This window comes from Cydia pomonella, chromosome 26, assembly GCF_033807575.1.
Source record: "Cydia pomonella isolate Wapato2018A chromosome 26, ilCydPomo1, whole genome shotgun sequence".
NCBI classification, from domain to species: domain Eukaryota; kingdom Metazoa; phylum Arthropoda; class Insecta; order Lepidoptera; family Tortricidae; genus Cydia; species Cydia pomonella.
Window position 1 is genome coordinate 9,299,995 of NC_084728.1, and position 72,089 is coordinate 9,372,083.

General features: G+C 37.2%; 1 protein-coding gene and 1 pseudogene across 1 annotated transcript; one reads left to right on the forward strand and one right to left on the reverse strand.

Annotated features, from left to right (window-relative positions):
• Positions 1-24,233: 24,233 nt before the first annotated feature.
• Positions 24,234-25,053, forward strand: LOC133532187 (small ribosomal subunit protein uS3-like; annotated as a pseudogene).
• A 2,456-nt stretch (positions 25,054-27,509) lies between these two features.
• On the reverse strand, positions 27,510-28,838 carry LOC133532171 (3-oxoacyl-[acyl-carrier-protein] reductase FabG-like). Its single transcript, XM_061870722.1, has one exon. It carries the CDS (start codon positions 28,436-28,438, stop codon positions 27,671-27,673), a length of 768 nt encoding a protein of 255 aa, XP_061726706.1. The 5' UTR covers positions 28,439-28,838; the 3' UTR covers positions 27,510-27,670.
• Positions 28,839-72,089: the final 43,251 nt, after the last annotated feature.

Consider the following 72,089-nt stretch of genomic DNA (forward strand, 5'->3'; position numbering starts at 1 on the left):
AGAACGTTTTTCCACTTCTAAATATTTTCCAGTCTCCCTGATTTTTTAGTATGTTATTGACACAATGAAAAACTAGGGTTATAGCTTTCATTTTCAAAATTTGCAAAACAAAAAAAAAAGTCGGAAACTACGAGTATCTCTTCTTCCTCGCGTTGTCCCGGCATTTTGCTAAGGCTCATGGGAGTCTGGGGTCCGCTTGACAACTAATCCCAAAATTTGGCGTAGGAACCTACGAGTATACTTGGTTATCAATTAGAGCCTCAAAGAAACAAACAAAACCAAAGTTTTTGGTAAAAAAATCAACAACCAAGTCCAAATGATGGACCACTTGTACACTCTGCGACGAAGATCGTCTTATAGAACATTTTATTTTTTTCTGTATGATATGGGTTTAGATGTAAAGCTTTGATTGGAAATAATAGGCAAGATACAATTGTATTTTTTTTGTAGGGTTTTACGTTTTTATAAGAATTTCCGCAAGTTAAAAAAAAAGATTTTCATGATATTTTTTACTTCCAATATTATTTAAGTAAAGGTTACATTTCATTTAGAAATAATGTCAAGTAATGCAGAATAATTATATAAAAAGATCTAATATAATTGAATTAAAGTTATACTTTTACCATAATTTTCATTTTCTTATTGACTGCTATTATACCTATTGCACACAACTGTATATATATATATATATTTTTAACAATTATGTCCTGGATGCGAGTCCTTTAAGCCAAACTGTATATTTGTTAACATAATGAATTATGAAATAAAGACCAACGCACTGGTAAGCTTTGTGGAGTTGTGAACGTCCATAAGCTATGGTGTCCGCTTATTCGCTACATATGTATATGTGGACTGAAAACTACTATAAAAATATAATATGCTGCATTAGGTAAGTATAGATCGTGTCATTCACGAAGACGCGTACCTTGACACGTATTTCTCAAACCTTTAGGCGGGCCAGGGCAGATTCGTTTTGAGACAGTTTCGTTTTTGGGCCCGAATCTGAGTAAGCCCGACTCTGTAGAGGCCAGATTCGCCATAGGTATCTTTCTGAACAAAACAATATCGACATACGACTTATGATATAGAAGTCACTTTCTTTTTAAAACAATTTCTGAGTAGGTCAGATTCGTATATGGTCCCGTGACATGACAGTAATACGTCTGATTGGTAATAAGTTGGGATCGGATTTATGCAGTTTCTTATCATAATTACTTTATCATATTTAATCTTAAAGTGGCCAGTATCTCAGAAATCTGCTGATTGTACCTGGCCTTTTCGAAATTAAATATACATAAAATCTGTCCTAATAAGAAAGCGTTATGCTAATATTAAAGCGTGATGAATTCTGGAAACAGAATTCATCATTAAAAGAATCTGCTTAATATTTTAATCGAATCGTTGCTAATCGGATGAGATAAGAAACTGCATAAATCCGATCCCAACTTATTACCAATCAGACGTATTACTGTCATGTCACGGGACCATATACGAATCTGACCTACTCAGAAATTGTTTTAAAAAGAAAGTGACTTCTATATCATAAGTCGTATGTCGATATTGTTTTGTTCAGAAAGATACCTATGGCGAATCTGGCCTCTACAGAGTCGGGCTTACTCAGATTCGGGCCCAAAAACGAAACTGTCTCAATACGAATCTGCCCTGGCCCGCCTAAAGGTTCTCAAATTATTAAAGGTTAGAATTGACAATTCTCCGCGCCATCGTGGATGACACGAACTATATCTTATATCTTATACCTTTAAACGAGCAATTCTTGTATATATATATATATATATATATATATATATATATATATATATTTCTGTGATCTCGGAAACGGCTCTAACGATTTCGCTGAAATTTGGTATATGGGGGTTTTTGGGGGTATACAATCGATCTAGATTAGTCTTATGTTTGGGAAAACGTGTGTTTTTGAGTTTTCATGCGTTTTTCTTTCGATGCAGAATATGGTCGCTAATTTCGTGCTGCCGGCCACTGTCCGTCTGGTCCAGCGGATTATGACGCGGACGGCTAGAAACGAGTGTTACGGGTTCGAATCTCGCCCGGTGACTAACTTTTGTTTTTTTTTTATATGTTCAAGTTTATATAAAAAAATTTAATTTTTATTGTTTTAGACAAGTTTAATTTAGTGAAAAAATGTAGTCAAGATTATCACCTATACACCACCATATTACAATAAATAGTTATAACCGAGCAAAGCTCGGTCGCCCAGGTACTTCATTAGTAAAGTGTACACTCAGCTTTAAGAAATATTATGCAAATTATTTAGTGTCAAAATTTATCAATTTTAATATTGCTCCATTAAGTTCTCTCATATCTTAATAGTGGTGTGATATCATGGTCTAAGTATGACTTGTTCTTTTGAAGACTCAATTCGACATTGTTTCTTTTATATTGTTTGATCGGAGTTTGAGTGTCGGTATGGACATTTTTTGTGTGTTTATGGATCATACTATTAGTTTTTCTTTTGTTTACGTATTTTAGTCAACTTTGTTTTATGGTTTTCATGATCGAAAACGGATTGAGATTATGAGATTCATCTTATGTTTGTCAAATCTGTCATTGGATTTAATTCGTGTAGCTACCGCTGACCTGGCGCTAGTTATGCACGCTTAATGCCGCGCCACGATACGATCCGACCGGACCGGTACAGACTGGTACGTTCGTTTTGTCCGTGCAATTTTATTTAAACTTAGTGTTAAGTATGTTCGTCATGTTTATTTTATGTTTCTTTCCTTTTGTCTGTTACTTTCCGTGATTATTTCGCACTGGATGGTCTCATCGGAAGATCAGCGTTGGAAGTCGCCAGCAACATGCTGAGATGAGGCCATTTCGTGACACTTTACTCTCACTATGTTCTCTTTTATGTCTGTCTATTACTGTTTGTGTGTTTATGAATAAAACAAATTCTATTCTATTCTATACACATTGTATTGTATGTTTAACTCCTTCGCGTCTTTCCTGTAGACATCGCAAATTTAAAGGAATCTAAAGCTGAATTTTACTTTGTAACCTTGCAGGTGGTCCCGGGTATGTCCTGAAACTACGTCCAAAAGAGAGGTATGGGCACTATGAATGTCATCTCATTTTGTGTGGTAGGGCACCGGACAGCGGATGTCATTCCAGATCAAGAGCAGAGCCCAACTGGGGAAGTACCTCCATCTTACAGAAAACCGCAGCCAAATAACACGACCCTACTCATAGTGTTGTGTTTCTGCCGGTGAGTAAGGTTGCCAGACTAGAGCTCAACGAAGGTGCGGGGTGTTAGGGTCGGCAACGCGCATGTAACACCTCTGGAGTTGCAGATAGGTATAGGCTATGGTAACCGTTTACCATCAGGCGGGCCGTATGCTTGTTTGCCACCGACGTAGTATTAAAAAGAAGTCGAAATCATGTCACGAACAGATACAAAACACGTCGAATTAGTCCCGTGTCGTATGGTATGAGAATTATGCTAATAATTCATATGCCTATAATGTTCAGAATCACGCTGGGTTCATAATTATATTTATATTTGGCATGTTAGTTTCGGTAATATGATATTTTGAGGTAAAATAGATATCTTAATAAAAGTGTGAATCATCAGCGATATGTGACATTAAGAAAGTGGACGACCGCTTCCATACAAACACAGTCCCCATTTTCCTCTATGGATATTGACAATATGGAAAACATTTTTACATAATTTGATTTATTATATAAACATAGCTATTCTGACTTTTTCGTTTTTAAATAATTATAAGAATAAAGGGCATAAAAGAAATTGCCAACATTTATTTTGGAGCTACTAGATTTTAAGCTGCTTATCATTATTTATTTCTAATAAAAAGCATGCTACAATTTACATTTATATCCGTTTCGGCAAATGATACGTTTATCGGCGAATATTACACTCAGTTCCAGTTTTTGAACCAAATTAAGTATTTTATATTATTTAATCTTATGACCTAAAGCTACACACACTGAGTATCACACACACTACACTTCAGTATCTAAATTTTAGTAGGTAAGTTACAAGTGTTACAACTGACCCCAGGTGGGTATACTATACTACATTACTATAGGGGCCGGGAAATGAAGGGTTGCAGGCCAAGTAGATATAGATTGCCGATTGCCGAGCGAGCGAGGTCGGTTAATAGGGATAGGCGGCAACCCCATTTCTGGCCGAGATATGTATAGCGCTTTTCACAACCTTGCAATGAATAAAAAAAATGCAGTCAATTTGTTTTATTCGTAGGTTTACAAAGCTAAAAACAAATTACGATTCTACTACTACTATTTGATGGTTGAATGCATGAAGACGCTGTGTCACAATTTGACGTTTAAAAACAAAAGAAGGTTGCTTTACAGGCCTAGGTGTGTAAGGCTGTATGAAATTCCTTTACATATATCTGCACTCATCGCACCCGATACCTACTATTTCCGGACATAATTTGAAGTAAATCATGTCAACATTTCATTGCAAGTTAGAGAAAAAACTTTTTCTCAAACTTGCTATGAAATTATGACATGACTTACGTCAAATTAGGTCCGGAAATACTATACATATCAGGTGCAATGACTGAAGATGATAATGTAAAGGAATTTCATACTGCCTTACACACCTAGGACTGTAAAGCAACCTCTTTTTGTTTTTTAACGTCAAATTGTGACACAACGTCTTGGCATCCAACCATTACCATTGGTACTATGCTCTAGTGGATTCACTATTGTCGTATGGGCTGTCAAGCTACGGTCGTACATTTAAAACGTATCTAGACAAGATAAAGGCATTGCAGATTAGATTCATGAAATTAATGGTTGACAAAAAAACTAAATTTAAATGTAAAAGTACTACCTATGAACAACTCTTCTTAGAATGTAAAATTTTAACAGTTCATGAAAAAGTCACGTTATTCTTAGCTATGGAACAAATGTATAATGATGAGTTTAAAATACCTATTGTCAATCAAAGGTTAGTAAGAAACAGAGATAATAATAAATTGCTAGTACCTAGTTTTACTAATTATTTTGGCCAGAGATGTAGAAAATATTTAGTCCCTATGATCTATAACGAGTTACCATCGGATTTGAAGACCAAAAGGATAACAAAACGAACATTTAAAAAGAAACTTAGCAGTAATCTATTAAATAAAATAAAAGGTAAAATACAACCGCTATAAATTGTATACATGCACTGCATTTTTTTATACTGTATGATCAGATTGTAGCGTTAACCCCTTACTTCATGTCGTAAACAAAAGTATTATATCTGTTTAAAAATAAACTTTAATAGCTATCAATAGAATTGAATATTATAACTGCCAGATAGGGCTGCGCATGCGGTAAGAGGTTAAATAGATAAAAATATAAGTAACATATAGACTACTTAGCTTGCATATTATAGGAGCTTCGTCTGCCAACAAACCACTCTGTGGTTTGGCAGAAGTATATTGTAAATATTTATAAGGCATGAAATGTGAATAAACGTTTATTTATTTTTTATTTATTTATTATTAACTAGCTTCAGTTAGCTTGGTACGGTGATTTGTTGTGCATATTCGTTGCTAAGTAACGGCGGTGGCGCATCGCGGACTTACGCGCGTAAGGTTGTACACCGCTGGTAGAGTGGCGAGCCGAGTAGGGCGCCACAAAACAAATTGACTACAATTTTTTGTTTTAATTGCAAGTTTGAGAAAAGCACTATACATATCTTGGCGAGAAACGGGGTTGCCGGCCGCGTATCTCTATCCGCGTATATATCTACTTGGCCTGCAACCCTACGTTTCCCGGCCTCTATAGTAATGTACTATTACATTTATTCAAGCATCACTTAATGAGTTGAAATGGAGGATATACATGTTTGTATAGAAGTTTTGAAGAGTTTCAAATAGGCAAAGTTGCGGGCATGGTTAGGAATTAATCGACATTCATGCCAATATCATTTCTTCCTATTCGCAATTCTACACAGTCTAAATTCCTCACAGTAAGTATTTAACCACATTCGCTATTGTGCACAGTCATTATTTGTGTACAGTAGCGATTCAGCCTTTTCGCAATTCTGCACAATCTGAATTCTACACAACGGCATTTCACCACAGTCGCTACTGTGCACAGTCATTATTTGTGCACATTAGCGATTCAGCCTTTTCGCAATTCTGCACAATCTGAATTCTACACAACGGCATTTCACCACAGTCGCTACTGTGCACAGTCATTATTTGTGCACATTAGCGATTCTCCCTGTTCGCAATCTCGCACAATCTTAATTCTACGCAATATCATGTGATAATAATATCATTATTTATTTATTAGGATAATGAAAAGACGACTAAAAGCTAAAAAATATAGTATAAATTCTATTAATAGAACATTATTACAGAGGCCGGGATGAAAGGGGTTGCCGGCCGAATGCATATAGTTATGAGGCAGGCAACCTTTTTTCACGCCTAGGTATGTATAGTGCTTCTCTCAAACTAGCAATGAAATTAAAAACAACTATTAAATAAGAAATATTGTTTTCAATTATTTTTTTCATTTCTGAATGTCATGATGCTGTGTTCCTATATCTGTGAAATGAAAATTAAAAAATAGTACTTAGTCGGCCTAGGCCTTTAATTTAATTGCCGGCTTCTTGGATGTGCTCCGCCCGAAACGAAATGTTTGAAGCCTAAAATACCGAACAGAATGACAATATTTCATTGCATGCTTGAGAAAATGATATTGCGTAGAATTAAGATTGTGCGAGATTGCGAACAGGGAGAATCGCTAATGTGCACAAATAATGACTGTGCACAGTAGCGACTGTGGTGAAATGCCGTTGTGTAGAATTCAGATTGTGCAGAATTGCGAAAAGGCTGAATCGCTAATGTGCACAAATAATGACTGTGCACAGTAGCGACTGTGGTGAAATGCCGTTGTGTAGAATTCAGATTGTGCAGAATTGCGAAAAGGCTGAATCGCTACTGTACACAAATAATGACTGTGCACAATAGCGAATGTGGTTAAATACTTACTGTGAGGAATTTAGACTGTGTAGAATTGCGAATAGGAAGAAATGATATTGGCATGAATGTCGATTAATTCTCTGAAAGCACTAAGTTTAGATATCCCAGGCTCTCATTTAAATTAATTTTACATTCATTATCAGCCTTCTTCAAAGTTTATAATGATCTTAAATTCTAGTTAAGTAAAATAAATTGAGAAAATTAACGATTATTTAGTAAGTCTTCTTCTTCCTCACATTGTCCCGACTTTTTACCACGGCTCATGGGAGCCTGGGGTCCGCTTGACAACTAATCCCAAGGTTTAGCGTAGGCACTAGTTTTTACGAAAGCGACCGCTATCGGACCTTCCAACCCAGAGGGTAAACTAGGCCTGGTTGGGATTAGTCCGGTTTCCTCACGATGTTTTCCTTCACCATAAAGCGACTGGTAAATATCAAATGATATTTTGTACATATTAAGTCCTGAAAAACTCATTGGTACGAGCCGGGGTTTCAACCCGCGACCGCCAGATTGCAAGTTGTACGCTCTTACCGCTAGGCCACCAGCGTTTATTTAGTCTGTCACGTTCTAACAAATATGTAAGTGCGAAAGTGACAGGTTTAGTAAGTAGGTACCTAATCTATATCGGGATCAAATATTGGGATCAAACTATTTGTAAGAATCGTTTTGAACCTATTTATTTTAGATACAGATTATTTTTTAATACGGAAATACACAAACATTCAATAGACATGTATACATACTGTTGTAGGTAGTTCTATAACAAGGTATATCTACCCGTTATTATTTTAATAGTATAAAAAAGATTTTAACAAAATCAATAAATTGTGGTACGGATTTCTATCTAGATTTGTTAAGTTACAGAAATACGCCACGTGGAAACATAGGTTCCCCCGCGCAATTGTTAATGGGTCGAAGGTTGAATTGCAGGTTGCCTGTTCATCATAGTTTGTTAGAACCGGTTAATATGAATTTGCGTTGTCATAAGGCACTAACTAAGCAACAAAATAAAACAAAAACAAACTACGACAAACGTTGTAGGCATCTTGCAAAATTAAATGTTGGCGATGACGTAATAATAATGGACCACACTAGTATGACTAATAAAATGAGAGGGAAAATTGTAAAAACGTGTAGTACTCCCCGGTCATACATAATAAAAAATCGGAGAGGTATGGAATACCGTCGTAATCGCAGACATTTAATTAAGTGCGAGCCGGTTGCGCCACCGACCACGCAACCGCCGGGACAGGGTTCGAGTCCGCTCGATGTAAAGTGTGCGCCTGTTGTCGAGCAGGCTCCGAACCCGTGTACGAGCGTTACTACCCAAACTACGCAGCCCAACGAGCCCACACTGACTCGTAACAGAGCTCGCAAAATGGGTATTGATATCAATGCTTTGTTTTAAGTACCTATACCAATTTACTTGTACTCATTAAAAAAAAACCTTATTATTATTCTCTAATCTCTTTTGTTTGTTTTTCTTTTCTTTTCTCTTTTGAAACAAAGAGGAGAGGAATGATTAGGTATAAATGAGTTATTCTTCTCAAGTTTACTTTAGTTTTATATACGTAAGTTTAGTATGCATGCTTATTATTTTTAAGGGAAAGATGTTGTAGGTAGTTCTATAACAAGGTATATCTACCCGTTATTATTTTAATAAACCAGTTGTCATGTGAGCTCGGTGTTTGATTTACTACACATACCATGGAAAATAGCGAGAATACAGTGTCACGAAATGGCCTCACCTCAGCATGTTGCTGGCGACTTCCAGCGCTGATCTTCCGATGAGACCATCAAGTGAGAAAAAAAAATACTTAATCAATATTATAAAAATAATTTTGTAGATAGGTACATTGTATATTTTCATGTGATCTGCAAACGAGCAGACGAGCTGCCTGATGGGAAGCGATCATCGTCGCCCATGGACAGGAGCCACTGAAGCGTTTGAAGTATCAAGTTTATGTAAGATATTTGAAAAATATTGGTTACTCGAACCATTTATACATACTGCGACGGCTGTTGCGGATCGCTCCCCAAGATTAACCTCCCCTCCAGGTGATACCGTTCAAGCAGGGCCAGGTTTCGGGGCCGCGGTGAAGGCAACCAGTAGCTTAGCTGGGGTGTGCTTCTGAAGCTAGAGCTGGCAGTCGTCGAGTTGCGGAAAATCGCCCGAATTACCGCTGAAGTTCATGAAGAAGCCAGATAGTATTTATGTATTTATTCCCCAGCAGGAAAACAGTTCTACATTACTCGACGTTTATAAAAATAATTTACTTATTTAATTTTCTTCTAAAGGGGAGAAATAAGTGATATTATTGCGAACGCAATAAAAACATGGGAACTGTAAAAGCACTTACGTCCATGGAGTGCATGGAGTGCAAATAGTCGTAACCTGGAGGGAGTTTTCAAGTGTTGGTTTACTATTATTCCTTTATATATCAACTATATTGACGACCCGTCTGGCCTAGTGGGTAGTGACCCTGCCTATGAAGCCGATGGTCCCGGGTTCAAATCCTGGTAAGGGCATTTATTCTTTAGTCATGGGTGTTTTCTATTTATTAATATTTATATATTATATATATCGTTGTCTAAGTACCCTTAACACAAGCCTTATTGAGCTTACTGTGGGATTTAGTCAATTGGTGTAATAAATGTCCTGTAATATTTATTTATTAATAAATATTAAAGTAATCTAATCGTTTTTATTAGAATCACGCGACACTATTGCTGTTCATACATGCTTTAAAACTCGCTGAACAAAAAAATATAGTTTATTATTCAAGTAGGCATATTACATTGCGCTTATGAACGTCAAATAAAGCTACACCGGCTCTAACCCTACACCTCTGACCCGAGATTTAAATCCCTCCTATGTAGGAGGGTATCCCAATATGTGATCGGCAAGGAACTCGGCACGGCACTTCAAAACATCTTATAATTAACATGCATTAAATAAGAAAAAAATACAATTTAAATTATGTTGGTCCGCAGAGTTGGCCGAACGTTAATTGCAATTGACCAATAACTAATACAAATTGAACCGTAAACCGTAACGGACGGTTACAGTTTACGGTTCAATTTGTAATGGTTAGTCGTCAATCGAATTAACGATTCGGCCAACAATGTGAGGAAGTATGTAGTAGAGCCTACAGTTTAATTTTTTGTTCGTATTACAGGTCACACCCAATATAAAAACACACTCCGTTTATTTAGACTTATAGAATTCCTGGAATATAAAAGGTACAGAGATCTAAAATAACTATGTATGTTCGTATGTTAACTGACGGAGTGATTTAAGAGAGTCTGGGACATGTATAAAAGATGCGCCAGGCGTGGGAACAGGTTCATACATTTACTAGGCTTACAATTTTTTTCAGTTTATATTAAATAGAGGAGATAAGAAATCGACCTACAGGCCAATTCGAGTTTTAGTTATTCGATCTCATTCCAATATGATGCTGATCTGATACTGATCTGTCAGTGTCAAAAGTGACATACTACTTGTATAACTTGCCTTTGTTATGTTGGCTGGTAATTCACTTTAAAATGATGATTTTGAATGATAAATATTTAATAACGTTCATTTGGTTTGATTTTGTTTGATATTTTGCAGTTGGTATTTTCCTTGTGTTGGTGTGGTGAAATTTTTTATGTTTGTTTAACGCATGAGCCTTGAAACCCTAGCAATGCTCAAGATTCCACTGTTCGAACCACTCGCTACGCTAGTGGTACAATTTAAGAACCTTTCGCTTGCTCGAGTATCAATATTAGCACGAGCGGTTAAACAACAATTTTGCGCCCATGTAAAACGAATGACTATTTATGAGGCAAACGAGAAATAAATTGCTTGATAGTAAGCAATCACCGTTGCCCATGGACACCTGCAACACCCGATAGATCGCAAGGGCGTTCCCGGCCTTAACTATACAGTACGCTCTTTTCTTGAAGAATTGAAAGTATATATGTATGATAAAAAATGATCTAAAAACACAAAAAACTTTTATTTAAATCCAAGTAATAAACATACGCCATTAAGACCTTCGCAAATTGACAGAATGACAGACTTTAGGGTCAATGAACTCGCTAAAAATGGCAAAGCGGAGTCGTTAGGCTGGGAAACTTTAACATAAATAAAAGTAAAGTTTTATGGAGTAGACATGTAAATGGTAGACTGTCAATCTTAATTGTCACTGTCACTTATTTGTCACTGTCATCTTATTAAAAGCTTTAAATGATTCACGGTTAGTTTCACTATACTTAAATCCCGGGATATGAACCGTGATTACCTTTTGTATTGTTTTTGAGCTCCTGATATTTCGACGCAGTTACTCTTAGACCAGGATCTCTAGAACTGTGTCGTATGCATAATTATTAGACCGCTGTTTAAGGTACGATCCTTTTAGTGGAGTTCGTAGGCTCCTAGAAACCTGATGTTGCCAGGTTGAAAAGTGTGAATTTCCCCCTTACAATTCTCACATATTCACTAACGAAAAAATCCCACCTTTTTCACAAATCGGACTTTTTTATTCTAGCTCATATGGTAATTGCAATATCAAACTAAGCTTAGTTTAGTTTAGTATATTTGGGCCTGGCAAAGCACAGCTAAGGGTTCTGCTGCCTACGTATTCAGGCGTTCTTTTTTGAATTGCATTTATTTCAAGCAACATGGCTCATCAAAGCTTTGAAACATAAAAATTAAAATACAAACTTAAAATTAAAATATTACTAAAATATCAACTAACTTACGGGAAACCTGTCAAATATAAAGGAATAAAAACTAAGAAATAAATAAAATACGATCACTATATAATTTTAAATTAACTATACTCAACATGACACGTTTTGACGTGTCTAAACCACTATAAGGCTTAGAACGCACTGCGATTATTTTCTCGCGTTTTCAGAACCGCAAGATCGTACTGCATGCTTTATAATCGCACACACTTGCAAGACTGAAACAGCAAGACATTAGACTGAAAACGCAGGAAATTTATCGCAGTGCGTTAATAAGCCTAAAACTTCAATCACTCGCGTTTTTTACACATATCTAATAATAATAACGGGTCTGAGGAGAAGGAGGGGAAAACCGGTCGGTTTAAGATAAAATAATGAAATTTAATCACGGCAGACCCATTCATGGGCATTTTCAGAAAAAATATTAAGTTGTACTTTTTTTATAAACCTAACAAATTTTAGGTTATTTCTACTCAGAATGACGAGCACAATCGATTTAAGCAATAAATAGGCTCCTAGTTGACTACAGAACCCTAAAAAGAGTTCCACTTTTAGTTGTCAGTTTGTAACGCAGTTAACCATACATGTTGTATAGACCGTTACAAAACTGACTAATAAATTTTGTATGGAAATTTCAGGATAATTAAGGCAAAACGGGTATTTTTTTCTGAAAATCCCTAAAAGTGCTAATTACAATTGCAAGTTCCCCGAATGTTAATTGCAATTGACCATTACCTATTAAAAATTGAACCGTAAACCGTGGCACGGTGACAGGACGGACGGTGGCAGTTTACGGTTCAATTTGTAATGGTTAATTGTCAATTGCATTAACATTTTGGCCAACACTGCCCTCTAATATCATTAAATATGTCCAAACCACAGACTTTAGAATTGTACGTTAAAAAAACGTCAATAGAAAAGAAAATATATCGGGATGAAACGAAATAGTACATTACGATACAAGTGCGAAAAATAGGAAATTCGAAACGAGTGGCGATAAATTAAAACACGACCGAAGGGAGTATTTAAATCGACACGAGTTGCGAATTACCTATTCGCACATGTATCGTACAACGTTTTACAGTACATATGGCCCTTTAAATGTTCGACACAGTAACGTAATATGCTACTTCTCGCACTAGTGCTATAAAGTAGCCCCATATGTACTGTAAAGTCTTATTTTATGTCAACGATTGTCACTTGTTCGTTCGTGGACAATCGTTCGCAGATAAACGAAACGAAATACTATCTGTCACTATCCCGTTAATATGAAAGTGATATAGAGACAACCGTTTCGTTTTGTCTGCTCTAAACGATTGTCATCTTGGCTAGACCCGCACGTCACATTTCTGTGATGTTGAATGCCCTTGTACCAGTCTGTATTTCACTGGTCTCTAGCATAAACGTAGAGTTTTACATTCAAAACAAGTATCTTACACCCGTCACTCAAAAGGGCGTATATGTTTACGACAGCAGAGGGAACTTATGTCCTTTTAGTGTAAGTTTTGTATGTAAATCCAGGATGCGCGTGCTTCGGAGACTGATTTGAATTTTGAGGTTTGCGCGAGCGCATTCAATGCTGAGTTGGTATGGTAGCATAGCTTTGTAGCTTCGCTGGATAAATCCCGGTTTCTAAAACCACTCACTCAGATAGTACAGAAATAAATACTTGAAAATTTGGACCCCTTTCACTGAGCCCAGGTGACCGAGTGGCTCAGGAATCAATCGCGTAAACGGAAGACCCTGGTTCGATTCCAGTCCAGGGCACTGGAGGTCTTGGTAATTTTTCCTTTGTATATGACATTAATTTCGTTTCTAGAACCACATATTTCGCATCATCAGCAAGATCGCATTCCGATTGCAATCGTAGAAGCAATGCTGCTACAACAAAATGTTCACACGGTAAATTTTCATTGGAGTAAAAATGAATTAGGTACCACAGTTTCACATAGGTGTTACAGTAAGTAGGCAAAGAGAATATGAAATAGAGGTGGATTGTCAAAGAAAATTTTGTAGCCACGGTAAGTTTACTGCCATCTTTCGACACATGATTAAAACTTATAGAACGCCATTTGACTTTGATCCTTATTCTTTTACTGATATGTGTTAAATTTGTTAAATATCAAAAAGTGGCGCCATCTTACCGGGCGTCGGGTAATGATTGCGGCCTATATCTTTGGCCTTTGATGGCGCCACTATTTGATAAATACAGAACATGGTATTAAAAAGGAGTGTACAGTTTTTTAAAGGATCGGCAACACGCATGTAACACAAATGGAGTTGCAGTCATCCATAAGCTACGGTGACTGCTTATCATCACGTGGGCTGTATGCTTGTTTGCCGCCGCCTTAGTATAAAAAAAGGTTCAGAACACTATCAAAAACAAATGATAGTGTTCTGAACCTTTTTATGAAAAAAAAACTGTAAAAGTCCATACCTCTGACTTCGAGTGTGCATTATGAATGTCCCTGATTGTCCGATATAATGGCTACCCTACACACACATAGCCACAGCATCTCAGATGTAACATCGGGCATCATGTCGTATTAGTTCTCGTCCACAACTGAACGCTGAACATATACTGGGTGATTCGAGAAATAGAGCCAGATAGGGTTGATTTATATAGATAATTAAAATTATACAGCTGTCATGTAACAAAATCTACAGAAATAAACTGACAAAAATGCGCTCCTTCAGCATAACTTAGCTTGAAAAAAATCTTATAAAAGTATGTGGATTTTTTAAATTTCATAGTCACTAATTAGTATTATCTTCCTAGCGTTGTTCTGGCTTTTTGCCACGGCTTATGAGAGCCTGGGGTCCGCTAGGCAAATAATTCTAAGAATTGGCGTGGGCACTAGATTTTACGAAACTTACTGCCATCTATCTGACGTTACAATCTTTTATTGGAATCAACTCGGTTTCCTCGCGATGTTTTCCTTCACTGAAAAGCAACTGATAGCTAATGATATTTCGTACATATGTAAATACTAAAAAGATGCTTTGGTACGAGCCGGGGTTTGAACCCGCAACGTTCTTGGTTAGGTTAGTCAAGTCGCACAACTTATCACTACGCAACGATTATAAAAATAATCATCAACTGTTATTTGTTGTTTACTAAGACCGGATGGAAGCTTGACAGTCCTGTAGGAACCATTGATTTAGATTGAAGACCAAGTGACTGAACCTAACGTCATGGGAGAAAGTAAAGCTCACAGACTCCGTTGGTTGGGACACTTTGAGACAATGGATGAAGATCGGAACGTGAAAAGAGCGTACCTGGGTCGTCTAGCAGGGGGACGTTGGACGCCCCAGGTATCGCTGGAGCGACATGGTGGAGGCGGATCTGCGCGAACTTCGAATCAACAATTAGCGCGAAGTCGCACAGGACCGAGAAAAATGGCGCTGTCTTGTGTCGGAGGCCAAGTCTCATTTTGGGTCACTGAGCCAACGGAGTAAGTAATTAACAGCCATCATCCTGTATATTTCCATCACGATTCGAACACTACTGAGAAATTCCTCTAGACAGCTGATTTAAATCACTTACTGGGGATATTTACAAATAATAAGATTTAAGAGTAAAGGGGACGGTCGTTTCTCCATACAAATGTAGTCCCCATTTTCCTCTCTGGATATGGAAAATATTTTACATGATGCGATGTATATTAACCACAGCTATGCCTCTTTGACTTTTTAGATTTTTTGATTATTGTAAAAATTAGGAGCGAAAAACTGATATCATGATTTTTTTTAATGCTCCTAACTAATGTTGGCCGAACGTTAATTTTAATTGACCATTAACCATTACAAATTGAACCGTAAACTGTAACCGTTCGTTATGTGGTTTACGGTTCAATTTGTAATGGTTAATTTCTATTCTAATTAACATTCGGCCAACATTGCCAGTCGGACTCTAAACTACCTACCTATTGGCTACCGGGCCGTCCCCGATGCAAAGGTGCCCATCACGCTCGCTGCATTGCCGCGTTGGATTGCGATGGATAGCCTTTGCATCAGGAAATAAACGTTACGAATAGTTGAATAAACGTTATCTACTTATTTGTGTTCATCGCAGATTTTTGTTACTAAGTTATGGATGATTTCTATATTTAAATATGCATCTAAATCTATCTATGATCGTTGTCTAGTTCTAATTCTAACAACACAAGCCTTATTGAGCTTACTGTGGGACTATTGGTCGATTTCTGTAAAATTGGCTCATAATACTTATTTCTTCTTCCTCCCCAGCGAGTATGCGCCCACTGTTGGGAATACGCCTCTCCAAACCTCCAAGCAGCCCGATTTGCTGCATCTCTCCTCCAGAATGGGCCTGCACCTGCAGTCTTTTTGATTACATCCGCCCATCTAGTTGGAGCACTCGTTCAACAAGACCAGATCACAGACCTCCAACTATGAATGAATGAATGAATGAAATACTTTATTGCGATAAACATGGTATACATAAGATGGTAAGTATATTATTGTTGATTAGCAATACATGTTTAGCCACAAAATGGCATGCAAAATTAATTGTTTACACCTAAAATAAATATTAATGTAAAATGGCATGCTATGAGAATAGTACATGCCTAGCGACAAGTGGCATGCAAATAATTTATTTATATTTACTAGATGGGAGGATGATATCAAAAAATACTTATTTGTTTTTTATAAAGTCCGCCATTTTATCCTGTATAGGTAGTAATATTCAAATTAATAAATACCGTAAAACCACCCAACTATAGTCCAAAGCTCCCAGCTATGGTCCACAAATAAACTCAATTTTTCTCGTTCAGGTGTGTATTTTACTATATTTTTGTAGTTCTAAGGCAAAGTATGTTTATAAATGGAAGGTAAAACTAGGAGTAAACCACGAGGAACATTGGTATAGATACTTAATTTCCTTTTGAACTTGTGGACCATAGTTGCAGTATTGGACTATAGTTGGGTGGTTTTACGGTAGCACAAAAATCTGCAAACAGAATCAAATTTTAACACATCCACATTCAAACGTTTACCTTTTAAGATAAATGAAAGCAAGCTACTCTTAATATTACAAATTAGTGTTCTGACATCTCTATACGTTTCAAAATGTTTGTCCGATGTGTGTTATTATTGATACAGGTATTAGAGCCTCTGTGAGTGGTTTTGTGCCGCGTAATAGGTTTCAAAACTAGACAGTTGTGGGAGGAGAGAACCAGGCGGAGATGACTTTGAAATTGTTATTACGAAGAGATTATGTATTCTGAAGCATTAGTTTATGAGACTGCTATCTTAACAGTCTAACAAATAGGCCTAGCAACAAGCACTTTTAAATCGTCAAATTTTACAAATATCATCTTAATCTAAATATCAGAGCAATTTATTGATGCAGTTATTATTGTTCTAAAAAAAACATTGAACTATTATAGATATGGTAAACTTAATAATAAGAATTTCACAAAAAGATCGTCAAACATCAAAATTGTATAAAAATACTAGTCTAGAACCTTTCTAGAATAAAATCTAAATGTCAAAAAATACGGTATATATATACATTGAATTATCAATTTCATCATAAATAACATAACAATAAATAATTCATTCTTTACAATCACACTTAATCCCACGGTGTTTCATCATTCATGTAGTCTTGTGTGCTATAATAGGCTTTAGAGATAAGCTTACGTTTTACATAATTTTTAAATTTACTAACAGACAATTCAGTTATAATATTAGGAAGTTTATTGTAAAATCTTACACAATTACCCATGAATGATTTCTTAATTTTATGGAGCCTAGTGAAGGGCACTGCGAGCTTATGCTTATTTCTAGTATTAATATTATGTATTTCACAGTTTTTCTTAAAACTGGCAATGTTTTTATGTACATACAGAATATTCTCATAAATATATTGACAGTGCACTGTCATTATGTTAATGTCCTTAAACTTATCTCTAAGTGTGTCTCTATGGTACATTTTATATATTGCACGAATAGCCCTCTTCTGCAGAACAAAAATGGTATTTATCTCTGAAGCACTACCCCATAGTAAAATACCATATGACATAATGCTATGAAAGTAACTAAAGTAAACTAATCGAGCTGTTTTCACGTCTGTTAACTGACGGATCTTGCTCACTGCAAAAGCTGCAGAACTCAGTCTATTCGAGAGATTAGCAATTTAATACCTAGGTATTTGCTGTTTTTATAAATGTTGGTGGGTATTTTTCATGTCACTATACGTTGAGACCTTGAGTCGAGTTCTTATTCTGCGAGTAGCCCTCGCAGAATAAATTTTTGAATTTTTAATTTGTATTTAGATTATTTTTTTGAGATTATACATAAAGTCAATTGGGGCAAGGGATTTTTTTTTTTATAAACAGTATGACGATTCCCTTCAAGTGTTTCTCATGTCCTAGTGTTTCTTCTTGTCCCATCTAACCTTAGTAACCTTACGTATTTGTTTACAATTGTATTCGACATATCTATTTGGCAGTGTTTGGTGACCTGAACTGTCAATTTATGGCAGGAATTATTTATTCTTTTAACGACCGGTCAGGCTTAGTGGGTATGTGACCTTGCCTATGAAGCCGATGGTCGTGGATTCAAGTCCCGGTAAGGCCATTTATTTGTGTGATGAGCACAGATATTTGTTCCTGAGTCATGGATGATTTCTATGTATTTAAGTATTTGTATTACATTTATCGTTGTCTGAGTACCCACAACACAAGCCTTCTTGAGCTTACTGTGGGGCTTAGTCAATTTGTGTAAGATTTTTTTATTATACTTACGTCTGTGGCAAATAAGCATACGGTCTGCCTGATGGTAAGCAGTATTCATAGCCTATGTATGCCTGCAACTCCAGGGGAGTTACATGCGCGTTGCCGACCCTATCACTCTGCACCCTCGTTGAGCTCTGGCAACCTTACTCACCGGCAGGAACACAACTTTATGGTAGGGTCTAGTGTTATTTGGCTGCGGTTTTCTGTAAGGTGGAGATACTTCCTGAGTTGGGCTCTGCTCTAGATCTGGAATGACATCCGCTGTGCTGTGCCCTACCACATAAAGCGAGATGACATGTCGAATTTGCGAATGTCCAATATAAAAAAGTGCGAACATGATCGACATCTCCTACCTTTTCTTTCCCCCGTCCACGGCAACCATTAGCGTCGCTAACGAGCTGCGCGCACGCATCGCTGTCCGCGCCTCTTTAGCGCATGCGCCGCTATTTTAAAGCACATTTCCGATATATTCCCAAGGCGATAATTAACATTAAGACGACGCATTGTACATTTTGGTGTCAGACGTCTTGAACTTACTTACTTACTGCCGTGGCGCAGCGACCCGAAGCGGATCTTGGCCTCCGACACCAAAGACCGCCATGCTTCTATGTCCGAAACCGTAAAACTCTTGAAAGTATTTTTTTATTATTATTTGGGTCAAAAAACAATAACTGGGTTTAGACACAGAAAAAGAATACAAAGAATAATAAAGTGTGAGACCAACAAAATTGTCCATAGATTACTAAATTACCAGGGGTTGATTTCTCGATTATGAAATGAAATGAAAATCTTTATTCAGGCAACTAGTGGCCCATAAATAAAAACCTTAAAACTCACATACATATTATAACAATATTAAAACTAAACACTACAAATCACATTTAGGGCCCCATTTCTCGAGTGGTTTTAGACTAATATTATTAATCCACGAACTATCAAATCGTATGGGTTACCATAGCAACACACTAATAATATTAGACTAATCAATCAATCAATCAATTTATTTATTTATAGACAACAATGGTCTACACAATACAAATTATATTAACATAGGATTAAAATAGACATTACAATAAAAATTAAATTAAAGTTTGTTATAAATTAAATATTGAAATACATTAAATTACATAAAATCCGTCAGTACTAATCAATTACTGGCACCCGTACCTACGTGAATACTTATACAGTGATTCAAATAGGGGCAGTCCAGCCGGTCTGCGATCATTGCTAGGACGCTGTTGCGGCTGGCGCGCACTCTGCTGAGCATCGCCGCGCACCGCTTGCGCAGAGTGGCGTAGAAGCAATCTATGCAATAATCAAGCAATAATACTGTTCGAGAAATGGGTTCCTAAATGTGATTTGTAGTGTTGTGTGATTTGTACTGTCAAGTCGTATGGGTTACCGTGGTAAAACACTAATAATATTAGACTAATACTGTTCGAGAAATGGGTTCCTAAATGTGATTTGTAGTGTTGTGTGATTTTTACTGTCAAGTCGTATGGGTTACCGTGGCAACACACTAATAATATTAGACTAATACCGTTCGTATTAGTAAATAAATGGACCCCTAGTGTGCCATTGGTAACAATAATAACGGGTCCCCTAAAAGGGCGCAGAGCACACAAGGTTTAGGTGTTAAAACGCCAGGCGCTAACCGACAGACAAACATAACATAAGGGCACTTATGGCGGACTTGTGTCGTGTGAGTCTTGATGTTTTAGCCGACTACGGAAAAAACAGGGAAGGGTTATGATTCTACCAGTATATAATAATATGAACTTCACGAATGTCACGTCAAAAAACGTGGATTAATTAATGATTAAGGCATACTTACATGTATTAATCTTTACCACACCAGCGGGTAAAGGCCGGTAAAGGATTGTTTTTTTATTGCATACAATACGCGTATATACATGCAGATCATATATATCTTCTTCTTCTTCTTTAAGTGCCTTCTCCATCCCGGAGATTGGGGATGTCTATATGCCATTCTATCTGAAGTCATGCGAATTAGTTTCTCTGTACTGCTCACGTCCAACCAGTCTCTTAAGTTCCTTGTCCATGATATTCTCCTTCTCCCACGTCCTCGTTTCCCTTCAATCTTCCCTTCAGTAATTAGTTTTAATAAGTCATATTTTGAGTTTCTATACAGGGTGATTCATGAGACTTGAGCAGGACTAAGCCTACACAATCAGTAAATGTTAATGAATCGTTCGCCATCTATTTAAGTAAAACAATCACGCTTTTTTTCTGTTATTTAACTTTTTGGTAAGGACAAATTTGATAATCTACAATCATGGACACCCTACAACACTTAATTAACAAAGATAAAACCTCTTTAACCGTTATGACAGCACTTTGATTATGAAGAAAATAAAATGTCACACTTGAGTGAGAGACGATTTTATAAAAGTAACCACACTCCGATGACATTCAATTTGTCACTTATTATGGATAAAAAAAAGAGGGTGACCATAAATATCGTAAATAAAATAAAACTCTTTTTTTAACAGATAAAATCAAATTAACGTTAATCTCACAAATACTGGTACGAAACAGTTGCTGATAATTTCCTGAATATGCAGGCTTGATCCTGCTCACGTCTCCTGAATCATCCTGTATATATGTCCGAAATATGTATATATACCTATATGATGCAAACCAAAAACAAAATTCCAGTGTATTCAGACATGCAAAGATTACATAGGAGCACATTTGACTTTTAAATGATAAATTAATATTTAATAACATTAATTTGGATTTGATTTAATTTGATTTTGTGTCATACATTCAGTTAGTATTTTTTTCGCGTTGGTGTGGTGAACATTTTTGGGTTTCACTCGGTGGCATACATATAACACCGGTACATTTCCGGTGACATATACCTATGAATATCGTCGCCTAGAACAGTACCCATAGTACAAGCATTGCTTAGTTTGGGGCTAGGTCGATCTGGGTAAGATTAAATAAATATTATATGACATTATTACACAAATTGACTAAGTCCCACAGTAAGCTCAATAAGGCTTGTGTTGAGGGTACTTAGACAACGATATATATAATATATAAATATTTATAAATACTTAAATACATAGAAAACACCTATGACTCAGGAACAAATATCCATGCTCATCACACGAATAAATGCCCTTAGCAGGATTTGAACCCGGGACCTTCGGCTTCGTAGGCAGGGTCACTACCCACTAGGCCAGACCGGTCGTCAAAAGATTGTCCCCAAACATTAAAAAAAAACCCGGCCAAGTGCGAGTCGGAATCGCGCGCCGAGGGTTCCGTACAAACCTGTAGGTATATAAGTAAAAGTTCACCCATCACGATAATCGAGTCATATCAATTCCTAAAAATATTTTTATTATATGATGTAACTAAAAATTTACAGTTTTCGCAATTTTTCCCATATCTGTGCTATAAGACGTAGCTTCGTACCAAATTTCAAGATTCTGAGTTCCCGGGAAGTACCCTGTAGGTTTTGATTCCCTTGCGAGTGTCGAAAATTTGCGGAAATATGCGGCATAAACGGCTGTATCTTTTGATTGCGTTGGCTTAGAAGTTTGATTTTTTCACAGCTCCAAGCAACAGTAGACTTGAGTATTTGATATAAATTCCAGATTGATATCTCCACGCGTTCCTGAGAAAAAGCGTCTTGATAGACAGACAGACGGACGGACGGACAACAAAGTGATCCTATAAGGGTTCCGTTTTTTCCTTTCGAGGTACGGAACCCTAAAAGATATACTCTTAAATCTTACTTTAATAAAAACAGTGCTTAACTACTTTCCCTTGTATAAGATTAATAAATATATTCAGTAATATAAAAAAAAAAAAAAAAATCTTATTAAACTCCTCTTTCTCAAATTCAATTTATTATAATGTTAATATGCATCTTATGGAACGAAATTGGCATTACGCGTTCCGCGTATGCTTTTACGAATACTTTGATCGCGTAAGTCAATTAGTATTAATACATTATGTCTTATATAGCTTTTATAATGACATAAAATGTATAATAAAAATATCTAGTGGGTAGGTTCATTGTCTCATAGTGGAGGTCGATTTATCCATACAACCTTAGTCCCCATGTTCCCCTCTGTTCCATACATTCTTCTTTTTAGCATATCTTATAGCTATGGTATAATATACATTAGATTATGTAAAAATATTTTCCGAAATGGCATTAATTATTTAGAGAGGAAAATGGGGACTACATTTGTATGAAGATTCCGTACTGTACTGTAAAATGTAGGTAAATTAACTACTTAGCTGAAATTCTTCATTATTTTTCATCACACTTGCTCGAAAAAGATCTTATTTCATGCAGGTGTACTGAAGGACAAAATTGTTCCAGCGGAAGTTATGGATTGTGAAAAAACTTAGCTTTTTTTGTTACCTCGCTAATTCATACGAATCAAGTAGGTATAAATTAGTTTTACTTTTAAAGTACTGACTTATGTATTTTCATATTTTTGTTTATGTATAAAATTATTTAATTTGATTAATTTAATACCTTCATTCTCGATAGATCCAGTCTATAGATCCAAAATAGCCGCTCAAAATATTTTTGCACAATTTTGAACCGTGGCTGTATTCCGGATGGATTTCTGCATTCGATGCCTAACCTGTCAAAACATTACAATATGGCGAACAAATGTTTTAAATATCACCGTATTTATGAATTATTTCGGTTTTTTTGTTCTCAAGTGTGATGAAAAACATTGTATATAAATCCGGGGGTAAGAATATTGTAAACTCGAGTCTTTAATTTACTCCAGCCTGCGGCTGTCGTGCATCTAAAGTCCTCGTTTGCGAAATTTCACTTACCACCCTTGTTGCACAATGTACTGTTTAAAATCACGGATAAATTTCATACAATTTAATTAAACTTTCGATTGCTTTTAAGAATGCAGTACCTAAGCATTACTTGTATGTAATAAAAATTGCACATTGTGATACAAGTGTGCTAATTTGGTCACTACACACGAGGCGATATTGTGCGCACGAGCTGCAAGCGAGCGCACAATAAGAAAGCCTATGTGTGTAATGACAATAGCACACGCGTTTCATACGACGTTTTTCAACACACTTGCGAGGAAAAAAGAAACTTTCATATTAATCAAATTTTAATTGTTAAATCGGTTAGTATGCAGTGTTGCATCTATCATACGGCCTGCCGCCCCTTGCCCCGGCGGGCGGGGCGCCGGCTCCCGCCAGTCCGCGTTGTCAAATCTACTCGACCAATTTAAGAAGGTTCCGTTTCTATACATATTATTAGCAATCAGTTACCTTCTTAACTCAGTCTGATAATATAATGAAAAAGCATGAGTGTTATAATATACTGAAAAAGCACGCGTGTTTAATATCTAGGATTATGAGCCAAAAATAGGTGGAATAAAAACGACGTTTTGAGTAAGTGTGTTGAAAAATAGTGTAAGTAATTCGATGGAAACAAGAACATTCTATTACCTCGCACCGATTGGTGTAAACAATCTCTCGATAATCCGGAATGTAGGAGGAAAATAAAAACGTTCCGGATAACGGCCCGGAATTCGTCGAGAGGGCTTCAGAGTGATCCGGATAGGCGGGGGGTGCAACGGGAGGAATTATTGTAATAAATAAATATTATATGATATTATTACACAAATTGACTAAGTCCCACAATAAGCTCAATAAGGCTTCTGTTGTAGGTACTTAGACAACGATACATATAATATATAAATATTTCAACATCCCCGAGCAGTCGGTGGAACGCCGAGAAGGTAGCCACCCGCGGTCTTTGCGCCATCGCTCAGGCTGAGTCTCTCATATACAAACTTATCGGAGGTCTGGCCGTCCGTCGCGCGTGCTACGGTGTGCTCCGCTTCATCATGGAGTCCAGCGCCCGCGGCTGCGAGGTCGTAGTGTCGGGCAAGCTGCGAGGCCAGCGAGCCAAGAGCATGAAGTTCATGGATGGCCTCATGATCCACTCCGGAGACCCGTGCAACGACTACGTCAACACTGCCACCAGACACGTGCTGCTGCGACAGGTTGTGCTGGGTATCAAGGTCAATGCCTTCAGCGAAGTAGGCTGCTCGAGCAGCCCGAAAAGATGGTCCCGCAAGGGCAACGCCGGCAGGGTATCGGTGGCCTGCAACCGTGTTCCCGAAACCCCGTCAACAAAGCGAGCGCCAGAACACCCCAGGGGGTTTAGTCCGTGGGAGTCGGACATACCCACTCGGCTTCTCCCGGGCCAGTGGGATCCATAACGGATTCCCCCTGGGTCATCAAAAAAAAACAAAAGGGTATCAAGGTCAAAATCATGTTGCCTTGGGACCAACAGGGCAAGAACGGCCCCAAGAAGTCGCAGCCCGACCACATCCTGTTGACGGAGCCGAAGGACGAGCCGTCGCCGCTGGAGCCCTCCAGCGACGTGCGCAGCCTCGCCCCCGCGCCGCTGCCCATCCCAGTGCCCGCCACGGCTTAGCTTAGTATCATATTAGAATTTTATTAACCTGCATACTACGTTAGTGAGAAACAAGGGTACTTGATTAGCGGCTTCTTTCTCATTCTGTTCCCAAAATTTCATTAGGAAAATCGCGAGAACGAAACCATGATTTCTGAGCTTTTTCGCCTAAGCTGCACAAAATCCTTATCGCACTAGTTAACTTGTACATTTTCAGGTAGCTACAACATTTATTGGTTTACCAGCCAAACACAAAACCGCCCTGATCTGTTACTGATTATAGTTCTGAGTTTACTTAAAATTCTAAAATCTGAGATAGAGCTCAGCTGGTATTTCCTCTTAACATGTTCACTGCGGTATTGGGTCGAAAAACGCAGCAAAAGTTTAAAAATGTTTAAAGTAATTAAAATAAGCTCCCAGTGTATCCTCCAGTCATCTTCGAAAAATGTGTCAAGTGTGATTTGTCCCTTTGTTAAGATGCAATCGACCCGCGGATAATTGTACTCGTACAGTCGACGAGGATAAATGTCTTGGTTTTTAATGTGAACATTCCTTGAAATTCTAATTAGTATACGGTGTGTTCTTTCATACATATAATCATGCCTATTTCCCGGAGGGGTAGGCAGAGTAGGAGTGGAGCTAGGCGTGGGCGACGTGGGCGATCGCCTACGGCCTCGCAGTCCGAGGGGCCTCATGCCTCAAATACGTAAACTCGGACGCAACGTACCTTGCCCACACCAAATTTTGGTCTTGCCTCGCCACTGAGGCAGAGACCACGGATTTCCACTTGCTACGATCCTGACATACCTCTTTGGATTCGTTCACTTTCATAACATTCCTCATACTTGCTTGCCGGTTTAGGGTGCTCTTGACCTGGCCTGTCTTCGGGATTTCCCCGATCTGATCAGAGAAAGTCCGGTGACGTCTACCCCTTCCAGCTCCCTCTTCTACTTCTCCCTTATACACTCTCTTTGTTAGTCTTCTTTCACTCATTCTTTCTACGTGTCCAAACCATCTCAACATACCTACCTTTCTCAATTTCTGTTCAAGTTTCTGTCACGTAAGCGCGCGCGTAACTACGTTTTTATGGATAACCAAGCATGCTGAGGACACTTGAACATAGATTGTAAAACGATGACACTTTTCTTCAATAACCAACTTTAAAAAAATATGAAAGCTTTAAAGTTCCTATTTTTAATAAAAATATTTTTTTTTGCAATGTATGCTACAACGTAACAAAATTTGCAATACATTGCGTCTTAGAATAAAAATTTTAAATGTGCTAAAAATCAAAACACAAATTATTTTAAAAGTCGCTGATCGAATGTTGGTCAGTTTGAAGAGTATAGCTTACAGTTTAATTTTTTGCCTGTTACAGTCTACACCCGTATATACTACCGATATGTACAAAATATATAATACTTTCATACAGAGAGAATCATTAACCTTTCTTTTTGTGAGACATGTAAAATATATCTCTTCGCAAACAGGAAGAAAATTTCAAATGTAAACATAATATCTTATCAACGAGCTACGTTAAGTATTATATATATATAAGTATACATAAGCAGGCTTAATGAGGACAGGTAAATGACACCGGGCGACATCCCGGCTGAGAGGGTGGGCTCCGCTTGTGCCCGGATAAACACCGAATTAATTATTTTTTCTCAAACTTGCAATGAAATGTTGACATGACTTACTTCAAATTAGGTCCGGAAATACTACATAATTATCAGGTGCGATGAGTGAAGATGATATGTGAAGGAATTTCATACAGCCTTACACACCTAGGTCTGTAAAACAACCTTCTTTTGTTTTTAAACATCGAATTGTGACGTGACACAACGTCTTGGTATTCAACCACCAAATAGTAGTAGATTCGTAATTTGTTTTTAGCTGTACCTACGAATAAAACAATTTGACTACATTATATTTTTTATTGCAAGTTTGAGAAAAGCACTATACAAATCTCGGTGAGAAACGGAGTTGCCGGCCGCGTATCCCTGTATTTATAATATTTATATCTACTTGGCCTGTAATCCTTCCTTTCCCGGCCTCTATAGTAATGAACTATTACTAATGCTAATATAATTACAAATATTACACTAAACACTGCAAACAAACTGTAAAAAACAAATTCCGAATTTACTATTATTTGATGGTTGAATCTCAAGATGTTGTGTCACAATTTGCCGTTAAAAAACAAAAGAAGGTTGCTTTACAAGCCTAGATGTGTAAGGGTATATGAAATACGTTTACTCATCGCACCGGATACGTAGTATTTCCGGACCTAATTTGAAGTAAGTCATGTCAACATTTTATTGCATGTTTGAGAAAAATACTTTATTGCACATCACAAATAAATACCAAACCAATTTGTATCTGAGAACATTATAGTACCTCCGCCAAATGGAGTAAAAAACACAAAATAGGGACAGCTTTCACCCTCTCGAAAATTTTCAGGGCATTTTGGACCCCCTCTAACAGTCATGGATTAGGCTATAAGCAAGAATTTCCAGTAACCAAGATGGAATAAAGAAACGTAGGTAACCTATATTGTCACTTCCATTTTTTATCGTTTTTTTCCTACCATATATAAATTTACAGTTTACGTCAACATACTTGTTATATGTAAGTTAAATTATTACACACAATATTTTATAATATTTGTTCCCTAACTTTTTTGCACTGTTTATATTTGCATTTAATTAATACTTTAAAAGAATACCGTTATCAATAGAATAGCTAGATCCAGTAACACTTTTAGCTTTATCACTAGCTAAAAACAATATCACATCTCCTATCTCTTCATTCGTGGAAAGATAACCAAGAGCAGTAAATTCTTGCATAATTTTTTTAATATCACTTTTACGACTATTTTCCCCACCGTTGTTAGTAAAAAAATCGTTGTCTACTGGTCCAGGATTTACTGTATTCACTCTGATTCCTTGCGAAGCTAATTCTAAAGCTGCGCATCTTGAAAAATGATCTAAAGCTGCTTTTGATATGTAATATGGTGAGCTCGTTGGTTCTTTGCTTGGTCTAAATGCTGCTGCGCTTGAAATATTTATTATATTTCCTTTAGTCTTAGCTAAATACGGAGTAGCTACGCTTGTAAGATGGATCACAGCTCGGACATTAGTCTTCATTACTTCATCGTACGCTTCTAAAATTTTGCCGTTCATAATAGATCCTGGTGAACTAATGCCAGCATTGTTGACAAGTATATCCAGCTTTCCAAAATTGTCGATGGTTTTTGAGATGACAGTTGCAGCTTCAGAATCGTTGGAGATATCAGCTTGGATGATGACTGGTTTCATGCCTGTTGCTTCGATTTTCTTCCCAATGTCGGTAAGTTTAGCATGATTTCTGGCAACAATTGCTACATTGGCACCTTCTTTGGCAAAAAGTAGCGCCACTGCTGCTCCAATACCTGAGCTTGCACCCGTTACTATCACTACTTTGTTGTTGAACATTGTTATATTTTTATTTAATTATTAATAGTCAGTGCGTACGGTGCGAACCGTTAAATGAATATGAGCTACATATTATCTTGGGAATTTGCGATTGTTAGTTATCTAATTTATCTTATAAATAAAAATGATAAGCGTCATTACAACAAGGATGGTATCTATTATGTTTATTTTGATATACAAATGTAATTATACTTAGAGTTATGTATGTCTTATCAGGACGTATTGAGAACGTAATGTCATAAAATATATTACCTCTTTTATTACCTATTTGCTAAGCCTCTTTCATGTATACTTATCGTAACTGTAAATGTCCGACATCTCACATTCACTCAGGTCATTCTGACAATAATTAAAATGATATCAAATAAGTCTATTTTATTATAAACGCGTATTTTATTGTAATTTATAAGTTTTAATTACTTTTTTATTGTAATGTGTATTATAATCTTATGTTAATATATTTGTATTGTGTGTACCTAATATAATGTACATTTGGAAGGACCATTGTTGTCTGTAAACAAATAAATGATTCTGATTATGATTATAATATTTGTATTATGTATATATGCATTTTTTTTGCTTATTTATGTTGAATCTGAGGTAAGCTTTTGTGTTGTTTTGTTAATAGTACCTAGTAATAGCAATAGCAGCGCCCACAATTTCTCTGCTTTACCTTAAGGTTGATTGGTAGAGAATGCCTTTTTGATTAAGTCCGCCTTTTGTACGATAAGTTTTCTTTTGTGCAATAAAGTTTAAATAAATTATATTAAAAAAAAACACGTAACCTTACTATCATACATCAGGTTTTTTTAGTCGACTTACAGTAAGTTTTACTTTTTCTAGCACTTTTCAAACATAAAACCAAACTCAACAATTTACTCCCAAGGCCAAAAGTATGGAAACAAGCTTATATTTTAATAGAAAAGTGTGATTTTTTAAGCGATGTAATATATACTACTCATTAGAAACAAAATGGTAAATATAATAGAAGAACATGATGCTGGCTATGATATTTGCCAGTTCAACATTTTTCAAAGCAATTAAAATGGTATAATTACGAGTATGTTACGCTTTCCTAATTTATTTTTTATGTTTTTGACAATATTTTAGGATGTTTTGATATTTAGCGAGTATTTTTAACCTTTTGTGGTTGCTTAATGTAAATTTTAGGTAACAGTTATAAAACAAAGACAGAAACATGAGATATTAAAGAAAACAATCTTGTTTCCATACTTTTGGCCTTGGGTGTATTTATTTGTATGGAAAATAATTAGTCAATCGAGTTTCAAGTGGAACAAACCACCCCATCCCCCTCCGGATATTGATTTTGGTTGTTAGGGATTTATTTATGACTATTAGCTCGTGAGGGCGCGTAATGAGTTCCCATCCTTGACGTCACTATCGGGGACATTCTATGGGGGTAGACATATAACCTTTCAGATAAAACCTTATAGATAGGAGATAAAAGGTTGTCGACCCCTTAAGAACAATTCCGTAGCTGAGCAACTTTTCAAATCTCGAATTTTTGAAGCTATGTTTCTGTCGCGCTTTGATAGGCGGGAGTGCGTGTGTGCGATTAGGACAACTGCAGGTCGGACTACAATTCCGACGAAAAAAACTTCGCTCCCGACTGTTTACTCCTCCAAAACGCAACCGATCATTATGAAATTTTAGAAACTGCAAGAGATTTTTTGGATATTTGTTGTCATATTTGTATACAGCGCCTTTTTTGCAGCCAACTCAATTGAGCCGTTTATGCAATTTTCGAGGAGCTGTAAGTTTCTTCAAAGTAAAATAATCCAAAAAGCAAAACATAGCGGCACAGATATTGATGATATTGATCTTATTTGAATAATATAATACACACATTTTACATACATACATACATACATATAATCACGCCTATTTCCCGAAGGGGTAGGCAGAGACCACGGATTTCCACTTGCTACGATCCTGACATACCTCTTTCGCTTCCTTCACTTTCATGACATTCCTCATACACGCTCGTCGGTTTAGGGTGCTCTTGACCTGGCCTTTTTTCAGGATTTCCCCGATTTGATCAGAGAAAGTCCGCCGAGGTCTACCCCTTCCAGCTCCCTCTTCTACTTCTCCCTTATACACTCTCTTTGTTAACCTTCCTTCACTCATTCTTTCCACGTGTCCAAACCATCTCAACATACATTTTAGGTGATGATATCCGAGATATAGACTCGGGTATGTCCTAAACTACGTCCAAAAGAGAGGTATGGGCACTATGAATGTCATCTCGCTTTGTGTGGTAGGGCACAGCACAGCGGATGTCATTCCAGATCTAGAGCAGAGCCCAACTGGGGAAGTACCTCCGCCTTACAGAAAACCGCAGCCAAATAACACTAGACCCTACTCATAGTGTTGTGTTCCTGCCGGTGAGTAAAGCCAGAGCTTAGCGAGGGTTAGGAGTGTCAGGGGCTCTGGAGTTGCAAGCGTCCATAGGGTTTTGAATTGAATTGAAAACTTTATTTCAGACACATTAGGTATCCATATCTTGGTTAGTAACAGTGTAACAAAAACAATAAAAAAATGATAGTATTACTTAAGGCTAAAACAAAAACAAAAAATAATTTACAATCCTAAATGCGCAGTCTAGATTGCCCGCTGTCACCGGACATGTTATTTCATCCAGTGGTGCTGGAACGGTGACCGTTTACCATTAGGCGGGCTGTAAGCTTGTTTCCTACCGACGTAGTAAAAACAACTTCGATTTTATGGCTGATTTTATTTATTTAACCTTTATTACAAAAGAAGCGCTGGTGGCCTAGCGGTAAGAGCGTGCGACTTGCAATACGGAGGTCGCAGGTTCAAACCCCGGCTCATACCAATGAGTCTTTCGGAACTTATGTACGAAATATCATTTGATATTCACCAGTCGCTTTTCGGTGAAGGAAAACATCACGAGGAAACCGGACTAATCCCAATAAGGCCTAGTTCACCCTCTGGGTTGAAAGGTCAGATGGCAGTCGCTTTCATAAAAACTAGTGCCTACGCCAATTCTTGGGATTAGTTGCCAAGCAGACCCCAGGCTCCCATGAGCCGTGGTAAAATGCCGGGACAACGCGAGGAAGAAAGAACCTTTATTACCAAAAAAGAAAATCTTACAGTACAAAAGGCGGACTAAATGCCATGAGGCATTCTCTGTCAGTCAGCAGAAAGGTTGTGGGAGGTGCTACTTTTATCGTGTGATGTGATTCCTGAAACCACCGAAAACATATATATTTCTTACATTTCCTTTATGTCCTCACTGCCTCATTAATCACCTAATAATTCCACAAATTAATAGCTTCAATGTTTTCCAACTAATCAGTCCCAGACAAAGTCTAGGTCTCATTTAAAACCTATAAAACTGTCTAGTCTAGTCAAAAATCCCATTACTTATTCCTATGTTAAAAGGGTAAGGTAATTTTGCGGGTTCTTCACTTAGACACTTAGTATTTCATATTAATGGTTGTTCGCTGTTTAATTGATCATTTAAAAGCTGTTGGATTTTAGATTTATTATTTTAGTACCTAAGTACAAAAATGTCTAAGTATTACATTTTGTAAGTAGGCAGACCAATTAGAGGGGCCCAACCATCCCCCAGACCCACATAAAGTTTATATGTGAGTCTGTGTGAAACTTGGCTTGTAGTGTGGAGAGCAGGGTCGCCATGTGGCGCGGAAAGTTGAAGGAGTTTAAACAAGTGAATATCGATAAAAGACTAAAGTTTTTTTTAAATAATAACGTAATTTATAGCTACAAAAACAGCAAGGTTGCATATATTATTACTTACTTATGAACTAACTCCTTACATACTGTGTGATGATGATATTGACCATGACGTGAAAAACCGGGGGTGAAATGGCGACAGATCATGGGAACCATTTGTCACGCGTGGATGCCCCTTCGACATATCATCTTCCTCTCGTTGTCCCGGCTTTTAGCCACGGCTCACGGGAGCCTGGGGTCCGCTTGGCAACTAATCCCGAGAATTGGTGGAGCACTAGTTTTTAGAACAGCGATTGCCATCTGACCTTCCAACCCAGAGGGTAAAGTAGGCCTTATTGTGATTAGTCCGGTTTTCTCTCGATGTTTTATTTCACCGAAAAGCGGCTGAAATGATATTTCTCACATAAGCGCGGTATAAGCCGGGTTATGAACCCGTGACCTCCGGATTGAACATCGCACACTCTTACCGCCACCACCGCTTTTTTGTGACTCAATGCGACTCGACTGAAGAGTAAAATTTATAAAACCATCATAAGTCCTGTCGTCATGTATGAATCAGAGTGTTGGGCCCTAAAGGTGACGGACTGACGTATGAAAAGAGATTGCATATGGTGGAGATGAGAATATTGTGATATGTGGCGTGACTAGCATGGATAAAATAAGGAATGAATATGTAAGAGGAAGGAGAAGGACTGAGTAGCTAAGATCATATTGCCTAACGTGGTACAGGCATGTGACGCGGAGGGAAAAAAGTCATGTGACGTGAAATGTAAGTAAGTAAATATTCTTTATTGCACCAACAATTATAAATTTTACATACATGTAAAACCACAACTAAATAAATAAGGTATTAGAAATGAAGGTGGACGAATGAACAAAAGGAAAAAACGGAAGCGGTGGTGGCCTAGTGGATATCTGACTTTCAATCTGGAGGTAGCGGGTTCAAATCCTGGCTCGTACCAATGAGTTTTTCGGAACTTACGTACGGAATATCCTTTGATATTCACCACTAGCTTTCCGGCGAAGGAAAACATCGTGAGATAACCTGCATACATCCGCGAAGAAATTTAAAGGTATAATTATGTGATGTCGGGGACAATAGCCCAAGCTCACTTGTGCATGAGAAGAGGCCTGTACCTAGCAGTGGGACGTATATAGGCTGAATTATTATATATCTCTAAGTTAGGCTGCTCATTACGTACTTACTTACTCTATTTATTTACCTAAAGATTATTGTTTCTATATACCTACCTACTTCAAAATCTTTTCTTGAAAATATAAATCACCAATCAAACTCAAGGGCTTAATTATATTCCCCCAAATAAGTATAATCCTTACGTCAATTCTTGTGAATACCGTCGACGAATCTTTTCATAATATTTTCTGAGGGGGACTCCCCTTGAATCGGCTTTCAAAATACCTTTACATATGAACCAGGGATTTATATGAAACCTGGATAGAACAGCTAACATCAATAGTAGCGGATGAAACCGCGCTGCTTAAGTATGTGCCACCCGGGAATTATTTTCTAAATATGTAGTAATATATCTCTCTAAAAATGAGCTGGTGGCCTAGCGGTAAGAGCGTGCGACTTTCAATCCGGAGGTTCAAAACCCGGCTCGTAAAAATGAGATTTTCGGAACTTATGTACGAAATATCATTTGATATTTACCAGTCGCTTTTCAGTGAAGGAAAACATCGTGAGGAAACCGGACTAATCCCAACAAGGCCTAGTTTACCCTCTGGGTTGAAAGGTCAGATGGCAGTCGCTTTCGTAAAAACTAGTACGTATGCCCAATCTTGGGATTAGTTGTCAAGCAGACCCCAGGCCATCAGCCGTGGCAATATGCCGGGACAACGTGAGGAAGAAGAGTAGTAATATATCTCTATAATTTGCGCTCAAAATGATCTGTCACAAGGCATGTCTGCCGCATGCACTCACAAAAGGTGGGCCAAAATGATTACTGAGTGGGACCCACGGAACACCATAGACAGTGCAGGACGAGGTGCAGGCAGACTGAAAAGGAGATGGCGAGACTTGAACGCATTCTATCCAAAATGGTGGGAAAATGTCAATGACAGAGTCGAGTGGAGAAAACGAGAGGAGGTCTTTGCCTAGCAGTAGGATACTCAAGAAGGCTAACAAAAAAAATTCAAAAATTTGCTCTAAATACGAAATCGATCGGATATGTCAGTATCAAACGTGACGTTTTTTTCAAACAAAAATATCATATCCAGAGCAAATTACTACTTCAAACATTTGCCAGAGATACGACAGGGATTAGATATGTCAGTGTCAAAAGTGACGTTTCTTTAACCAAAAACGTCGCTTTTTATTCATCACGTCAGTATATGAAAGTTCGAATCTGGCTGTTAATCGTTAAATAGCCCATTGAAATCTGAGTACGACGTGCTATTATAATTTATAAACGAAATTGTGAGCTTTCAGATTTTAATCCGAAAAATCGATGTACCTTTTCAGGTAATTTTGGGCTAATTATACGTCAGAGGTGAAGTGGGTATTACAGAAGAGTTACTATTTGTTCTCGATGGAATTTTATTTGTGTTTGTTCATAAGGCCGCCTAGGACCATATACGAAGATGGCAATTAATTGAAACAGGTATAGGTTCCAGTCAAAACTGGTTAGCTGGAAGAGATCCCTTAAGGGGTTCGTCTTTGTACACTTTTATTGTATTCTCTATTTGTTATGTACTTTGGTGTATTAACGTTTTTTACTACAACTAGTTAAACTGTTAGTTATAAGCTATTTAGTTATGTTAATGTACGCTTATCCTAGTTGCAAATTTTCAATTTGAGTTGAAGCACTAACTAGAAGCGCTGGTGGTAAGAGCATGTGGCTTGCAATCCGAAGGTCGCGGGTTCAAACATCGGCTCGTACCAATGAGTTTTTCGGAACTTATGTACGAAATATTTATAATTTGATATTTACCAGTCGCTTTTCGGTGAAGGAAAACATCGTGAGGAAACCGGACTAATCCCAACAAGGCCTAGTTTACCCTCTGGGTTGGAAGGACAGATGGCAGTTGCTTTCGTAAAAATTAGTTGTCAAGCGGACCCCAGGCTCCCATGAGCCGTGGCAAAATGTCTGGACAACGCGAGGAAGATGAAGAAAAAGTTGAAGCACTAACTGAAACTGGATTAGCTACGGAAAAAACTTAACAAAATACTGATCTGTTTCAGTTCATAAATTGACTAAAATGGCGTAGACTTCCTTAACTATAACTGTGTACCTATCTTTAGGTATTAAAATAAAAGTAAACAAAATCTACCCTCAAATGGCTCCTTAAGCCAGTTCAGGGTAGATGAAAACATTATATGATCAAAAAATGTAGGTTAGAGTCAGGTCGTTCAGTGACAGATCTAGGCGGTTTTGTATTTGGTTGGTGAACCAATAAAAGTTATAACTACCCGAAAATGTACAAATTGTTTGTTTACTTGTATTTAAATACCTAAAGATACAGAGTTATAGACCCTTACTGTCATTAGAAATGCTACGTTCTTACGGTTTATTACTTTGAGAGTATTGGGTGAGCTAAAAAAGCTAGTATTAAAAAGCCCTCCAAAAACATAAGTTTAAACATAAGTTAATCACGTTTCTGCGTGGAAATATAATAAAATAAAAATATTTCTTAAAAGTAAATTTAAAATCATTCAACGTGATTCAAAGTGTGAAGCGGATCGGTATTTGGGTCCGCATTCTAATTCAATGAGAAGACCGCCTAATATCGAGTGAGTTCCCATAGAGAGCCGCTATAATGGTAGGGCCGGGATAATCAGAGTACAGTATTCAAGGTGCATTCAGGGAGAAAGGCTCCGATACCGGCCCAGACAGCTAGGGGTGTAAATATTATTTATTGGTACGAAGCGCAGCGTAGCAGAACAGAGCGGTAGTTTGAAGCGGAGTGGAGCAGAGCGAAATGGAGCATTCTGCTCCGCTCCGCTCTGCTACGCTCCGCTTTAGTAATCACGTTTCTGCGTGGAAATATAATAAAATTAAAATATTTCTTCAGATTCAAATTCAACGAGAAAACCGTCTAATATCAAGTGAGTTCCCATCGAGATCCACCAGTAGGGCCGGGGGTAATCAGCACAGAGTATTCAGGGTGCACTCAGGGAGAAAGGCGCCGATACCGGCCCAGACAGCTAGGGGTGTAAAATATTACTTATAATATAAATGTAGATAGAATTCTAAGTCTCATCCAATGACATTATAGAACTATAGATAGGTTATACTCATACATAAGGAGCACAATAAATATATCCATATTTATTTGTATACCTACGAAGAAATCTGTTATTTTTGATTAATTTTCGCATTCAATTCATCTTTGTCATACTCGTTGTTATACACTTTTCTCTTTCTCTTTCGGTCATCACGTGTACATCTCTCGCTTGCCCAGATGCGACTAAAAGCAACATGTTCGTCACAAGGTAAGCGCATAAAGTATATAAAGTATAAAGAAAAAAATTTTTATCTATTGAACTTGATCACAAAATTGCGACCTTTAAAGGAGAACATACGAAAGCAGTTTGCCCGAGTCAAAATGGAGACCTTCGCTAACACTTCGGTCAAATATCAGCACGGTGAGAGATTCGTTCATAAAGTTAGCTTTTAGTTATATTTTTTTTTTTTATACTACGTCGGTGGCAAACAAGCATACGGCCTGCCTGATGGTAAGCAGTCTCCGTAGCCTATGTACACCTGCAACTCCAGACGAGTTACATGCGCGTTGCCGACCCTAACCCCACCCCCCTCGTTGAGCTCTGGCAACCTTACTCACCGGCAGGAACACAACACTATGAGTAGGGTCAAGTGTTATTTGGCTGCGGTTTTCTGTAAGGTGGAGGTACTTCCCCAGTTGGGCTCTGCTCTAGATCTGGAATGACATCCGCTGTGCTGTGCCCTACCACACAAAGCGAGATGACATTCACAATGCCCATACCTCTCTTGAAAGTTAAAAACTAACTTCATGAAACACATGTTATTTATTATTTTGTTCCAGTATTAACTACCCCGTAAAAAATCTTGTTACCTACTAAATGTTCTCATTTTTTATGTCAATTGTATAATTCGCTAAATAATACCGGTACCTCTTCAATTACCTGACCAAGGGCGGGTTTAAATCCAGCAAGCTGTACCCGCACCTTTTTCATTACTTACACAATCAAATTGTTGCACATTGTCGAGATAAATACTTACCTACACTTCGTACCTAAGATGGACTACTTACCTACCTAATATTTGTACCTATAATTGCTGTAAAAAGTAATGATATAAACGTACGTGTATTTGAAATATACCTAAATCTAAAAAGAACCCCAATAACACCAAAATCTATTTTTTTTTAATACTACGTCGGTGGCAAACAAGCATACGGCCTGCCTGATGGTAAGCAGTCTCCGTAGCCTATGTACACCTGCAACTCCAGAGGAGTTACATGCGCGTTGCCGACCCTAACCCCACCCCCCTCGTTGAGCTCTGGCAACCTTACTCACCGGCAGGAACACAACACTATGAGAACAAGCCGAATAGCATTGTATTTTGAGATAAAAGTATATTAGTAAAAAAAATAACCCCCCCCCCCCCAATCAACCTTTTCTGTCGTATTACGATCACGATACATTGTCGATGTTTACAATAACGTTTTTGAATGTTCTTGTTTTGGACCCGGGTACGTCCTTAAACTACGTCCAAAAGAGAGGTATGGGCATTGTGAATGTCATCTCGCTTTGTGTGGTAGGGCACAGCCAGTGGATGTCATTCCAGATCTAGAACAGAGCCCAACTGGGGAAGTACCTTATAGAAAACAGCAGCCAAATAACACTAGACCCTACTCATAGTGTTGTGTTCCTGCCGGTGAGTAAGGTTGCCAGAGCTCAATGAGGGGAGGCGGGTTTAGGGTCGGCAACGCGCATGTAATTCCTCTGGAGTTGCAGGCGTACATAGGCTACGGAGGCTGCTTACCATCAGGCGGGCCGTATGTTTGTTTGCCACCGACGTAGTATATAAAAAAAAAACGCGTGTTTTGACTACTGCGTTACTCCAAACCCTGTTAGAGCAAATAGTAACCCTTATTCACCGGCAGTTTAACTTACATGGTATTTGAAATTTAACCCGTTCAAAGTTCAACCTCGCAAAAAACTTTCCCAAGCGTGTTTTTAGTGTTAGGGCAATAAATGTAAAACAGTGTAAAAGGTTTTTTAAGGTGCTTGACGTGAAGTGCGGCTACAAAAGTGCTACCAGATACACGCATTTAGATAAAGTCTGTCTGTGTTAAGTTTGCATCGATTTTAAGTATTACATCATGACCTATGAAATTGGCGTTTTGTATGGAGAACTTTAACGAAATTCGATTTTTCATACAACGAATTTTGCGGATTATTTTGTGATGGCATTTTCAAACCAAACAAATTTTTGCCAGTAATCTGAGACATTTTTAAGGCACATTTGCTATCTCAAATTTTTTAAAAATCTGTCCCGTCAGAAAAATATAAGTCATTTAAATACTCGAGCCGGCAGCACATGAAAAGAGCTGTTTACTTACGGAGTACTTCGAAGTTACTATTAAAATAAATAAACTATGATATGACTAATACTTATGAACAAAAACGCCAATTTCATAGGTAATGACCCAATATTTGTATTTAATATTCAGTAAATTTATTTAAGCTTTTGTGGGAACACACTTGCCATAATGCACAAATAAAGAAAAATATATAAATGGCGGAATAAATCCCAAATAATTTACTTAAGTAAATTTATTTTTTCCTGTTTTTGATTTTTATTATGATATCGAATTTATTTTTTGTACTTCTTTATTGGCATTTGTTTAAATTATGTAAAAAAAACTTTATTGGATGGATTGATTATAAGAAATTAAATATATAGAATAACATTATGATTACTCCTTTTTTTATATCTATATCTTTTAGTTTTAGTTTTATTTAATATTAGTTTTATTTTTAAGTATTTGTATTTTATCGCTAGTTTAGTTTTCATTTTAATGTGGGTATTTAATATTATTCTCATTATAAATAAAAAAATAAATATTATAGGACATTATTACACAAATTGACTAAGTCCCACAGTAAGCTCAATAAGGCTTGTGTTCAGGGTACTTAGACAACGATACATATAATATATAAATATATTTATAAATACTTAAATACATAGAAAACACCCATGACTCAGGAACAAATATTCATGCTCATCACACGAATAAATGCCCTTACCAGGATTTGAACCTGGGACCATCAGCTTCGTAGGCAGGGTCACTACCCACTAGGCCAAACCGGTCGTCAAATTATAATATTTATGTTTCAAATGTCATCATATAGAAATCGCTTTATAGCGATTAATCCGCCTGTTGTGAACAACTCATTCAGTCCTGTCTTTGTTTGTATTATGAACTTTTCTTTAGTAATGCACAATAAAGAATTTTATTATTATCTTTATCCATTTCGGGTCTTAGTTTAGGTTTTTTAGAATATGAATATAAAAACACTTAAAAAGCAATACTTATAAAATTTATACAGTGTGTCCCTAGCCATTGGACAAAGCCGAAATATACATATGCATTAGGGTATTTAGAACCAGTGTACAAAGTATCATAATAACCGGTGTAGCGGTTTCGAAGAAATTAACAAATTACCATTTTTTACTTTGGAGCAGCCTGTATATGTTAGTAGCTCCTAAGGTAATATCCTCAAAGAATAGTATGGAACCTTCTTCAACCTTTTTTATTATCTTTTTTATTTATGACACTAATAAGCTTCTGACTTTTGAAAAATGTCATCATTATCAAATATTTAGAACAAATTGTCAAAAACACTGCCAAAGATTAACACAGTATGTCTTTTTGTTGTCGATTATTGCAAATAACTTTTGTTCGAAAACTTTATTTTTTTTATCTTTTGTTCTAATTAAAAGAATATTAACGTAAAAGCATTCCTGAGGAGTAACCCTACGTGGGATTTCAGGGTTCTGTCCAATGGCTAAGGTCACCCTGTATAAACACAATATAAAACCTAACCTAGGGTGCCGCCAGCAGCGGGGCAGGGCCCGAGCTGCCGGTGGTCAGGGCCGCAGAGAGAGGAACCGGCGGACTATCCGCGCCGTGTCCAAGATCACCGCCTTCTGCATCTGACCGTTATTATAACAAATTATAACAAATAAATATAATTGACGCACACCTAGACTTAACGCATTCACTGTCAAAGTTTTCGTAGCGCTATACTCGTAGCCGTTTTCCCGCTTTGTAGAGGAAAGCGACCACGAACAGATCGCCTGCCAAACGGGTTCCCGGCACTCAATGTGTTAAGTGTGTATTGTCGTATTTTTCATTTCATGTAATTTATGTATTTTACCGGAAATATCCTTATGTATAATACTATATATTAAATACCCCTAAAATTAAATTTAAGAAGATTGCAATAAACAATATCCTTATTACATTTAATACAAAACCTTAACACGTTATACATAAGGTTTATTTTAGCTTCTGATAAAAAGTACTCAAATATGTCATGTCAAAAACATAAACATTATAAGGGTCCTTAAGATCAATTAAGGAGCCATTAGTTTTATTTTTATTAAGGGAGCTATGGTGGTTTAACTCAATTTGTTGTTATTAAAAATACTCGTGCATTAAGTGGAGATGATCTAAAAGATAAATCGTTTAAAGCAAGGCGTAGACTAGCAAGAACTTGCTTGCAAGTTACGTTACATTGCCGACTACTAAGGTAAACTGCATTCGTAACTTTGATCGGATACCGCAATGTAATGAAAATTGCATGCAAGTTCTTGCTAGTCTAAACCTTGCTTAAGAATAGTACATTACGATACAAGTGCGAAAAATAGGAAATTCGAAACGAGTGGCGATAAATTAAAACACGACCGAAGGGAGTGTTTTAAATCGAAACGAGTTGCGAATTACCTATTCCCATATGTATCGTACAATGTTTTACAGTACATATGGCCCTTTAACTGTTCGACACAGTAACGTAATATGAAAATTTTCGCACTAGTGCGGTAAAGTAGCACCATATGTAATGTAAAACAAATTAGTTCAACCAACTTTACTATAATTTGACATACAATAAATATAACATAATATCCGTGAGACACAGATATAATTTATGCCTTTAAACGAGCAATTTATGTATACTTATATATTTCGGGGATCTCACAAACTCTCAGTACTTACTCAGAAAATGGGGGTTTTCGGCGGTGGGGCGAACAATCGATCTAGCTAGGTCTTACCTCTGGAAAAACGCGTATTTCTGAGTTAAGAATCAAAATTTAAGTATTTATTGTAATAAATGTTAAGGTGACGCATCGTTAAAAATTAAAATCTAAAAATGCGGCGCTTGCTTGCTTCCCGAAACCCGCGCTCATCCCGAGACTTCGCGCGTAGTGAATTTGCTTTTGCGCTAGCTAATTCTATAAGGTCGTATGCGGCAAAACGGGTAATAGCGAGTAAAAATACATGAATTAATCGAATAATTTTTAAGAAAAAAAAAACCGACTTCAATGAGGGAGACCGGTGAAAGCAAGATTATTATATTATATAAAAAAATGTCTTGAAAATCTAATTTACTTAACAAACACAGCGAAGAGGACAAATTGCCAATCATGAACTATGCGTCGTTGAAGAGTTCTATTCTGATCATCATCAGCAGTCCCACTTCATCAAATGTCCCTTTTTTAAATGTAAATGCTTGATTTGTAAAAGAAAATACAAAAATCACTATATGTATGCCTTTAGCATTTGAGGAGTTCCCTCGATTCCTCATGGATCCCATCATCAGAACTGAGTTTTGACAAAACGGGACCAATCTGTATATATATAGATTCAATCAAAAAAATAATTTTCGAATTCGGTCCAGAAATGACGGAGTTATGAAGTAACAAACTCCTCCTCCCCCTCCTTTTGAAATCTTGAAGTCGGTTAAAAATCACAACTACAGTATTGAAGTGTGCATTTAGACTAATCCACGAGGAAAATTTAGAGGCTCGAATCAGTCTCATTTGCCTGTACAATGAAACTGTTTAAAAAGAGGTATCTTTGATACGATTTTCTCTGTTATAAAAGTTAATCAATCGTGTAACGGCTACTACAGAAATGAAGTCGATGCCATATAACCAGTTCACCAAACAACCCGGACCCGGGTATGTCCTTAAACTACGTCCAAAAGAGAGGTATGGGCAATGTGAATGTCATCTCGCCTTGTGTGGTAGGGCACAGCACAGCAGATGTCATTCCAGATCTAGAGCAGAACCCAACTGGGGAAGTACCTTCACCTTACAGAAAACCGCAGCCAAATAACACTTGACCCTACTCATAGTGTTGTGTTCCTGCCGGTGAGTAAGGTTGCCAGAGCTCAACGAGGGGGGTGGGGTTAGGGTCGGCAACGCGCATGTAACTCCTCTGGAGTTGCAGGCGTACATAGGCTACGGAGACTGCTTACCATCAGGCAGGCCGTATGCTTGTTTGCCACCGACGTAGTATAAAAAAAAAAATCTTTTATGAGATTTGTAATTGCTGACATAAATCAAGATACCTAACGCCAAAATTTACAATACGTTGTCGTGATTCAAGAAATCATTTAATGGCTCCTCTTCACGATGGTCCAGCGCTGGCCCAGCGAGATGGCCATGCGATGGCTGACACGCCACTACACGATGGCAACATTCAGTTGCGATCTATTCGTTTTCCAAGATGGACGTGGGAGCATTAGCCGCTGCAGCAATTTATTTATACGCCACGTACCAACCTTTTCTTAATCTGCACAATAATAAAGTAATTAAAAAGAAATGACGTAGAAGATTATGGTGGATGTTATCTATCCATCGCAATAAATAAATCAATAAACTACTTATTATGGGACAGTATTACACAAATTGACTAATAAGTCCCACGGAAAGCTCAATAAGGCTTGTGTTGTGGGTACTTAGACAACGATATATATATTATATACATATGTATAAATACTTAAATACATAGAAGACATCCATGACTCCGGAACGAATATCCATGCTCATCACACGAATAAATATCGTTACCAGGATTTGAACCCGGGACCATCGGCTTCATAGGCAGGGTCACTACCCACTAGGCCACACAGGTTGTCACCTAAGTCAATTTAAATTTGTGCAATAAACTCTTCAAAGCTTTGAAACCCTACTAAAAATAATTACTTGTCTCTTCCTTAATGTGCCGCTGTGTAGGTATATATTATTTATGTATATTTAGATATGTAGGTATCTAATATTAATTTCTTTTATTATTGGTATATTTATTTATTTAAATTGTGAATGTACTGTATAAACAGATGTCTGCTTAATGTATAAGTAATTTTCCTAATCCTCTAATTAATTCGTGCACTATTTGTTATAAAAACTTTTTTTTTAAATATCCTGCTACCTTATTTCTATAGTTATGGTCTTTGTGTTTGGGGTTCCATGTTACGCTTTCTCCCCGATATAACTCTAAAAACTTTATTCTTTCGTGATGCGGCCACATACTCGTCATTTTTTATCAAAATAATACACAGCACGAACGTCCTCACTTGACCGCGTTCGAGCACGCACTGAGGGATGGGCCACGTGTAGATGCGGACAGCCATCGCTGGTCCACTGCCTTTGATGTGCGGACGAAAAACCGACACCGCGGCCATCCCATCGCCATCCCGCGCGCCATAATAGCCATCCGACACCACTACCCTCTCTACACGCTGGCCCAGCTTAGTGGGCCACTATGATGGTCCTTCGTGTAGAGGAGCCATAATATACAACTATTATAATAGCTAGTTAACTAAATTAAGCAATAACATAAAAGGCGAATTCCATACTCATTAATTATTATGTCGGAAAATCACATTATAGCACAAGAGATGGACCGAATTCTCCACTTATTTTAGTCAACTTCTTTTAAAAACACATAAGTTTAGTCGACACTATTGATTCTGAGATGTCAAAAAACTTACTTTACTTATAATCAAAGAGAATTTTAAATACAGGTATATTGTCAAGGAAAACTTTGTAGCCTCGTAAATCCCTTAAAGGGATAAGTTCGCCTTTGTACTGCTTATCCTGTGCTATATTTATATTTTGTACAATAAAGAGTTTATTCATACATACATACAAAAATTTCAAAGTCAAATGGCGTTTTTTTTTTATACTACGTCGGTGGCAAACAAGCATACGGCCCGCCTGATGGTAAGCAGTTTCCGTAGCCTATGTACGCCTGCAACTCCAGGGGAGTTACATGCGCATTGCCGACCCTAAACCCCCCTCCCCCTCGTTGAGCTCTGGCAACCTTACTCACCGGCAGGAACACAACACTATGAGTACGGTCTAGTGTTATTTGGCTGCGGTTTTCTGTAAGGCGTTCTAAAAGTTTTAATCATATGTCGAAAGATGGCAGTAAATTTTCTGTGGCTACAAAGTTTTCTTTGACAATCCACCTCTATTTCGATTCATCTTTGCTTATACTGTACCTATTACATATTTATTTCTGACATGGATGTTTAGAATACCTATTTTTAAAGGACCATCGAGTAATTTGAGTCTGGATCAACACGTTATTTTAGTATAAGTAGTTTATGTGACTGCTACATAATGAAAAGCATTAAAACATGAGTGTTGGTTTATGAAACGAGCTGAAAGCAAGTCGCTTTAAAAAAAATTGTTTTGCGAATTTTGAAACAAAAAATCTATGAACCTAATTCTTCATTGTGTCAATTACACACTAAAAAATCATGGAGAATAGAAAATTGCAGAAACGTTTTCTCTTTTTGTATGGTGGTCACGTGGTGTACTTCCTTCTCAAACCAAAAAAAGAATCACGTTTATGTTCAATAATATTCAGATATTGGTGTTCAGTTTACCCTCTGGGTTGGATGGGCAGATGGCAGTCGCTTTCGTAAAAATTAGTGCCTACGCCAAATCTTGGGATTAGTTGTCCAGCGGATCCCAGGCTCCCATGAGCCGTGGTAAAATGCCGGGACAACGCGAGGAAGAAGAAGAAGGAGTTCAATAATATTCAGAACGTTGTCGAAAAAAATGTTGAACAATCTTCCAAAGCTCTTGGCCTATAATAACAAAGCAGGCAATTTAGCAGTCTGGGCACGCCTGGAATTCAGCCGTTTACTCATTCTAGCCAAATTGCACGCTTATCAATAGGTTGTTTAGACTGGGCGCAAAAAGTGCAGAGTTTTCTTTATACTACGTCGGTGGCAAACAAGCGTACTGCCCGCCTGATAGTAACGTAAAAGAATTTTAGTATTTGTTGGTTTTCTTTTTTTATCATAGTTTTTTTGTGTAATTTGACATTTAGAGACAGTATACATCTCTAATAAAGTATATATTATTTCATCGATTCCATATTTGTAACTGTTTTTTATAATTTTTATTGTTTGTAAAAATGGACATGTAAAAGTGCCCACGTGGCCTATTTGCTGAATAAATGTTTGATATTTGAGTATATTTGTATTTTTTTACGCCTTTTTACCTCTAGGTACCTCATTACCAATGTTGAAGTTCATAAATTATAATTAGGGTTTACAAAAATACGTACCCACCCTAAATTCGCCTTAATGCTAGTGCATTAAATCATAAATTTACTACCAAGTAATACCACCTAAGCTTAGCAAACCTCATTGGCTTAATTTCAGTGAAAATTCACCGAAGATATGAGACGCGGGTTTTTACCGGGCGAGGTGTATATCCGGCTTAGATTTAGATTTTAATGCAAAAAGCATATTGACCTACTTTTTTTAGAAATTGTGGGGATAGCATTTTTATTTTGTTTTTCTTTTAACGTTACAAGGTGCCCACAAGGAACCCGAGAGATTTTAACCACGCATTTCTGATTCTGAGGCCAAAAGAAGAAAAAATGTTATATGAGCTTAGGTCATATCACAAATAATTTTTTCGATTTTTTTTGTATGTATTTGTACATAAAATTTAAACGCTATTTGTAAAACTGTAACTCAAAAAGAATTTGAATAACTTGTACGTACGACCAATTGCTGGCCTGACCTTTGATGTGCTGACGAAAAACCGATACCGTGACCATCCTATTGCCATCCCGCCGCGCCATAAGCCATCCGACACCACTACCCTCTCCAGGCGCGGATACAAGGGGGGGGCCATAGGGGCAATGGCCCCCCCCCCTAAAACCCTGGCTCTCACATTACTAAATTGAGTAACATTTTTTTTTACCTTATTTTCTGTGCAAAAATATATGATTTTCTCAAAATGGCCCCCCCCTAAGCCAAATCTTGTATCCGCGTGACCCTCTCTACACGCTGGCCCATCTTAGTGGGCCAGTATGATGGCCCATCGTGTAGACGAACAATAATATCCACTGACACACAAGAATTATGTATCTCATCTCACCAGTAGGAAACTTTTTGAATTATAACTTTTTGTATCATTAAATTGCTTTCAACGTGGTTTGAATATATATCGACACGTAATTTTGTATCGAAATCGTATTAGACTAATAAAGTCCTAAGGCCGCGGACTGGAAGCACGCGGCGCGCGGCGCGGCGAGCGGGGCGACAAACTTTATCGTGCCGTGTGAACCACCTAGACTATATTTCGTCAGTCATCACCTCCTGGTTGATACTTTGTGATAGATGCTATCATGCCTCCTCCTCCCGGCTGATAGATGCTATCATGAATTTAAAAAATATGTCAGCCGGTTGTATCACAGTGTAAAGACCGTCAGTTGATGTCATGAACAAGTAAAATATTCACACTTTACCACTTTATGTCCGCAAAGTATGCGTAATGTGTAAATTGCATATGTAATCCGTTTATGGCGTTTCACCTGATGAAATGCTACATGCAAAGTTTCATTATTTGTTATTGCTATCTTAAAAAGGTAATGCGCTTATTTTTTACATGTTCATGCGACCAGCTGACGTTCTTACCATCGCGATATAACAAGCTGACGTATTTTTTTAATTATTAATAGCATCTGCACTACACTCGCGTGCAAAAGTATTGCATCACTTTGCATTTTTTCAACTACACCCAATAATTTTGTAAACCGGTTATTTTCGATTAATTATTTTAATGGGATCATGTCTCTTGAAGTTTTAGCTTTACGAAAAGTTAAAAAACATGGAAAACGGCCCAGTATTTTTCAAATTATCGGCATTTTCCCGATTTGTGAGCGGTTTCGCGTTATCACGCGCACGAGTTGCGCTACCCTTGACCCCTATAAAATGGGGGGTAGGGGAGGGGTTGTTATCAGTCACTTATCAAAAGTTGACCGGTACACATCTCCGCATATTTTCCCGTGAAGAAGACCTGTGAAAAATGGAAACCACTGAAGCTGAAGTCCGCCAAGTCGTCCAGCTCCTGCAAGAGGGGCGTAGCCAACGTTCAGTAGAAGACGCTGAATTTAAGTCAATCTACAGTTTGCCGAGTTTACCAGAGGTTCCAACGGACTGGATCCTTTACTTCAAGACCAAGAAGCGGCCGCAAAAAGTGTACATCAGAGAGGGACGACCGCTTCATTGTCACAACATCTCTCCGAGATCGACACCTGACAAGCGTTGCCATCCAGCAGCGTCTGCGTGAGATACGAGGAGTGGCTGCCAGTGAGTGGACAATAAGAAGAAGACTCAAGAAAGCGAACGTGACACCCAGGAGGCCTGCAACGGGGCCCAGATTGCTGGCGCGACACCGTACAGCCCGAAGAGAGTTTGCAGAAAATCATATGGACTGGACCATTGAGCAATGGGCCCCAGTTCTCTTCTCGGACGAGTGCAGAATATGTTTGAATGGATGTGACCGAAGAGGAAGAGTCTACAGAAGGCCAGAAGAACGGTTCGCCCAATGTTGCTTCTCCAAAAGGGTCGCCTATTGCAGTGGATCCGTGATGTTCTGGGGCGGCGTTTCCTACGCCACGCGAACAGAGCTGGTTTTCGTGCCTGGCGGGGGCCGTGGCGGTGGATTGACCGCTGCAAAATACATTACTGACATCCTGGAGGAACATGTTGTTCCTTATGCCGGTATTTTTGATGAGGGGTTCATCCTAATGCAGGATAATGCCCCGTGTCATACCGCTAGGGCCACCGCAGCCTACCTTCTCGAAGTGGGCATCGACACCATGGACTGGCCAGCGATGAGCCCGGACCTTAACCCCATTGAACACGTGTGGGACTACCTGAAAAGGAGGATTCGGAAGCGGAATCCTCCCCCGGCCAATGTTGAGGAGCTGAAGGGAGCCTTGCTGGAGGAGTGGGACGCTATTCCACAAGATTTCATTAGAAAATTAATTAGGTCTATGAAAAACCGCTTGATTTGTGTGAGGAGGGCTAGGGGTGGCAACACCAGGTATTAATTTAATAATAATAATTTATTTTGTATTAAATAAATGACTTTTATTCTTAACTTTCCTAAATTTATTTCTCGACCAATATGTCGCTACTTTCAGTTTCTGATTTTTTTCAGTCTTCAGATTTGAAATTTCATTAAATTTCCCAATTTTCTAATGCGTTACATTATAAGCTTTCAGTTGATACCAAAATTTTCAGAATCGGCTCTAGAATTACAAAGATATTGGGTGCAGTTGAAAAAATGCAAAGTGATGCAATACTTTTGCACGCGAGTGTATCATGTGACAAAGTATCAAACGGAAGGCGATGACAATATCTTTTTACATGTTTCGGTGGCTGCCATTCCTCAACCCACCAATAGAGCGGCAGCTATTGTCCACGAGGGTTCATCATACATAGCCGTTAACCACTATACGAGTTTTTGCCCGGAGGCGATTTGTCATGGAAATCTGTTCCTGGCTCGCGGTCTAACCGCTCACGCCGCCCAGCTTTGAGCGGCACGATCAAAATATATAGACTTGAATAAATCAGTTTTGGACGACTGCAGTGGACGCTTGCCGCGCCGCCCGCCGCCTCGTCGCCCACCGCCTCGCTCGCCGCGCCGCGCGCCGCGTGCGTCCAGCCCGCGGTCTTATTAGACTACAAGTAAACTCTTATTAGTATTAGGCTGCGCTTGACCAAATGTATGAACGACCTTGATTTGCCGCTCGCCGCGCCGCTTGTGTCCAGTCCGCGGCCTTAGATATAAGATATAAAAGTGAGGTTAGTTGTTTGTGCTTCATGCCTTTTTTAATAAGTTCATATTTGAATTCGTACGAAACATTTTTATCTTGTAACCCACTTATTTATAAAACTTTGTAAGCCTCAAATTATCTTCGGCCTCAATTAGTTACTTTATGTTTTATCCCTTACTTACAAATGCATAACTCGGATTTACAGATAAAGACAAATAATGAATGAATACCCAATTGAGACTTGTAGCGCGTTTATGAATAACAGACTAATTCGAACGTGTGACATCAAACCGGAACATATTGGAATCATATCAGTGATCTGTCAATCGCGGGGGCATCCTGCTCGCACCAATACCTGTGCGGGTAAGTCTGAGCGAAATAAAACATTCCAATTTGATTCTAATATAGGATTGATCTCAGTGCATATTTGAATTAGCATGTAACGACTTAGAATCTTATTCAAGGCTCGTAATTCGCCCAATGGATCTTGGTAACAGCGAACGTGAAACATGTATTTGAATTAAGAATATTTCGCTAGATGGCGCGATAAGTACTGTAAGAAAGCTTTGAGAGTCCGCAGCAAGCTCAGAGGGCCTACCGCAAACCACGTTCGACGTGTTACCTCTCTGTCGCACTTGTAAATTCGTACGTAAGTGTGACAGGGAGGCAACACGTCGAACGTGGTTCGCGGTAAGCCCTCAGTTCTCCATACAAACGTAGTTACGCTCTCATTTTTAAACGACTAGCTGGATTGCTGTGAAACTTTGTACTTACGATAGGATTAGATATATCTATGCCTGTAATTAGTTTATGTATAAATTGCAGTCGGGTTGCAGTCTATCTGTAGTCGCCCTAAAACGGAACTCAATTGCAATAGAGTTTGATTCTACTTATCGATTCCGCTTGTCTCAAATCGTTTGTCGTATCCAATTGGCTACTTGACAGTTTTTTTAATAATGTCAATCGATCTTGATTTTCCTGAGGATCAAATGTCTATATAGGACTCATGGCATTTAAGCCAGGGATCGGAAACCGGTATTTTTTGTATGGGAACGAAAACGGTAATTTTTCGTTCTTTGTTAATTACTTCATTTCTAATTAGGCAATCTAATAATACGAACTCGTTATCTGAAAACACAACTGAGTCCTACATTTAGAGTATAAAATAAACCGAAATATAGGGTTATTTCGATGTTTTTGCAAAAAACCGGTCCCGATCCCTGATTTAAGCAACACAAAGGTCAGAAATGAGAGTTAAAGTCTGACGCGCGCACTCGACGATTGAAACGCCTCTAACAACATGATAATAAAAATGATAATGTAACGTCACATTACATTAGTCTGTCCTAAATGTATGGAAGATCAAGAAAACTGCAATTTTGACCCTGAAATATTGCGTTTATGTATATAATTGTTATACAATTATTTTTTTAATAAAATGTAAGGAATTTAATGGTACCATTATCTTTTTGAAAGTAAAAAAAAAACGGTTGTCTGTAAAGTCGGTTTACTGACGATAGTTGAACGTGACAACGTCATAAGAAAATACTGATGGAATGGTTTCATTTTTCAAAAGAAAATTTCAATTTTATTTGTTTGATAGATATTTTGTATGGATATAGAGAAGGAGGTAAATGGAAATCACAATTGAATTGATCAAGTTACATTTATTTGTACGCATAAATACAATTGCTGCCGAACGCGGAGGCCGATTGTGCCTCTTTGTCGCTCGTTGCGCGCTCTCGCTTGCACTTCAAGCCTTAAATGGAACGCCTCAGAGTCTCAGAGCGAGGTAACGCCGCATGAGTCATGTTTTTCCGTGCGTGCAGCCGGCTCCATCGAATTATAAGACGTTGTCACGTCAAAAAAAAAAATTTGAGTAGTCTTAGTTGGAGCATACAATTTAATTCAGGCAACAAGGCCCATATTACACATACCATACATATATATACCATACACATACATATACATTTTATAAAATTACAACTAAACATTATTTAGGCGATAAAACGGCGTGGCTCCGTTGAATCGACTGCTCTTGTGTCGGATTCAGCAATTTTCCCTTGAACCTCCGAAACACGATACCCTTAGGCCAGATTTAATGGATAATCGTAAAAAATCGTTTCCAATTTGCATTGTCACAACCTGATATGCTTTTTGACACATGTCAGCTTAACTTCAGTACCCCTAGTGTACATTTATTCGAAACGTGACGTACGCGTTTGCGTTAACTCTCATTTTGTATGGGATTTTGAGTTTCCAAAACGTCCCGCTTGGTGCGCTGATCTAAATCCCATACAAAATGAGACTTGACGCAAACGCGGAAGTCACGTTTCTCTATCGAATAAATGTACTGGTACAGAGTTTGAAATAGTACATTACGATATAAGTGCGAAAAGTAGGAAGTTTTCAAAAAGTAGCGATAAATTAAAACACAACCGAAAGGAGTGTTTGATTCGACACGAGTTGCGAATTACCTTTTCGCACGTGTATTATACAACGTTTTACAGTACACACGGCCCTTTTAATTTTCGACATACGCTCGTATAATTCTAATTACCGCACTAGGGCGGTAAAGTAGCACCATATGAACTGTGAAAGACTAGAAGTTGTAATGAGCAATTAAATAACTTTGACCACCTCTAAGTTTAAAACAAATATATAAGTATTTTGAAAACTTCAAAGACTTTAATTTAAGAAAGTGTGACCAGATAGCTGTTAACACCACAAAAACAATCGAGGAAAAGTCTCAGCGATAAGGAGCCCACACTTTATTACAGATTAGTTGGGATAAAGATAAGTCGTTGGGAAAAAACGTTGATATGATGGGCGTTTGAACCGCTCAGAATCATTCCACAGAAGCTTTGCCAAACTGCGTGACAGTTCGTAGGCGAAAAGAAACTCTTTATAGGAATAACTTTTTTACATAACATAGTAATAGTATTTTATGCAACAGTTGTATAAGAAGGGTCAAAAAAGGCGAGTGGCGTGAGTTACATTGTAAAGGAATACACCACGATCATTTTTTGACCTACTTATACAACGTTGCATACAATACTTTTCCTACGAGTCAACAAAAATAAATCTTAATTTAGGTAAATAAAGCAAAAGTATATAGCTAAGATACGCGAGCATCCCTTGTTACGCGCCCGGCCCGCCCCGGGCCGCGGCCGGCCGGTCGGCGACACCTTCTCGTAACTCATGAGGCCCTGGTACTTGCTCGTTGCTAAATTCAATTTTTGGACAGTTTTCTCTCAATTTTGGCCAGAGTAGCCTACGGAGACTAACAAGCAATGCTAAGCGGTCTTCGTAGTCTATGGGTGTTGTTATATTACGGGTGACACATGCGTGTTTCTGACTTATGAAGTAATTGTTTTTACTATGCAACCAAATGAATATTTTGTAAGTTGGCAGCAATGCACTTAGTTTTGATTTTGTTAGGTTGGTAGCCATTAATCGCAGTAACGTTATAGCGATTTAAAACACAAGTGCTGTTATGAGGAATAGACAATATAGACTTTTCTTGAAACCTTTTATGTATGTTCTTATATTCGTGTTAATGAACGCATAAATGACAGATAACAGTAGAGGAGTAGGAAAACTTAATTATGTTATGATAGTAAATGTAACTATATTAAATGGAATGAAATGTTTTTTATTCCAGAAATAATATTCCATGGGTATGTACAATAAAATTAGGCTATTTAAACTAAAAGTCTACAATTAATAATACAACTAAAATAACTAAATACGACAATTATTATAGGCCTAGGAGCAGTTCACCCCGACTTCATGGTGACAGGTTTGTTGTATGTCCTCCAGCGTTGCAGCGCTCATGAAGTTAAAAAAATCTTTTTCCATGGAATATTGCACGAAACTAAAGATATGATTAAATTTATATAGAATGTGTCTGAACTCGTACTTTTTGAGCATTGTGACGAATGAGTTTTACTCACTAAGTGACTTTCAACACAATGTTTCTTTAGCTGATGTAAATGAACGTCACATTTAGAGCAATATATTGTGGAAGAATCTTCTTTGAAACTAAGAGAAGAATCTTTCTGTATCCTTTTTTTTATTGTTTTTCTTTTAGGATTAACCATTTTAGTAACACGGCACGGAAATCACTCATGAAAACTCAAGTGACATAAATGACATATGTGACACTGACATGATTTACTTTAATACGGAGATGCAAGTTGCTTATCAAAGAGGTCAAATGTTACAGAATAATCTTTTAAGTTGATTATGGATACCTAATGCGATATTATTCCGTAACATCGATAAGTCGATAAAACAGTTTGATTTTTGCTATGAAGAATTCCGCTCATTGTTCATGAGATACAGCCTGGTGACAGACGGACGGACGGACAGCGGAGTCTTAGTAATAGGGTCCCGTTTTAGCCTTTGGGTACGGAACCCTAAAAAAATAGTAGGTATTCCGTATAATAAACGTTTTCAAAACAATAATGCTCTCTCTGACCCATATTTAAGTTATGTCACCTTCCATCAAACCTTTATCTACATTGAAGAGAATTCCAACATTTTAGTGTTAATTTATTATTTTTTTGTGTGTGGTCGGTGCTGTTTGACTAAATAAATCTGTCAAATTGTGTGTCAATTAGAAAGTGTCACTAATTGCATTGTTTACTTAAAAAGACAGTTAAATAATACATCTCATGGGATAATTGCCCACCTATTACATCCTTATCTGTTCTGCCTCACATCCTTATCTGTTCTGTACTATTCAACTTCCACTGTTTCTTTTTAGGGTTCCGTAGTCAACTAGGAACCCTTATAGTTTCGCCATGTCCGTCTGTCTGTCTGTCTGTCTGTCTGTCTGTCTGTCTGTCTGTCCGAGGCTTTTCTCCGTGGTCGTTAGTGCTAGAAAGCTGAAATTTGGCATGGATATATAAATCAATAAAGCCGACAAAGTCGTACAATAAAATCTAAAAATTTAATTTTTTTTAGGGTACCTCCCCTACACGTAAAGTGGGGGTGAAATTTTTTTTTCGCTTCAACCCTAGAGTGTGGGGTATCGTTGGAAAGGTCTTTCAAAACTAATACTGGGGTTTTTAAAAAACATTTGTTGATAAAGATAATATATTAGGAGATAATCGCTCCGAATGAAAAAAAAATGTGTCCTCCCCCTCTAACTTTTGAACCATAGGTCCAAAAAATATGAAAAAAAATCGTGGATGTAGAGCTTAAGAAAGACATTAAATGAAAACTATAGCGGACATGATCAGTATAGCTGTTTTTGAGTTATCGCAAAAAGTTTTCCCTTCATAGTAAAAAGACTTACTTTAATTAGGTACTGATTATGCAAATTTGCCTATTTGTTTAACTCGGGTGAAAGGTATCGTTTCGTCCCTTGGTTAACAATTTACTATACTTTAAGCTCCAGTTTAGTTTATTGTGACGGAAGAGTAACTACGGAACCCTACACTGAGCGTGGCCCGACGAGCTCTTGGCCGGTTTTATTTTAATTCTTGTTGTTGTTAATGTATTATCTTCTTTGTAATAATTGATGTGTTGTCTGAATAAATATAATTCTATTCTATTCTATTCTATTACATCCGAACGAGTTCAGAAATCATTTGGGAGATGCTTGATGAAGACCCATGGTACATACGTGCTAGAGACCTCCATGAAGACATGCTCCGTAAGTTAAGGGATCAGCAAATTCCGGGTCCTACGCAACCCGGGGACAGATATAATAAACCGAACCACCATAATCCTATGTTACCTGGTCTGCGTACTGGTGAAATTGACTATGTGTGTAAACAAGAAAGAGGAAAACCACTCTCCAAGCGAATGGACCCATTCCCATCCCTGTCATTTAAATGTATACATAGCTTTAGCGTGAGCCAGTTCATGCCTGAACTGAGCCCCATTTACTTTACATTAGATCTTTGATACCTAAGACATATATGAAAAAATTATACTGATTGGTAGGCCATAACTCTGTAACTTTAATTATAAAAAATAAAGTTTTATTCTATTCTTCATCTTCTTCAGGTACCATATCCTCTACGGATGTCGGCTACCACCTACCACAGTCCGGAACTCTTCTCTATTTGCAGTCTTTCTGCCCAGCATGGCAGCGTCCATTCCCGTCCAACTCCTAAGGTTACCCATCCATGTAGTTTTTCTTTTCCCTCTGCCTCTTTTCCCTTCGATTTTTCCCTCTATTATCCCTTTAATAATATTATATTTGCTATGTCTGTATACATGCCCAAAGTAAGCGGTTTTTCTTTTCATTATTGTAAGTACCAATTCTTGTTTCTTTTTCATTCTTTTAAGTACTGCTTGATTAGTGACTTTGTCTCGCCAAGATATCTTATTCTATTCTATTCTATTCTATTTACATCCGAAGCATATTTAATGAACCGCATGAGTTAAACCAGATCTGTACGGGTCGTACATCTGAGCTGATATGATTCTGGATGGTTAATTGTAGTCTTGATGGAAACACTGAATTTTGGTATATGTATTTATTAATAACCAAGGTATATGAGTACTAGCTAGGAGCACGTATAAACGTAAACTAATTCATAAATCGATGTATGGCATAATCGCAAATACAGCAATTATTATAAAGTCATTATATTTAATTGTAATGCTGACGCGAGTTATGTGCGATGCTTGCATTGTACAAGACCCTTTTTAAGTCGAGGATGGTCAGATTATCTTTATCTAATATGTGTTTCTAATATTCAATAATAAATATATTAATTAGATACTTGGGGACAATCTTGTACACACCAATCTAGCCCCTGCTTGTAGGTACTATGGGTACTAGGCAACAATATACATACTTATATAAATATTTAGATACCTAGATAATAATTATCCATAACTCAGGAACAAATATTCGCGTAGCACACCAATAAATTCCCTTAGCATGATTCGTACCGATTAGGCTAGGTGGCCGATAAATCATATGATGGACTAATTCATATGGAAATATGACGTTCATAATGAGGATTCCACACTTTGTTCCGTCTATTTCGGTGCGGATTTAGCTTAGACGGACGGAAGGACGGGCAGAGTCGGGCCGCGTCGGAGCGTATTTCAAAGTACGGCCGCAAGCCGGTCGGCTCCTCGCGGACGCGGACGGCTCCGGACGGAGTCCGTCGCGTCTGCCATACATATATAATATGTATAGGCACATTTAAAATGACCGCCCGACTCCACCCGATTAGTGAGAAACATATACTTAAGCATTTCACTTCATTATTAAGTATTTAAATTAAATCCCTTTCCAGCGTGAATCCCACACACCTAATTACTAACCAGGTTTAAATATCAATCTCACAATCAAAAACACTCCGAGACTCAGCACAGTTTAATTAAATATACATGTAGGTAAAATTTAGTTGCAAAAGTATCAAATTACCTTGTGCGTAATAATTAAACCAATACAAGTATCAAATTTCAGAGCAATTAGCAAAACCATACTTATTTTACTCTTTGGAAAAGCCTTAGTACCGCAACGAAACGCAATACTTGAGAACTTAGCAACGAACAAAACGCTCGGCTTACAGGCTCCAATTTAAAAAGTTTAAATTTAGAAAAAAAAGTCATTCATAGACAAACTTAGCGTAAAACCGACTTGCCAACTTAAAGATGCAGCTATAAAATCAAAAACTAATTGAAAATAAGCTTAAAATTTAATACAATAAGGTACGATATAGTTTTGGAAAGGATGGTTATTAAAATTGTTTAAATTTGGAAAACAAACTTATCGTTTTAGTCGTCTGAACTAAATGTCAATCGAAAGTCACCTTTATTGCTATGAAATAAAGCCGTTGCTTGAGTAAACGACATGAAAGTTTACTTCTGTTTTCTAAACAATACCGACATGTCTTTGTAGCGTTCGAAGATCAAAATTTAACGCCTCAATGATTTCTAACAAATTCTTTTGTACTTTTTCTCTTTCTCAATGATATTTTTTTGGGGCAGATGTTCGCAAATATGTATTGTTATTGGAGAGGCAAAGTCGAGTAGATAATAATTGATATTAAATGAAGTGTCCTTGTGATTTCGGAGAATTTAGGGGTCCGTAGAAGAGGGTTCCAATGGTCACCATGAGGGTATTTTGTAAGATTTAGAGACGAGTTAATATTAAAGAATGACGATCTTCAAGGTGCCACCGCTCGCCAATTGGCCTCATGCATGAAGTTTCAATTTGAACCAAATAATTTTTATTCGGATGCTTGTTATCGTTATAGGATGTTACAAATGCATTTCCGTTATAAAATTGTCATTTAAATAATAAATAAAAAGTACAAAAATACTTCGATTTAATTTTTGTGTGAAAAAATATTGAGTGATATTGTACATTGTGAGCTGCACTTGTATTTCTTTGTATGCTATGGCAATAGATAATGCCTATAGAATGGTTTTCAGGTTCATCCATGGTATTTAAAAATAATAAAACGAATTATTAGTGTCCTGTAGCTGAAATACACGAACAACATTAGTAACAAACGTCAGTTGTGTCCGAACTGTGACGTCATCGACTATGTAAAATTCGCGCCAAAAATAATGAGCGTTTCAACCGCTCAACGTTGTTCAACATTTTAAATATTTTTTAATAAAATAACGTGAAGATTTATAAAAGTATTTTTATTTTTTCCGGTGTTCAACCGATATAAATAATAGATTAAAAATTAAAAAAAAATCATGCATTAAACGCAGTCCTCAGGCGAACTTATGGCTTCGAGGGATCTCTTCCAGTTAAATTTTGATTTGAATATTAAACTGAGACTGTATTCTTTATATGCACTCGCAGCCATGTGGTTAAATTAGCAGCGGCCTAGGCATCCAATTTGATGCCTAGGCCGATAAGTAATGGAACTAGTATAACTAAACGTTTAACAACATGGCGTATCAAGCCAAAGAAAAGTAGTGAAAGTCAGCCCTTTGATTTTAATATAATCTAAAGAACTTGAAGAAAAAAATAACATAAAATAGTGAAATATAGTGAACATCATAAATTCATCAATGTCCAATTTAATTAAGTGACTACTCGAGTTACACTACGTTCGGCCATCGGGTTAAATGTGTCGTTCAATGACTTGGCTGGTTTAAGAAACCAAATGGCTGTGACATATGTATTATTGTCTGATAGTAAACGGTTACAATAAATTTTAATAATTCAGCCTATATACGTTCCACTGCTGGACCCAGGCCTCTCATGCGTGAGAGGGCTTGGGCTATAGTCCCGACGCTAGCCCACTATGGATTGGGGACTTCACATACACCTTTGAATTTCTTCGCAGATATAATGCAGGTTTCCTCACGATGTTTTCCTTCACCGAAAAGCTAGTGGTAAATATCAAATGATATTACGAACATAATTTCCAAAAAACTCATTGGTACGAGCCAGGACTTGAACCCGCGACCTCCGCATTGAAAGTCGAATGTCATATCCACTCGATCACCACTTCGTCACAATAAATTATAGAAGTTAAAACTCTCATATAACGCAATCGACAACAATGATACACAACATTATTTTTATGTATATTTTGATACTGAGTCCAATTTCTGATCTTAATTTAAAATGCCTATTTAAGGCTTTGTTTTAATTTTTATTGTAATTTTAATTTTAAGTTAGTTTTAACTTTAATCTAGTTTTATTTTGACATGTAAATTAACTTTATGAATAAATGAGTATGAGTATATGGCGACTGCCAGTCTCTATTTGGTATTTTCTCTGTTAAGAATTAAAATCATGAATAAAAACGTCCCCTTACTTACAAGGGGAGATTGACAAATAGGTGAGATAAAATGATAGATTTACTATTGCTTTTATTCCGGTTCTCATGTCAGTACAGCAAATTAAGCATAAAACGCATAGGTATGGCGTCCGTTGGCTCTTTGGGTGGATGACATTCGAAAAATCGTGAGACACTTCTAGATGAGACTAGCCCGGGACCGGGGTAAGTGGCGTACACGAAGAGGTATGCTCAAAAGAGAGGTATGGGCATTGTAAATGTCATCTCGCTTTGTGTGGTAGGGCACAGCCAGCGGATGTCATTCCAGATCTAGAGCAAAGCCCAACTGGGGAAGTACCTCCACCTTACAGAAAACCGCAGCCAAATAACACTAGACCCTACTCATGGTGTGTTCCTGCCGGTGAGTAAGGTTGCCAGAGCTCTTCGAGGGGGAGGGGTTAGGGTCGGCAATGCACATGTAACTCCTCTGGAGTTGCAGGCGTACATAGACTATGGAGACTGCTTACCGTCAGGCAGACCGTAAGCTTGTTTGCCACCGACGTAGTATTCAAAAGTCCATAACAAAAGGGACCTTATAGCGGTTGGCGCTTACGTCACGTAGTGGCGCATTCGTATTGGCGCGCCGCTAATAAAGGCGTTAGCGCCGACCGCCATAAGGTCCATTTTGATGTGGACCGACACATTTACTGACAATTGGGTTTGCCAGACTATAGGTACCTGCCATATTTGCTGAAAAGCAGCATTCATAATTCGTATTCCCACGAATGTATACTTAAGTATGAGAGAGATTTATATTTTGATTTTAATTTTATTTATATTTCTACTCTTAATTTTAATTTATTATAACTGTAATTCTAATTTTGTTTTATTTTTATTTTAACATATAAGATAGCCTTGTTTTTAATTTTAATTGTGATATTAATTCTGATATTGATTTCATTTTTTTTAATTTTTGATCGCAATTACTATTTTTATTTTAATGTATAGTTTGATCTTTATTTTAATTTCTGATCTCAATTTAAATTTATTATAACTTTGATTTTATTTTTCATTTTAGACAAGTAAACTAGCTTTGTTTTTAATTTTTATTGTAATTTTAATTTAAGGTTAGGTTTTAACTTTAATTTAGTAGTAATTTTATTTTGACATGTAACTTGACTTTATGAATAAATGAGTATGAGTATGAGATTTACAGGTGACATATCAAAATTAAATCAAAAACATTTTGAATTTTAGTCTGTAATTACGACGAAAGAACCTTTCCTACAGAAACGGAACGCGCTTCGCCATTTTTTTAACCCGAAAAGGTGTCTTCCCTCTTGTCAAATTAAAAAAAAGCGGCTTGTCGTTGGATTGTTATTTAAACGTTATTGACAATATTATTTATGGTACGCAGGTGATGAAGTTAGTTTATTTAAAATCGTTTATGCTGTGAACTTCAAAAATTGGTACGGAGTCTATTCAATGTTAAGTAGGTATATTTTTACAAGCTTTTATTTATTATTTATACTTTTACCTTAGACCTCATTATGTTACTAAGTTAATTAGTATTTTGAACTCCCACATTATCCTTATTTAGTATCATTTGTATTCGCTTTGTTTACATATGTGGTTGCAATAGTGCGTAATCTTAGTTTAGTATTATGTCCCTACCTGTGAGTTCATATAATTGGCTTCCTGTATCTACTATATTTTTCTATGTTAATGTCACAGCTGTTGGATCTCCAAATAAAAAAAATAATAAAAAAACTTGTGGCGGTATCATGGTTGCATTTTTATCACTTGCACATACTTGTTAAAACGTTACAGATATATTTTTTTATTTATTTCTTTCTTTTTATTTATTTCAAGAGAAAACTTAAGTGGTAGGTATACATATTATTTTTTCGCCAAACTGAGGACAGTTTGTTGGCGAATAGACGTGTCATACCTACTCATACATTATACAAACTTATTTTAGTAGGTGAGTACTGAGATAAATGATTGATGATCAGTGATCGGAACTATGGGAGTAAAACCCTAAAAATATTCATGTCCATAGGGATAGGAATAGTATAGTACTTACAGCCATAAAAATATTTACATTCATAGATATTCGAATATTTTTAAGGCTATAAGCACTCTTTTTACGTCCGCTTGATAAGTTATGTTAAAGTTTTACTCCCATAGTTCCGATCACTGTTGATGATGAATGATTTACAATGCTTACTTGTAGTTATCAAAACTTACACAACTATTTAGACAAATAAAAGACCGATCATCTTAGCCCTGCTAGTGTTTTTAAATTTGTTCTTCAAAGCTAAATTTGACCCACTTCCCTATTTCCGATTGAGCTGAAATTCTATACATATGTAAATCAGATCAGATCAAATTTAAAGTCACCTTTTTATAAGCCAGCTCCCCAATTTTATACGTTAGAATGTCTTATGTATCTGTGGTGTAGTATACACCGTGTTTTTTTTGATTTGCGTTATTTTCGAGGGTGCATTCCTGAGCTTAAATTAAGTAACTCTCTCAAAGACACCGATATTCTAATTAACTCCGTTTCGGAGATAATCAATCATTAATTTTTATCTTATAAGGCCCTTACGAGCGTGTACAGTTGCCTTAGGGCCTGTTTACTTATTGATTAGTGTTTAGTGCGAGTTCATACATTTGCTACTAAACGTAAGTACTATCTCGGACGATCGACGTTCGAAATGACATTGATATGTCACAGTTTTCAATTGTTTGGTTGAGTTAAATGTAATGCCCGTGTTACAACAACGCTATATGCAACATTTAGTTACTTTTATAAAAATAAAAATAGTAAAAAAAAAACAAAAAAAATATTTTTTTTTTTGTAAATTAACTATGCCATTTAGTTTCCTTAAACGTACTTACCGATACCCCGAAGTTAACGAAATTCAATAAAAACACGGTGTATAATTAGTACGTAAGCATTGCATATATAATCGTGTAACCTGCCTAATTAGATCAGAATAAATCATAATCTTCATCGGAGCTGTTGTTTCATTAACGCCGTCCGTACATATCTTTCAGTAGGAGTAACAGAGAAAGCATTATTATTGTTTGTCTTAGTCACGGTCTCGCATTTCTTTTATTTTACACCGTAAATTTAGTATGGTTTATGGTGGGCAACAAATAACCCGACCAAATTACGTAGGTTGTTTTTGGTATGTTGTCAGGAATTTTAAAACGTGTTTTTAATTTTGTCGCATTGCGTATTTTCTGTCCCTCACGGGCGCACGCGTATAGCACATCTATACGATCCTGCCATATATTAATACGAAGCTATATTTATATATTTTCATTGGCTTAGAGGCCTAAATGCAAAACCAATGAAATTTGACCTTTTTTACACAAAAAACTTCGAATCTAGAAACATCTTAATCTTACTTTATGAATATTATGCGGAAGATTAAGATAAATAAAATATGCTGTAAGACGAGAGGAGTTTAAACATTGATTTTTATTATTATTTTTATTGGTCCGATAACACTTTTGCGGAACGAAAAATTTCACAAGTGTAAATAATTCAAATTATTAGGGTGACCATGCTGGGATAATATAAAGAGAAATTTTAGGATTTTTATCATATAGGAGGCAAACGCGAGCAGACTAATTGGCTGATGGTGAGCAATTACCTACCGTCACCCATGGACAACTGCAAAACCAGAGGGGCTGCAAGTGCATTGCCGGCCTTTAAGATGGAAATATGATATTTTTAGGGTTCCGTACCTTGAAAGGAAAAAACGGAACCTTTAAGGTCTTCGCACACTATACCAATTCCACACCAACTCAACTCACTTTTGGTTCACCTTAGTGGACGACGAGTGGACGACGCGTAGACCACCCGACAGTTACCTAAATTTTAAAATTGTACTATAGGACATACAAGATAAGGCTTTAATTTCAATATTTAATTTTGAGTCGAGTGGCTGTCGAGTTGTAACAATGTGCTAAGACCTTTATAGGGTTTCTTTGTTGTCCGTCCGTCTGTCTGTCTGTTAAGACCCTTTTTATCAGGAACGCGTGGAGGCATCAAGCTGGAATTTATATCAAGTACTCAAGTCTACTGTCCCTTCGAGCTGTAAAAAAAATCAAACTTCTTAGCCAACGCAATCAAAAGATACAGCCGTTTATGCCGCAAATTTTTGACACTCGCAAGGGAATCAAAACCTACAGGATACTTCCCGTGAACTCAGAATCTTGAAATTTGGTACGAAGCTACTTCTTATAGCACAGATAAAGGAAAAAATTCGAAAACTGTATAATGTTTTATATACATCATATAATATGATGACTACCAACTATCTAAGTAGTGAAGATGGAAATATTGTCGTGTAGAGCGGTGCCGGAAAGAAGCAGCTGGGATTAATCCGAGCAATTTCTCGGATCGGACAGAAAGAAAAAAACAACAGTAATAGATACAAAATTATGTACACCCAAGGCAAAAAGTATGGAAACAAGCTTATATTTTAATAGAAAAGTGTGATTTTTTAAGCGATGCGAATATATACTAGGTACTTATTAGAAATAAAATGTTGAATATAATAGTAGAACATTTTAAAAGTAAATTACTCAAATTGTGGCTATGATATTTGCCAGTTTAACATTTTTCAAAGCAATTAAAAGGGTATAATTATGTTACTTTTCCTATTTTTTTTTAAATGTTTTTGACAATATTTAAGGATGTTTTGATATCTAGCAAGTATTGTTAACCTTTTGTGGTTGCTTAATATAAATTGTAGGTTACAATTATAAAAAAAAGACAGAAACATGAGATATTAAAGAGCCCTTGTTTCCATACTTTTGGCCTTGGGTGTATACTCGTACATAGGCGAACTTATCCCTAAAGTCTCTAGTCTCATTGTCGCCCCAGCGCTCGAATGTTAAGATCATGATAAGCGCCCGCGCATATTTCAAGCGGCCAGAAAACCCGTCATTACCGACCGATGCTATCTCATTACTGTTTATTTAGCGAAACTGCATTTTTTGAGTTTTTTCTCAATTTGGTAGGAGGTGGGTTTAATTATTTTTATAATTAAAAGATGGTTGGAATAGTTTGGTGATTCAAGGAAAACATTGGACTTGGAAAGTTCACTGTTGTAAAATAAACTGTCGCTTCTTGTACGTATTAAAGTGAAAAGTCTGTTACTACATACGGTATCATGTCTGCGGCCGATCGTAACATCAGGCAGATTATGAATTTCCTAGGCATATCGTACTATTCAAAGATGCAGGCGAAGTATATTTATAAAGAAATGGTTAGGTAAGTGTCAGTCATATGGTCCGTTTTTAGGGTTCCGTACCCAAGGGTAAAACGGGACCCTATGACTAAGACTCCGCTGTCCGTCCGTCCGTCCGTCTGTCACCAGGCTGTATCTCATTAACCGTGATAGCTAGACAGTTGAAATTTTCACAGATGATGTATTTCTGTTGCCGCTATAACAACAAATACTAAAAAGTACGGAACCCTCGGTGGGCGAGTCCGACTCACACTTGTCCGGTTTTTTGAAGTCAACAATGTATCGAAAGCTTCGTATATACATATAGATTCCTTCGCTGAGCTATCAACATAATTCTATCTCTTGTTGGACTTTCTATTCTGTCTAACTCCAACATTACTAGTTTTATTAACAAAAGCTAAGAGTACTCAATTCTCAAAAATTTCAAGCAATTTGCAAGCCATCAAACTCATTAAAGTCATAAGGAAGAAATCCAGAACAAAACATTTGTTTCCTTCTTCTAAATTACATTCACTGCTTTTTGCTGAACATTAGTGGAAAATCGTTACTAACTCCGTACTAAGTTCCGCTATTCGATGCTAGATGTCGACTGCGTATATAATAATCATTTTGGTACGAAAACTGATGTATGGAGTGAGCACTCTATTACTTCTTATTTCTCTATGGTCATAGCTATGCTCGACCGTCTGATTTTTTTAGATTTTTTGATTATTATAATAGTTATAAGGTAGAAGTACTAGTGCTCGACGCTGCACTAGTCACCGACATGGGCACTCTATTTCATGGAAATATAGGTTAAATTTGAACAACGAAGATTTTTCTGTATTCAAACTTAATCCTTGTCACTTTTACATAAAGTGCCCATGTCGAGTACTAGTGCAGCGTCGAGCACTAGTACTTTTACCTTATTTAAATCGAAGCAGTTAAGCTGTGGGCAGATTCCAAGAGCAGTCTTGGCATAGTACTTTCTGGAAAGTTTGATCTTCGGGCATCAGAAGCAACCCAAGGAACCTATCCTATCTATCCATTGGTCTAATTGGTACCGTCAAAATATTACACAGGAACTTTGCGATCAGCCTGATTTTGGGATCGGCCGCTGATACATACATGACAAAACGGTTTGGATTTATGAATGTACTGAAAGAGTTTTCTTAGCGTCACTTGAGTTACACCAAAGTGAATTTGAAATAGAGGTGTAAGGTCGACGACCGGTTTCGACTACTTTCGACGACCGGTTTGGCCTAGTGGGTAGCGACCCTGCCTACGAAGCTGATGGTCCCGGGTTCAAATCCTGGTAAGGGCATTTATTCGTGTGATGAGCATGGATATTTGTTCCTGAGTCATGGGTGTTTTCTATGTATTTAAGTATTTATAAATATTTATATAATATTATATATATCGTTGTCTAAGTACCCTCAACACAAGCCTTATTGAGCTTACTGTGGGACTTAGTCAATTTGTGTAATAATGTCGTATAATATTTAAAAAAAAAAAATTAAAGGTCAAGGTAATTTATTGGCATCTTTCGATACATACTTAATTAAAACTTTCAGAACGCCATTTGACTTTGATTCTTATTTTCCACTGATATGTAAAATATCAAAAAGTGGCGCCATCTAATAGATCAAAGGCCACAGGTATAGCAGCATCGTTTCGAGCGATGGCGCCATAACCTTTAGGTGGTGCCCGGTAAGATGGCGCCACTTTTTGATATTTAACAAATTTAACACATATCTTCTTCTTTGCCTTGTCCCGTTATCTGGGGTCGGCCCTCCTCGTTCGAAGACGCCAGGTTTTTCTGTCCTGGATTGTCTGGGTGTTGATCTGCGCCCGCTCCATATCCCTGGTAACGGTAAATTTAACACATATCAGTGAAAGAATAAGGATAAAAGTCAAATGGTGTTCGAAAAGTTTTAATTATGTGTTGAAAGATGCCAGTAAATTTACGTCGCTCCTCCTCCTTGCATCGGTTTCCTCATCACTGAGGGTCGCGGGTTGGTTTACGTCGCTACAAAGTTTTCTTTGACAATACACCTCTATTTCAAATTATCTTTGCTTACATTAACCTAGCTTCTTATGAAGTTGATTTCGATATCACTGGCAGTCATTTAATCGACGAATAAAAGTTGAGTAGAAAAAAAAATTACTCGTTCTCTAAATTCTTATCTTTATATCTTAAGCAAATATTTCACTATTAAGACGAAAGGGGACGACCGCCCAAAACCGCCTTTCCATACAAACGTAGTCCCCATTTTCCTCTCTGAATATTAACATCATTGAAAATATTTTATCACAATTTCATGTGTTTTTTTTTACCATACCCGTTTGATTTTTTTAGATTTTTCATATATTATAAGAGCTAGGAGCATTAAATTTTTTTATGAAACTTGTTTTTCGCTCCTATACTTGACGCGGCCAGTCACTGACAATGTCAAATGTTTCTGGATTTTTTGGTACTTTAACACATTTTTTATTAGAAGTGTAAAAATGTTGTAATCAAAATACAGTAAAAATCCATTACTTCAATTATTTCTTAAATTAAGTCTGTCCAATAGTGAAATCGAGAAACTGTCATACGGATCATCATTGGCCGCGTCAAGTAAGATAGGTACTAGTGCTCGACGCTGCACTAGTACTCGACATGGGCACTTTATGTCAAAGTGACAAGGATTAAGTTCGAATACAGAAAGATCTTCATTGTTCAAATTTAACCTATATTTCCATGAAATAGAGTGGCCATGTCGGTAACTAGTGCAGCGTCGAGCACTAGTACTTCTACCTTATAACTATTATAATAATCAAAAAATCTAAAAAAATCAAACGGTCGAGCATAGCTATGACCATAGAGAAATAAGAAGTAATAGAGTGCTCACTTCATACATCAGTTTTCGTACCAAAATGATTATTATGTACGCAGTCGACATCTAGCATCGAGTAGCGGAACTTAGTACGGAGTAGTAACGATTTTCCATTAATATTATAACCAAAGTAACCGGAACTCTATTTTTAACTGCTACACTTACTCTGGTTATAATATTAGCTGGAAATCGTTGAGCATTAGACTTTTTGTTTGCCGCGATATCTATTGTCGAGTAACAGTACTGAGAGTTCCGCTACTCGATGCTAGATGTCAACTGCGTATATAATAATCATTTTGGTACCAAAACTGATGTATGGAGAGAGCACTCTATTACTTCTTATTTCTCTATGCTATGACCAGTGATCGGAACTATGGGAGTAAAACTTTAACAAAACTTGTTAAGCGGACATAAAATAGTGCATACAGCCCTAAAAATATTCATGTCCATAGGGATAGCAATAGTATAGTACTTACAGCCATAAAAATATTTACATTCATAGATATTCGAATATTTTTAAGGCTATAAGCACTCTTTTTACGTCCGCTTGATAAGTTTTGTTAAAGTTTTACTCCCATAGTTCCGATCACTGGCTATGACTTAAATATATTTCTGTAAAAACATTTTCCATAATGTCAATAACGAATGAGGAAAATGAGGACTACGTTTGTATGGAGAATCGATCGTCCCTTTTCCTTTTAACATAATAGGAAACAGTAGGAATCCGAAATCAATTCGAAGCCAATGAAAAGAACGAAACAGAAGGAAGATAATGACAATTAATTGGCTTTCGCGCTACATTGCACGGGGCATTCGATTTGGAAAGTTATTTTGTATTTTCGTTCCGGTATTTTTGATCAATAAACAACAAAAATGTTATTTACATTTACAATATACATAATGGATATAATATATACAGAGGATTACTATAACTAGCTTAAATCTAAAACAGGTCCTTGAGGCATTGTACCAAAGATGCTGGCGGCATTTCCTCGTTGTATCGCAATACTGATACGCTGTGCAAGGAAGATCTTCGCTCACCAGTTATAGTAAACACCCCTATAATGGAACAGGCACTAGTAATGGGATGGTATAGACAAATCCTGTAAAATAAATAATTATCATCAGTTTTTAAATTCTGGCAACATTTTACCGATACTTTTAAAATTAATGGCGCCATACATCCCATGACTGGAGCAAAAAAAAAATTGTTTTAATTTGTTTAGTTATTTCCTAATTTCCTATTCAATGTTAATTGTATCTCTTCTAAATTTAGTGTTCTTTCTTTCTTTATTTTGTATTAAACTGTTTTTGTAAATTCCTTCTGTAAGTGTAAAAAATAACTGTACAATTTGTGTCGCGCATTTTTTCATAAAGATCGCATTCGCTCCCTATTAGCTAACGCTAACCGACAACCCGACTTTGGACATCATGACCGGCGGTAATGGAGCTGGATCTGGAAAGCCGGATCTGGAAAGCTCCCTATTAGCTAACGCTAGCTATAGACAACCCGGACACGGGTACCTCCTTAAACTACGTCCAAAAGAGAGGTATGGGCATTGTGAATGTTATCTCGCTTTGTGTGGTAGGGCACAGCCAGTGGATGTCATTCTAGATCTAGAGCAGAGCCCAACTGGGGAAGAACCTCCACCTTACAGAAAACAGCAGCCAAATAACACTAGACCCTACTCGTAGTGTTGTGTTCCTGCCGGTGAGTAAGGTTGCCAGAGCTCAACGAGGGGGGTTGCGGGTTTAGGGTCGGCAACGCGTATGTAACTCCTCTGGAGTTGAAGGCGTACATAGGCTACGGAGACTGATAAGCGAAGAGCCTTATAAGATAAAAATTAATTATTTATCTCCGAAATGGAGTTAATCAGGATACCGGTATCTTTGAGAAAATTACTTAATTTAAGCTCAGAGAAGCACCCTTGAAATTAACTGAAAAAAAAACAATAGGGATATGTTGCTAAAAATAGTGATGGCAGGTGGACTAAAATGTTAACGGAGTGGAACTGGAAATGTTCGGATGAAAGAAGCTCCTGGTGTCCGCTAGCTCGTTGGGTGGACATTCGGAAGATTGCGGGTCGCTTCTGGATGAGATTAGCTCAGGACCGGGACAAGTGGCGTTCTAGAAAAGAAGCCTATGCTCAGCAGTGGGTGATAAATGGCCGATATGATGATGAATAGAAATATATCATCTATTTTAGGAATATATCACATGATAACGTGACCTGTACAGATCCCTGGGCACCTATAGCTACTGGGATCGCCCGGTATCGCGTGTATCAAATTCCTTCATGCCACCGAAACGCTACGGACCTGTTCTGGCTTTTTTTAATGTAAGGGTTGTCAGCGATCACAAAATTAAAATAGATACTAATTAAAAAAGAAAAGAAAAAATGGGTATTTTCTAATAAAAAATTGATTCACGTTGGATTCACACAGTGTAATACATAAATAAATATTAATTTACTCATTCAACTAATTAACCGCTTTGGGTAAAACTCGAACTTATGGATCGGTGATCCGAAAGTTCGCAAGTTCGATTTTTGCTTAAAGCTGTGAATTTTACATTTTTTTATTACATATACAATTTTTTTATGGCCCGCAGATCACATAGCCACTATACCTCACTCGTTATGATCTTATGATGGTTCCCATGACAGTTAATTTCTATATGGAGTAGCTATACTATCACGTTAAAAGTTTGTCGACATTTTTTAGTAGGTAAGCACACTTTTATATTTAGAAATATAACCTTAAAGTAGTAAAAACATATTTCATCAATTACTTACCTATTTTTTAAATGGATCATTGTACAAAAATCTCATTACCCTTCCTTTCCTTCCTTTTTTCCTTTTTTTTCTTTCCTTTTTTTCTTTTTTCTTTTTTCCTTCTTTTTTTTCCTTATTTTTCTTTTCCTTTTTTTTCCTTTTTGTTTTCTTTGTGGTGCAATAAAGAATATTTGCTTACTTACTTACTTACCCTGGCCATACCTACTCGCAAATTCCCAGGTGATGCCGCTTTATAAGCATGTTATTTTTGGTAACGTGCCAAGTTCCATCTTCAACTTTAACTGCTGAGCGGAATCCCTTGGAAAAAAATTACCTTGGTACCTTCTCTATGTAACCCGTAAAGCCTTGCAATATTATTATTAAAAAAAATACCATTTACAGTACATATGGGGCTACTTTATAGCACTAGTGCGAGAAGTAGCATATTATGTTACTGTGTCGAACATTTAAAGGGCCATATGTACTGTAAAACGTTGTACGATACATGTGCGAATAGGTAATTCGCAACTCGTGTCGATTTAAAACACTCCCTTCGGTCGTGTTTTAATTTATCGCCACTCGTTTCGAATTTCCTATTTTTCGCACTTGTATCGTAATGTACTATTTTACATAATGACATGTAGGTGAGTAGTACGGTCAAGGAATTTAATTTCCTACCCATTTCGTACCTTGTCACAGTGACAAACAACATGAAACTCGCTACAGACCTCATACTATTGTATTGTTTATGTCAGTTTTACCTAATACACTTTTTTTGGTATTTTTTTTTTATTTTTTTAAAGAGGAGATTGTAGGTACTTTGGTAAATGTATATTCATGCATGTTGTGGGTAAGCATATAATAAATGAAGATTAGTCTTGATCTGAAACTGGTGTTTGATTGTCGCTTCCCAAGTACTTTAACAACAAGGTACCAAATGGGTAGGAAATTAAATTCTTTGACTATACCTACTAAAGCTTACTTTTTTTCGCAGTGTTCCACCTTTACGAGGTTGCCGAAACTTGAATATTATGTAAGTAGATGAAATGTTGGTTCACTTTAAAAAAAAAAAATTGTTTGTACCACCCGAACTTGTTTTCCAGGGTGCTACAATTTTTTTATTTATTTTTTTCTTTTCAAGAAAGGTTGAAGTAATATTTCTACAAAATATGAAATCCGTCAGTTGCATAGTTTAGGAGAAAATAAATAAAAACTTTTTAGGGCTAAATGGACGCCGTGAGGTTCCAATAGGCAGTAGAAGGTTAAAAATGTGTATGAAATAATGTCTCCTCAAGGGGCATCATCTGGTAATAGTTTTGAACAAAAATCTCTGGGGCAATTTTTAAGGCTATCCTGCTAACTATTATATTAACTGAGGCACAAAAATCACGGCTCAAGGATTGCCAAAGGGCAATGGAGCGGAGTATCCTGGGTATCCGAAGATCTGACAGGGTGAGGAACACACAGCTTCGCTCCAAAACCCGTGTCGTCGATGTTAGGATGAAGATCGCCAGGCTAAAGTGGGACTGGGCTGGACATGTCTGCCGGATGAATGATGACAGATGGGCCAAAATATCCACTAGCTGGTATCCCCAGAGTAGTCGTGGCGACCGAGGAAGAGACGGTGGGACGACTTGGAAAGCGAGAAGGGAGGCCTTTGCCCAGCAGTGGGACACACAAATAGGCCGGCAACGCACTTACAACCCCTCTGGTGTTGCAGGTGTCCATGGGCGGCGGTAATCGCTTACCATCAGGTGATCCGTCTGCTCGTTTGCTTCCTCTACCATAAAAAAAAATTTACAAAAATCCTGCTACATACAGCCAGGCGAATGAGAAGAGGTAGTTTTATTTTCTTTCATGTCAAAGTTTTTGTGGCAACCCTGGCCTCACGTTATACAGCCACTGAAGCGAGAATGTTTAGTTTAAATAACAACATGGCGGACCTGTCAGATCGGATTAACTTTTTTATAAGCTATAACACATTGTTTCAACGCTTCAGTTCTTCTTGTAAAGTTTTTTAAAACTAATATGTAATTTTTTTTTAAGGTCTATAATTTACTTTTTGGTTTGTGATTTGAATGTGCTTGTTATGTTGAATGAAGTTTTGGTTAATTGTTTTGGACTTCCGAGTGTACCTACCTAAAAGTTTTTTGATACATTTT

What these genes read in the sequence shown, in the direction of transcription:
- LOC133532171 (XM_061870722.1), bottom strand. Translation starts at nt 28,438, where the DNA reads ATGTTCAACAACAAAGTAGTGATAGTAACGGGTGCAAGCTCAGGTATT.